This window comes from Gobio gobio (assembly GCF_949357685.1).
Source record: "Gobio gobio genome assembly, chromosome: 11".
Taxonomy (NCBI): Eukaryota; Metazoa; Chordata; class Actinopteri; order Cypriniformes; family Gobionidae; genus Gobio; species Gobio gobio.
Window position 1 is genome coordinate 8,835,908 of NC_137104.1, and position 63,436 is coordinate 8,899,343.

The following is a 63,436-nucleotide window of genomic DNA, read 5'->3' on the forward strand; positions in this document are numbered from 1 at the left end:
GCATAATAACCGGAGATGCGCGCAGAATCAGCGCTGCACGTTACAGAATATTGCGCAACATGCGCAGCTTACGCTCATTTAGTAGACTGAGAATATGCGTAGCGCTAGTCGCTGGATTGCTCGCACTTTAAGGACATTGTTTGAGTAATGTACAAGTAAGTCCAGTGTTATTTGAATATTAATGTTGTATTACAAGTGTATTCGTTGCAGATACTGTTTATAAGTTTTATTCATTTATATTCATGCAATCTATTTATCTCACGTGAGTTATGCGCTGAATCATTGACGTCAATCCTTTGAAGTTTAATATAGCGATCGCTATCACTTGAATGAGGATGAAGACACTTTATGTTGAGTTTATTTATATCACTTAAGTGATTTATATGTTAATTATTATTTCTCTTTAACTGTTCTAGATCAACCTTGCACATGTCCATCTGTGTTGATACAAAGCAATCATTAAAAGGCTATCATCTATCCATGACTCTGAGTTCTCTGACAAGAACACTGTGGCGGTCAGTGCACATTGATCCAGATATATCCTAATTTAGAACAGTTAAAGTAACGGGTTTTGGGTCAAAAATCACAGTTCATCATTCCAGATAATTTACCTCAAGCACGTAACAATGGAGAAGCATTTCCATTGGCTGCAGTCTGCCGGTATTGGCCAATCAGAAAAGTTGACATTGTGCAGCCTTTATCACAAAATATTCTGCTACTTCTTTATTATTATTCATTACATTACGTGTATATGTGGCTATTATATTGTAGAATATTGAGTTGCTAAAATATACAAATCCTTTTAATTAAAAATAAAATAAAATGGAACCTTTTTTTTTTTTTTTTTAGCTGGAACTCCGTCCTCCCTCGAAACCCCTTTTCCACCCCTGCGTGTACTACCACCGCTTTGGAAGAAGCCATGAAGCGGAGGGGCATTAGAATGTGACACCTTCATATTTTGTTTAGTAAACGCCATACAGAACATTTGTTTATGTTTAGGTACTAGAGACATGACTTAGTGAGCCATTGCAGATGTAAGTGTGGATGCTATCTCTTGGTAGTTCTTAGCATGTGTAAAGATTACAGCATATCTGCATACATCTGAACATCAACATTTTGACATGCCTCTGGCAGATCATTTATATACAGTGTAAACACGATTGGACCAAGTGTGGAGCCTTGGGGGACCCCTACTGGACATTCACAGAATGGGGACTTTGAATCATTAACACAAACACGTTGCTTTCTACTGGATAGGTATGATTTTATAGCCTGGATGCCAGCCGAATTTAGCCCCGCCCACAATTTTTTTTGCTCGGGCAATTCGGTCTGGACTCGCTCCATAGAGGAGTAATTATGCCCGAACAGAAACTGTTTGGACCAATGAAATTGTCAGGGCGGGCTTGAGACGATGATGGACAGATGATCAACAGTAACGTAATCATCCACATCATCGAAGGCTCTTGGGTTGAATTTGCTCTTATCCTAAACGGAGAACTTGTTCGTATATGCATTCACCTTCACTATTTCTCTCAGAAACGATGATCGTGTTGGTAAGTACTCTGTGTATCCTTAAATTATTTTATTACTGGCAAAGATCGTTTACACTCATATTTTTCTTGTAACGTTACTTAATCCAGCGTGCGTGCAGACAGGGTTTCCAAGTGTTTTTGCAATGTCGCGCACAATTGCTACTCAAAACTATAGCCCAAAACAATAACTTTCCCAGGTGTTCTCCGGAAAAAAATGGCGTTTGGTTGGCAAAATATGTTATTTTGGCAAGGTTGCCTGCTAAAATTCGCATTCCTGGGTTTATATAATCACATAATTGGGGTCGCTTCAACCCGCGGACATGGAGAAAAACACGGACTTGGCAACACAGTGCAGTTGAGTTCTGTTGACATTTGACAACTAACGTTACGCGTCGCTCCGTTGCTCTGATTGGTTGTGGGTCTATCCAATTGAGGTCTTTCCTGGCTCGGTTGAAACACGCCCCATAATCAAAGCTCAATGGAGCGGTACCAGACTACCACGCCAGGCTAATGATTTTATCCAGTTAAGAGCTTGTTCAGAGAAATTGAAATATGTTAATTTAGATAAAAGAACTTTGTAATTAACAGTATCGAAAGCTCGATTTAGATCTATAAAGACAGCACCAACATAAGAACTCTTATCTAGATAGCCTTTAACCTTTCCCAGAAACACACAGTTGAACCCTGAACCCAAATCCCATAGGGTGGAATAAATTATTGCTTGTATTGAGATGTTGAATCAGTTTAGCCACCCATTTTTCGACTATACCAGGGCCATCTTTCAAGCTGATGGCACAATGGATTGTCTTAAAGGGGTCATGAACTGGCTTTTTTATTTTTTTTATACTGTTATCTGAGGTCAACTTATGACGTTTGGGTGGTTTTTACATTAAAAAACATCATAATGAATAAGTAATAGGCTATTTTCTGCCTTGGTTTTGAGGCTCTCTGAAAAACACTCGGATTTGATGGGCGTGCCGCACTGAACACTTGGAAGTAAACGCCCACGGCTAGGATTGGATAAGATTTGCATATTTAATGAGCTTCAGTCAGTCCATATGGGTATCTTCTGGGGAAATGCTCAGAGGACTCGCAAAATATCAAACAAACACAATGATTAAATCACACACACTCTCGCGGACACGGACACACACACACTGGAAGTTTTCAGCTCTGAAACTTACAGGTTATTCTTATATTACCATGACCTTTTATATATCAAAAGCTCAAGGGAAAGTTGATTTCTCAGTTCAACACCCCTTTAAGGACTGATTAATGAAATATGTCATGGGCTGTATGAATGGGTCTCTTTGTGCCTTTTTAGAAAATTAGTATCAAGGCCATAGATATCCATGGCCTTAGAATTTTTTAAGCCACTGATGCTACTTCTGTTTCAGTTATTTGTTGTAAATAGAAATCGGCTGTGCATAATTAATGGAGCAAATAGAATAGCTAGGTGAATTAAAAAGTTGAGTTGTTTCATAAACAGAGTTCTGTAGATATGATGGTTGGATCTGTAACTAATTCAGTGTTAATTTTCAACTTTTTCTGCCAATCAGCTTGTTGATGGTTTGCCATATCTTCCTCCCATTTCCTCTTGCCTCTTCAATAGTATTGATGAAGAAGTTGGCTTTAGTTTATCTTTTTTTACTTTATTACTTAATGAGGTACATTTTTGTCGGTCTGTTGAAAGACCTGATTTTAAAGATTGTTTCAATAATTGATCTCTTTCCTTCATAAGTATCCTACACTCTTCATTTAGCCAGGGCAATGTGTTTTTCTTCGACTGCCTAGTGAATCGACGCACCCAGGGCACGGTTGCCACACATAGACTGTAAATAAATATGAACGTAGTGTCCGTGACATCACCCATAGGTTTCTGAAGCCTAAAGTGCGGCCGTTGCCATCTTGACAGCATGTCACTCCCGGATAACTGAAAAGGGGCTAAAGATGAGCTAACAGGTGGAGTGGGTGGAGCTAACGGACAGCAGACAAACAGCAGGGGCAATCCACCTGTCACTCGAAGTGGCCACGCCCTTAATTATGCAGAACTTTAATGCTTTATATAATGTAAACGAATGAGTTATAAAAAAATTCACCCCCCTCACAGTTGTCATGAAGGGCAAAATTAGCCGTATAGACCAAAACCACAATTTGTACCAGACTGTAAACATGTAAATCCTGCATACTTTGGCCTTGAGAATGATTTAGGTCAATCTTGAAGCTCATAGGAATAGTTTCCCAAAAACGAATAAAAAGTTCTGTCCTGAAACTCTAGATGGCGCAGGCTGATAGCTCCTTAAAGGTGCAGTAAGCGTATTTTCTGAGAAACGCTGTTGAAAGTGGATCGGACCGAGCACTAAAGCACACGTGTAGCCAATCGGCGTGTCCACTCATGAGGGGGGAGGTGCTTGTGCGCCATAGCGTGTTTGTGAAGTTGGGGGTGGCGCTATCAAGATTGGGGTGTGATCCTTTTGGGTAGGGGCGTGTTTGTTTTGGTGATTTCAAATATCAACAGTGTTTCTCAAAAATCGCTTACTGCACCTTTAACTCAATCTGCTTGCAATCACATCATTCTCTTTAGAGCACATCTGATTGGTTCCTGCTGTATCAGTAGCCAATGAGCTGTCATGCTCAACCTTCAAATGCTTTGTTAGCATTTGCTGTAGTTGCAGCGCGATTTTAGAAACCCTCCACCTTTGCCAGCTCCACCTGTATTAACTGAAATCATAAAGAATTAGATTAAATCTGACATTTTTGGTAACGTTACATGTCAAATTACACAGAAAACGTGTGATTTCGAGTAAAATGTTTCACTTTGTTAAACTTTGATAATCAAGTAGTCTAGCAGGAGAAATGGGTTCCCGTGTATCCGCTAGGCAGTTTTTTGTAACCTGTTTTTTTGAGACCCTAATGGTTTCTTGTTAAGAATTTTTGCCGTTGCCGAGGTCAACTAATGTCCCATGGGGTTCGTTTGGCGGCCATCTTAACTCCTAAACCACACAACATACAGAGACAAATGAACCCACTTGCTAATATAATTCGGACACCAGGAATCAAATGGAAAGGTCATTGACATGGTACAACCACTCTATTGGTGAAAAACAGGCAAATAACACATTTAGGCTCATTATGATGTAACTTTTGCTATTTGTGTTGAAAATTTAGCCGTATAAATCTAATTTATTCTGTTATAACAATTGCAAGGTTATTAAATTGATCACTATTAAATGGATCAATGATCATCATGTTTGTTTATCATCAATCTCCACCTCATCCTCTTCCCCCTCTCCATCATCATCAGCAAACAGGTCAATGAGAGATGGGGCCAGAATTGGTCCACAAGACCAGACAGGCTCCAAAATCCCTCCGTCCGTCTTCTCCCACCCCTGACCCTCGTCATAGGGTTTAGGCCTCCGGAAGATCGGCTCAGCTGCCCGCTTGCCCGCTGGATGTGAGGGATGAGTGAGTCTTGGCAGTGGGGCAGGCGAGCAAAATCGACTCTCGACTTAATGCTGAGGGTCTCGTCTTCTCCCACAATCTTCTTGAGCATCTTGCTCCTGACCGGCTTGACTGATGTCTCACATGCTTGACTGTACATCACACACGTGAAGACCTCCAGCTGCTCCTGCACTTCCAACTTCACCTTCCACTCATCGCACAGCTGACTGGAGGAAGATTGTTGGGATAATTGCTAAGTTTGCTCTCTCCAAATATTATATTCAATACATTCAAATTCAACTGTCTAAAATTCATCCACCAACCTGAAACCCTTTTGAAATTTGGGGTTCTTCTGGAGCTTTTTGAGCGGTGTCACCTTGCCCTTGCCTTTGAAGGTGCTGGTACAGTCCTCACCACTAAACACACAGTAGCCGAGCAGCTGCTGCAGTACGGCTGCCCAAGAGGAGTGGCCAGCTCTGGGACATTGACCAGCTGACGGTGACGGCCCATGCCAGTGTCGAGGTAGATGACGAGGTTGATGGTGTCAGCGTGATGCAGGATGAAGGATGAAGAAGATGTCGGTGTCCAGGGTCCTCACTACTGCCGACTTGAATCCCAGCTTGACGGCATGATGCAGGCGGAGCACAACCGGCTGTCTATCTCCTCCTGGTCTGACTGGAGGGCATGGATCTCAATAAACTCAACCTGAAATGGCAGAAAACACCCCAATGCACGGTAGCTTATATTCTTGGCAAACAATCTGCTAACACAAGACCTCACTGAAGTTTCCTAGGTATGGATCAATCAACTTCTCCATCCGACGACATTAGCTGATGAGCTGTTCCCTCCACAATGAGAGCAGCCGCCTCGCACTTCTCCAGTTGGGATGCTTCCTCCTTACTCCCCCAGACCTTGAGCATCAACTGATAAACGACAGAAAGCGAGTTTAATTGTATCGATAAGAGCAGGGGTTTGGCCCTGAGTGAGAGATATTAATACTATTAACCCTATAAAGCCTATTGTATAATATTTGATATGTAAATTTCTAAGGCCTCTTTGATCATGATAAACATAATCAAAACTTTGCTGAAAAAACATCTGCACACAATCTAATGTTGTCTGATTGATAGTTTGATTATCCATACATAATATTTTAGGAAACCCATGTTAAAATGTCAGTATCAAATATGATCCATCAGGCTTTTGAGTTTATTTGTTCATCTCTCAGTCATCAAAAACTACAGAGCTTAGATCGTGAAAGCATTTCAATATAATCTTACTAAGACATTATTGGGGAATATAGAGTGACAACTGATATTTATATGCATTTTAAGTCTATTATAAAGATCTCACTGACTGACATTACAAGCTATCAGAATTTCATCTTACGTTTTGACAATATAAATATCAGCAGGTGCACAAAATTACGCATTTTTGCTTAGTTTGAGCTTCTGAATAAAATTAAGGTGTTTTTTTCCCCTCTTTGAAAATGTTAATCATAGTATAATAATATCATAGTATATGCGCCATAAAAGCCTGAAGTATGAAACTCAACTAAACACACACACATAAACTTACATTTTAATACCATGAAAAAAAAGTTAAAATAATAAGAACTAAAAAAAATTCACCATTAAACTAATACAAAGAAACATTATTTAAATTTTTTTTTTATTCATATGCAATAATATAGAAAAATATAGTAAAAAATAAATAAAATAAATAAAAGTATTTAGCAACACATTTTGATGCATGCAGAGTAAGGTGACCAGATTTCTGAAATGGAAACTTGGACATTCTCATTTCAGAAATCTCATTTGTTATTAGGCCTGTCTATTAATTAAAAACAGGGACAATATATTTTTGAATGTTTTTTGTTGTCGTTGTGGGCTGGGCTCCCTATATTATTATTAACATTAATAATTATTATGATTTAGTTTTGTTATTATTACGATTTTTGGTCTGGTTTTAATACAATTCACTGCACCCGCAAAAACAAAACAAAAAAACAATCAAACAATGAAAACAGTTCATAGTAAAACCACCACTGTAAATCACAAGCCGTTCAAAACAATATTAGAACATGATTTAACAAAAACACATTACACAAATAAAACAACATAAATATGGAATAAAACTATTTAACAAATATAATTGTATTTAATACTTTCATTTTCACAAGTTTATACTGTATAAATTACTTTTTTTCTTTTACTTCAAATGTTTTGTTACGTTTGTGCTTGAAATAACTGTTACTATCTTTAATTGGTCTTGTTATTTTGCATTTTAGGCTTATTTTAAGCATGAATTTAAGTATGTGTGTATTCTGCACATGTATTTTTTGTGAGCTAGGGTAAGGTGTAATTATATATTTATATATATATATATATATATATATATATATATATATATATATATATATATATATATATATATATATATATATATATATATATATATATATATATATATAGATAGATAGGCTAGTTAAGATGTGTGGTAATCACTGCTTTGTGACTGGAACTTTTGGGGACAAAACAATCCCGCACCCCGTTGAGGATCTGTTATAGAGCACATGCAAACAGTATTACTTTAATTTAACATGAATAGTAAGTATGTTACTACCTTGAAAGTGATAACGATGTTTCTTAGATATTTGACGATAATGGCGCTCTGCTTTCGGTGACGTTCATCATGAAGCTGCGTGCGCGCGACCAAGTAGAGTCAGCGCAGCTCACAGCGCCATCTGCTGGTGAAAGAATCACAACATGATGCCCCAGCAGCTGCTGTATGTTGGGCTTTTTTGCAATGTATATATATATATATATATTATTATTTTTTTATTTTTTTTATTTTTTTATTGACAAAAAACAGCAAAATACAAAACTCTCGTAGGGGAAAGAGAATATACACATACATGTAATTACAAATGTTGTCAAAATACAAAAGTTAATAACTAAACAGAAAACAACCACAAAACAAAAACAAAACAAAAGGGGCTAATTAAAAACACAAATCAATGGCAAAAGGCTAAATATACTAACGTTAACATTTGAAGCGGCACACACAAAGGGAGATTATTCAAAACAATAGTTTCCTAGATATGTCACTACACATTTTTATGGCAATTTTAGTTGATTTCATCTTTTTCAGTGAGGTAAAATATAATTTAAAATCATTTATAAACCAAACAAAAGAAGGCTTAGAACATCTCCACTTACTACAATGAATATGATATTTACCCATAAGAATAATCATATTGACTAAATCTGATACTGACGAATCTAAATTATCCATGTAAAAGAGGATGTGTGTCAAGGTGAGAGTAGGGATATTATCAATCTTAAGTGATATCCAATTGTGTAGTTCGGACCAAAAGCTATTGGACATGGGGCAAAAAAAGAACATGTGTTCCAAAGTCTCATCAGTCATCTGGCAAAATGCACAGGGGTCTACATCAAATTTAAATCTTTTTCTGAGAAAGTCCGCAACCGGATATGTTTTATAAATTATTTTAAAGTGAGTCTCTTTGACTTTTGGGGAAATGGGCCATTTAATAAATTTAAAATGTGATTTTCCTATGGACAATGCACCCATATTCTGAACCTGTACACACAATCCTCTGTCATAATCGAAAAATAACCTAGATTTCAAAACATTATTAATATATTTATTATTACATTTACTGTCAACTAAGATACAATTGTTAATAACTAAATTTGGTAAAGTTGGTAAGGGTCTTCTTATTGCATACAACAATGTGTTTCGAATTAACTGTAATAATGGGACAGGTATTGCTTTACAGATCTTATTGTATTCTCTATAAGTACAGTTTATGTTGTATTTGTCTAAGAAGGCTTCATGTCCCAAAAAGTTACCATTTTCATCTATAACATCATTCACAAACACAATGCCCTTATCATACCAATCATACCTAAACAATGATTTCCTATTAATCATAATGACCCTATTATTCCATAAGGTGGATTCATGTGGAGAAAAATTATGGGTGAAGATCATCTTCCAGTATTGAAGAATTTGTTTGTGGAATTTTGATAATTTAACAGGAATTTTGGTCACCTCAAAATCACATTGCAAAAGAAAATCAAGCCCTCCTACCTTTTTAAATATATGTCTAGGAATGTGAAACCACATTGCATCCGGCTGTGATAGATATGTTTTCAACCATTTAATCTTAAAGGTCCCAAACATTGATTCAAAATCCAAGGCTTTGATACCCCCCATATCATACTCTTTAACAAGCTGTGATTTCCTAATATAATGGGTTTTGTTTTTCCACAGGAATTGAAAAATAATTGAGTTGGCTTTCTTAATATTACCGGAAGAAACATACAGGGAGTGACATGGATATATTACTTTGGAAATACCTTCTGTTTTAGATAGAGTAACCCTACCGAATATAGTGAGGTCTCTGGAGAGCCAGCGACTTAAGGATTTCTTCATATCAATTAATCGGTTAGAAAAATGAACATCTTCCCTTCTGATAGCATTTTTGGATAGAAGTATTCCAAGATATTTCACTTCAGATTTAACCTCAATTGAAGATATGATGGAATCTGTTGATGAGTGAATGGGAAGTAGCTCACATTCTTTAATATTGAGTGTTAATCCTGAAGCTTTAGAGAAGATTGAAACTGAATCAAGGGCAACATCAATCATTAATTTATTCCTTAAAAGCATTACGGTGTCGTCTGCAAATTGACTAATTCTGAATTCCTTATCAAACATTGAGATTCCATGCAAATCGGGGTTATGATTAATGAGGATGATAAGTGATTGAGTGGCTAGAATAAACAGTTTGGGAGAAATCGGGCACCCTTGTCTTATCCCACGGTGCACCTCAAACCTAGGAGTTATACCAGGATTCAGGGACACAGAACTATATATGTCAGTATAAAACATCTTAATTATTTTACAAAAATTATTCCCAAAACCTAAAAAATCTAATACTTCAAATAAAAAGCCATGTTCAACAGTGTCAAATGCCTTGTAAAAATCGAGAAATAGAATAAAGGCATCAGTATCAATAATATCTCGATAGTCAAGCATGTCTAGTAATAGTCTGATATGATTATGTATATTTCTACCCCTCATGAAAGCTGATTGACACTCATCAATAATATATGATAATCCCTCATTCAGACGATTAGCATAAACATGTGCCAGTAATTTATAACCGTTACAAAGCAAAGTAATTGGTCTCCAATTATCTAACAGAAATGTATCTTTATTAGGTTTGGGAATTAGAGTGATAATACCATGTTTCATAGTAGGAGAAAGATTACCTTTTGATATACAATCTAAATAGGCATTATAGAGCATTTCTCTGATATCACTCCAAAAGAAGGATAAAAACTCCACAGTTATCCCGTCTATTCCAGGTGATTTCCCCTTAGACATCTGTCGAACTGCCAAGTCTAGCTCCTCAATTCTTAGCTCATCTTCCATAGGTTGTTTAAAGTTATCATCCATTGTCTTTTTAAACCCTTGAATCTTATTTAAGAAGAAGCAACAATCTTCTTTAGAAAAAAGTGATTTATACAAATTACAGTAGAAATCTTTGATTTTTTCGTTTACTACTTCTTGACTTTCAACAATAATATCATTGATTTTTAATTTCTGATTTTTTTTCTTTGACTGTCTTTGTTTTTCCAGACTAAAAAAATAGGAAGAGTTTTTTTCCCCTTCTTCAATCCAGCGAGCCCTTGAACGAATAAATGCACCCTTGGCCTTTTCCAGATATATATTATCAAGATGGGACTGTAAATTGTTCAATTCAGTCTGCTCTTCCACTGTCAAATCACCTTTACTGCACAATGTATTGATATGACTAATGATGTCTCTTTGTCTTGTCTTTTTAAGTCTTAATGCTTGTTTACTTGTCTCAATAGCTATCTGTTTAGCTTTGAATTTGAACCATTCCCATTTACTCATAAAACACATTTCCAATTCATTTACTTCTTTAACCAATTGTTTAACTGCATTACAAAATTTAGTATCTTCCAAAAGGGTATTGTTAAATTTCCATATGGAGTTTATGTTATTCTCTCTTCCACCCGGTGAAAGAGTCAAATATATTACACAATGATCAGTCAGGGGTGATGCTGAGATTTCACATCTGTTTACCTCATTCACTATATTGTCTGAGATTAACCAATAATCCAATCTTGAGCACTGGCCATTTTTAGATGGGTTAAACCAAGTAAATTGTTTTCTGGTTGGGTTTTTCATTCTCCAATAATCTATTAGATTGGCCTTTGTGATCAATTCAACTATTGTTCCATCAAACGTGTGGCAGTGTCTCTTTGATGGTAGGCGGTCTAGCCAAAGATCAGGGGCCAGATTAAAATCTCCCCCAATTATTACTCTATTCGTTGAAAAAAGTATTTTCCATTCTTCTAAGCACTTATTTAAGAATGAGAAGAGATTATTGTTCTGTGCTTTGTTATTATACCCATACACGCATAATGCAATGTAGTTTATGCCATTCAATTCTATTGCAACCATTAACCAATAGCCGGTAGAGTCACTCTTATGGTCAATAATTTTCCCAGGAAATCTATTTAATAAGATCATAACTCCTGCTGAGTGTGACGTTCCATGACTGAAAAAGATAGAGTCTCCCCATTGCAATTTCCAAAATTTTGTGTCAGCCTCAGCTGAATGGGTTTCTTGCAAAAAAACACAATTAGCTCTTTGCTCCTTACAAAAAAGAAAAATAGCCTTACGTTTTACATTATCTCTCAACCCCCTAGTATTTAACGAAATAAATGACAACATTTAGATAGTATATAATCTATAAACAATGCACAAAAGAGTGTAACGATGCGCAGGAATGAGTAATTAGTCCTAAATCAACATATTTAGTGTCACTAACCCTCTAAAACATAAAAAATCGAGGAAGAAAAGGAAGATTATTTAACCGAACAGCAACTATCTCAAGAATCAACTTCGCCTTTGTTGTAGGCTACTTTTCTTAATTTTGGCAGCCAAAAGGCTAATAGACTACCATACCAGACAAAACATATATACATATATATATGTATATACACATACATACATATATACATGACCAGCTTTAATAATATTTAAACAGGTAAACAGCAACAACAACAAAAAACATTCAGTGTCCGCCCTTTGCTGTCGTGAAAAAAAAAATTGGAGTTATCAACGTATGCTCCTATCGTAACATATTTAAGCTCGGATGTTCGGTGACATTTAAAAAACAAAGGTGCTGGTATTGTTAATACTTACATATCGGAGCGTTTAAGTCAACCAAACAATAAAAATAAAATCTCTCAGTCAAACGTAAGTGCAGGCTGGATTTCCGACAGCCATTCAAGTGATAGCAGAACGAGTGTTCAATTTGGGTCCACTCTCCGATTATCGATCAGTGCGTATCCTTCCTTTAAGAATGCCCTTTTACCGGTCTTTCTGGCTTCTTGGACCAGTGGCCAAAGCTTTGCACGCGCCTCCCGGTCTTCTTTCGAGAAGTCTTCTTTGAAACGAATGTGCATGTCTCTACACACTCTCGCATCCTTCGACTTCTTCCAAACATCATCCCTCACCGTTCTCATCCCGAACTGAATGATGATTGCTCTCGGTGTGTTATTTGAGGTAGCAGCGTCGCCTTTCCTTCCCAGCCGGTGAACAGTGTCTACTGTGTCTCGCAGCCGCTCCACAGACATTGGAACAACTCTTGTCAGTATCCCGATGACAACTTCTCTCGTGTCTTCTCCATCCTTTTCAGGAAGACCAATCATCCTCAGATTCCACCTTCTTTTGTAGCGGGCTTGCTCTGCACAAGTTTCTTTTAGCAGGCTGTTTTCTCTCTGAAGCCCTCCTATTTTTTTCTGAAGCACGCAGATTTCTTCACGGTTTTCTTTTGTAGCGGCTGTGTTAGCTTCAATACGTCTGTCGAAGCTTTTCAAAAGTTCCGTCTGCTCATCCATTTTTCTGGTCAGAGCCTGTACTGCATGTAGAATTGCAGCGCCAGTATTCGCGTCCTCCATTTCTCTTCGGTGCCTCTGTTTCTTTGGATTCGGCTGTTTCACTGGCGTATGATCCTTGTTAATTTTGTCTTCTTTAAATGAATGATTCTCCGCTTCCATTTCTTCCTCAACGTCAACTTCGTCACATGCCTCGTGGAGCGCATTCAAATTGTAGTTGTGATCGGACATGATTCCAAAAAACAAGGAAAAAGCCCTCAGAATTATGTGATGACTTAGTTTTGTCACTAGATTTTAACAGAACGTTAAATAACTGTTTACTAGAGGGGTTGACACACTAGTTTATCACATTTCAAGGACTAAAAAGCAACTTTCTACCAGAGCCTGCAAAAGTGCTACCACTCACTCCGCCATTTTGAAACCCCCTTCGTCTTTGCAATGTATATGCCGGTTGTTTTGAACGAGCTGTAAAAAACGGGGACATTTCCGGAAAACGTCCGCCTGTTAATTGTAGAGATATCTAGCATTTCTGAGTGATGATGATGCAGAGGAATCACTGAATCAAAGTTTTGAACTGATTCAATGAAACAGATTCAGACTTTTTATTAAAGAAAACGTCCAAATTAAGTTCATAACTATTCAATAAATGTGTTAGATCGATGCGCGGTCACGTGCTCTGCTCATATGAATGATTTGAGTTTTAGTTGCTATGGCGACGCATGTTATGAACATTGTTATGAATTGATTCTGACTCATATGCAGCCGCACTGATCGCGATCTGTTGTTGAGAGAGACGAGGCGAATTCAAAAACTTTTGCAGAATATTTTCTGTGCTGACTGAGATTTTGAAGCTGTTCGGACGATTCCTGAGACAAGAGTTTTATTCTGGAAGAACAACGCAGGAGATATCCTTTACACAGTTATATTTTTGAGTTTTAGTTCTTACTATTTCTATAGTGCTATCTTATTGTTCTTTTCTTATTTTAGGAGTTTCAAATTTTATTTCTTTTTATTTTTCTGGGAGGAGTATTTTTGAGGAGAGTTTATTGTATTGTATTGTATTGTATTGTATTGTGTTGTGTTGTGTTGTGTTGTGTTTTGTGTTTTGTATTGTTTTTATTCCAGATTGGAGGAGGATGTCGATGCCGAATATGATGGGTGAAACAGGAGGTGAGTGCTTTAGGTGTTTCACTTGTTTATGGGATGTTATGTTACTGAAATATTCCAGCCTCTCCAAATCCAGGAGAGCCACTTTCTCTCAGACGGCTGGTCAGGTGGTTTGGAGACCCTGTTCTGTTCTGATGACCGACCCAGACACAGATGCAGGAGCTTCCTACACATTTAGCACTTCTGTCTTCTGAGTTTTGTGTTTCTGTGTCCACAGGTCAGACGGACAGGAAGAGGGAGTGGCAGAGCGGCAGCCGGGAGTGCCAGGACGATGGACGTCCATCCACTCCATCTAAACTCTTTCGCAGAGGTCAGAATAGGCTTTTATTGAAGAAGTTATTGCTCAGTTATCAAATAATGTGTCATTGAAAATAGAAAGTTGAAAAATAAATAAATAAAGTAACAATTTGATGTGACCACTGACATTGATTATTTATATGATAAGAAATATCTTCACCAAGCATCATGTCCATATCATCTTTGTCCCTCTCTGTCAATATAGTGAGGCGGTTCTCTAGAGAGTCGTTGAGCCTCAGCAGCCGAGGCACGTACATCGTCGAATGGAGATGGAGTGGCGATCGGTCGGATAGCCTAAGCGAACAGGGCAGTTCCAGCGACTGTTGTTTGTCCAGGTCCGACAGCCTCGAAGAGTGGATGTGCCCTCCGCTGCCAGGTCAAGTTCCCGTCGAGCCAACGGAGACTTCAAATGGCCTTATGGAGGCTTCACCAGTGAACAGGAGCTCAACAGGTGAGACTGAAATAAAGCTGGGCGGTGTAAAGTGTACAGATGGAGATTTTGCTATTTCATATTTCATTCTGACAGTCACAGTACAGTCACATTTAATTTCCTTTTGCTGAAATTTTCTTTCTGGAATCAAAGGGGTGGTTCCGTGGTTTTTTTCTAGGCTTGGTTGTGTTTATGGGGCGCAGTATAACATGTCTTAATACTTCTTTTTTTTTTAAAACGCCGTATTTTTCTTATATTTTACCTTTATTCCACACCGCTGTCTCCACTGTCCTTTGATCGGCTCGTTTGCTTCCTGCTTCTGTGAAGCCCATCCCTCCGAAAAACGCAATGGTCTTAGATTGGTTAGATGGTTAGAATAATTCAGTTTTGTTTTCTTCATTTCAGAAAAACCTGCCGATTGTAAGAAGAGGAAAGGAGATCGTTCTTTCTTCAGGAACGTGTGTCAGGCTATGAGGCGCTCGCTCCTCTGCTGTTGTCTCAGTGCTGAGGATGTTGTGGAGCCGTTTGTTCCTCCAGCGGATCTGGAGCCAGAGCCCGATCCTGGTCCATCATCACCTGATCCAGATCCCTCCGGCGTCCAGCCAAATAACGGTCAATCCGCAGACATTATTCCTCCAACATTGTTTTAAACAGTATTATTATTGTCTTGTTTGCACTGATATTTTTAATATAAAACAAAGGATCTAGCAAACTCATATTTTTCTCATATTTTGTTTTTCAGACTCCTTTGAGACTCTCTATAACGTGGGAGAGATGATTGGATCCGGAGGATTCGGAAGAGTGTTCAAGGGAACACGGAAATGTGATGGCAAAACGGTAAAGCAATCTTGCTGAATTGTACAAACATTTTTGCTCTTGCATGCATCAAAACATATTTAATACAGATGGGTTAATACTTAGATGCTCAAATGATAAATGTTATGTGCAAAGTCAGCGGCTTGAACACTGTTACTGTTATTGAACTGTTATTGAACACTGTTACTGTTATTGAACTGTTATTGAACATAGTTTTTTTTTGCAGGTTGCCATCAAGCAGATGCGCAAGATTAACAATGATCGTTATCTTGTTATTGTAAGTTGGTCAAAAGTTGAATGTGTATTTGTTGTTTAAGTGCTGATTACTGTAGTCAATACACCTGGAGGAAGCATTAGGTGTAAATGTAATAGCTCAATAAACCTGGAAAGGCTCTGATGATCGTATCTATAAAGATCAAAGAAAAGTACATTTAAAAATGAGACGTTTTCTTCAGATTTTGACCCAGCTAACCTTCTGTCTACTACTTTTCTCTAGCCTGGGCATCCCACACCTCTGGTTACGGAAGTGGCGCTGCTGCTCATGATGAGGCAAGAACCCATAAGCCCCTTCGTCATACAAATGTACGACTGGTTTGAGCATCCTCGGAGATTCAGTCTCATAATGGAGTTCCCTGACCCCTGCGAGAACTTGCTGGACTTCATCCTTCGTGATCCTCCACTGGATGAAACCACAGCTCGGGTCATCATGATACAGGCTGTGCTGGCGGTGGAAAACTGCATCGAGCATGGCGTTTTTCATAATGATGTTCATGCACAGAATTTCCTGGTCAAGGCAAACACGCTAGAGCTCAAACTGATCGACTTCGGCTGCGGTCAGCTACTTAGTGCTGATGGCTACGAGAGGAACGTATACCGTGGTGAGTATTTTTGGAGTGTGGAAACCTGGATGTAGTGACTTTTTGATTATTTGATGCTTTGAAAAGATTGCTCAACAATGTGCAAATGTCTTGCTTACAGGATTACGGGATTACTGGCCGCCTGAAGTCTTCACAGAATCTCGATTCCACGCCGTCCCAACAAATGTCTGGGCTCTAGGAGTGCTGTTCTACGAGATGATGAACGCATGCTCTCCCTTTGGCAATAGAACGGAAATCACACAAGCCAAAGTTACATTTCAGAACCCCAACTTATCCGAAGGTGAGCGAAAAATATTGATAACATTGATAAACACACAAATAAAGCAAAGGCTCTGTTTAGAAACAGGTAAAGGTGAAGTATTTTAGATTTTTCAATGTTTTCAACATTCGTGTCACATGGTCATGACTAACCAGCCTCTCCTTAATAAAAATGTGTACAGAATGCAGAGATCTGATTAGCCAGTGCCTAGCCCGGGATCCAACGAAACGGCCGACGTTAGAGCAGATGTTACATCATGAATGGATTAGCTCAGGAGAAGTTCAGGAGATTCACTCGATCAGTGATTTCAGGTGTGAGGAAGTGTAACAGACAGAGTAGGATTATTATCATTTATCTTCAGTTCTGGATTATTGGTAGTGAGGTTTTCAAATTTGTGTTCATTGTTATAGTCAAGTCAGCTTCATTTATACAGCGCTTTATACAATACAGATTGTTTCAGAGCGGCTTCACAGTAATAAACAGGAAAATAACACAATCAGTGATGCGATTGCAACAATTCAGTTCTGTTGTAAATCAGCTCTAAAAAAACACTCATGAGTTCACATGTTCATATAATCTTTGTATTGGATAGGATATAACACTTGGTGGAGGGCTTGAGCCGAAGCCTGAAGTTCAACCCCGACCTGCTGACAGGAACCCAAGCCGCCGCACCAGAGATCAGAGCCGGCCCACGTCTGAGCAAGAACACGAGAGACCGAAGACTGGAAAGAAGTCATCAAGTCATCACAGCCACATTTGCTTTGTTTAGTCAAGACAACTCATCTTTATTTATATAGTTGTCACAGACTGACTGTGACCTCTGACTTTTATTTTGAAGGGACTGAACACGGGCATGTGCACACAACAAACTGTTTCCACCATTACACATACACACAAACTAATGCCGCGTTCCAGGCGACCTGTGACCCGTGTTTTTCCAACCTTCTACCCGTGAAAGTGCACCGGAACGGCAGTCAAACCCGTGACTTCCCACCCGTGAACTCGTAGTAGATCGATGTACTCCCAGTTACGAGCTCTGGCGTCACATAGCCCGCGAAGCAAGAATGGCAGCCCCTACGGATGCGGTGTTTATGAAAGTCGTACATTAAAACCCAAATCGCTTTTTAAAATAATGGAACGCAGCATAAATGCCGGCAAAATGTACCATCCTGATGTAGTCGTGTGTTTGTAGCCCCGATGTCGGTGTTGTAACATCCCGTTCATCGTCCCAAGTTGTTCGTTTCATTGTTTTGTTTGTTTAATGCTGGAATTTGTTTGAACGTTTAATGTTCAGTGACGCATGCGGTTCTAATTCATCATTACACAGAGAAGAACCACAAAAATACTTTACACCATAAGAGTTTATTTAATTTCATTCAGTTATCAGTTTAACTTCAATGCATTTAAAAACAGCTAAACATCCCTTCTGGTTCACCTCTCGCATGCCACACCAGTACACATGGAAAGTAGCCATATTTAGGGGCCAAGCACCGAAGGTTGCACTCATGTTTATGCTAATAACTTAAGGGCTATAAACAAAATTATTTTTTCCTCTGATTCCTTGGCTCAAGCCGATTCGATTGCACATATGACGTTTTATAATTTGACGATGATTTTCCCGCCATTTTTAATTAACCTACTTTTGCGAACTCCTCCGAGGAATTTTCACAAACATTTTACCAGATCATCTTCAGACCATGCTGACAAAAAGTTATGGAATTCAAGTTGATTAGTTAAATCGTTTTTCGATAAACGCGCAAACAAATTTTACGTAGCTGTTGCCAAAATACAAAAGGCAATATCTCCGCAACGCTTTATCGTATTCAAACCAAACTTGGTACATGTCATCATAAGCATGACCTGAGGCAACATGCAGCGTTTCGGCGCAGGGCCACCTACTGGTCCGGAGATTCCAAAAAATGGCTATTTTTGCTTATAACTTCTGAACCGTCTGTCCAAAAATCAAAGTGGTCTCGTTAGATTCAGGACGGCATGCTGAGTCGTCTGATATAAAATTTTACCATATCGGCCATTTTGGCTGTCGGCCATTTTGAATTATGTGCTAAAATGCTGTATTTTATGAACACATGAACGGATTGTTACAAAACTCGGTATGGGTCATCAGCATGATGCCCTGAAGGAGCCTGAGAAGTTTCGAAACAGCGCCAGCTAGTGGAATTCTTTTTTTCAAACGCTTATAACTTTGGGTGTGGTTGACTTATTTTCATGGGATTAATGTTTTTTGTCTCCTGAATCCTTGCCGAGTCCAACGACACCAGACTTGCCAGGTTTCGGCCTTTGGTTTGTGCAGCGTGGTAATTTAGCGTTTATAAAACGTTAGCTGATATCTTCAAACCCACTCGTCCGATCGAGACGAAACCAGCATCAGAATAGCTATGCGTTGCCTGAACCACATTCGTGTGGCTATTATTATGTTTAATTAATTTTTTTTTTTTTTATGAAATGAGGCAGTGGTGTTTTTTATGACATATTTCGTACGCGAACTTCTGACTTGCTTCCGTGACTTACCAAGTTTGACTCCGGAGAATGAACTCCCGAGGACGGGAGGAAACTAGTCCGCCTAGTCTGCTAATGGACAAGCAGCGTTCTTGACAGTATCACTCAGTATATATTTGTATATGTAGTGCAGGCAATGCATATTATCTTCAATGCATGTTTATAACAAAACGAAATATAAAAAACCCAGCCTCTTTTCGTTTACATTTAAACACACACACACACACACACACACACACACACACACACACACACACACACACACACACACACACACACACACACACACACACACACACACACACACACACACACACACACACACACACACACACACACACATAATATAGGCTATGATTATCACTGTAATAAATTAAATATGACACAAAACACAACCCAGTCTCTTTTTGTTAAATGTCAGTTTATGTGTGATCATCCATAGCAATCATAAAAGTATAAGTAAAAGGTATAAGAAGCTATAAAATAAATAAAGCAATTCAGTCAAAGTCAGCGCTAGGAGACTACAACGGTAAAGTTTAATATCTTAAAAATATAAAGTTATGAAACTTCACTTTGCCCTCAGACAAAACGATCTGTCTAGGAACAAATTATAGATTAATGAGAGCAAAGATCAGCCGTTAGATCTACACAAGACGAGACGGTTAACCACTACAGAGACATCAGAGCTAGCGGCAGACGGCAGAAGGACTGGCCGAGGAAAGGCGCCTCTCGGCGGGCTCAATGATCAATTGAGCGCCGCTGAACCACTGGCGCTCACAACTCCGAAAACGGCAGATAAAATTTTAAAAAAGGCGCTCTCTTTATAAATAAACCACATATTTGAGCTTTAAACAACTACATTCACGCCTGAAAAGGACTTAAAACTATATTTTGTAAAACATTAACACTACCAGAGGGCTCTCGCTAAGACCCATTCGTTTAGCCACCAAAGGGCCAAGCTGGTATATCAGACTTTAGCCGAATCCAGTCGGTAAGACAGCGATAACATCTTTTTTTAGATATGAAGGCTTCAAGTGTTGTTCTTTGCTCGGGTTTTAACGAAAAGGAAAAGTTTAAATCGCTTAAAACAGACGCGATAGATGATTCGAACGAGTGATGCTCCACAGTAGCGGCAAATCTGCTTCAATGTCGCTGCGCTGTCGTCATCGTCATCGTCTAAAGCCCGCCCCAACGTTTCTAATTGGTGCCGCGATTTCTAGGGTTTAGAAATGGGTTTGAATGGGGTCTTTGCCAGACTACTTGCAGAGCAAATCTAAATTTGCCGGAAGTTGTCTGGGTTTTCCCAGGCTAGAAATAAGCCATCTTTTTTATATTTGTAAATCTTTTGTAGATTATACATTTATAATACATTACTACTAGTACTGTTACTACTAATAAACCAATCTCTGGGGGCCCCAAAAGTGTGTGGGCCCTTAGAGTCCTAACTCCCCCCCCCCCCCCCCCTTAGCGGCGCCCCTGCATGTACCCATCCTCTAATGGCTACTTCCAGCAGGATAATGCACCATGTCACAAAGCTCGAATAATTTCAAATTGGTTTCTTGAACATGACAATGAGTTCACTGTAATAAAATGGCCCCCACAGTCACCAGATCTCAACCCAATAGAGCATCTTTGGGATGTGGTGGAACGGGAGCTTCGTGCCCTGGATGTGCATCCCACAAATCTCCATCAACTGCAAGATGCTATCCTATCAATATGGGCCAACATTTCTAAAGAATGCTTTCAGCACCTTGTTGAATCAATGCCACGTAGAATTGAAGCAGTTCTGAAGGTGAAAGGGGGTCAAACACAGTATTAGTATGGTGTTCCTAATAATCCTTTAGGTGAGTGTATTTACTTTCAGTTTTAGTTTTAGTAATTATAGTTTAGCACAGTTACCAGAACGAAGTGTAGAGACCAAATCAAGATTTTTAATTTCAGCAAAGTTTAAAGGGTTAGTTCACCCAAAAATGAAAATTATGAAAAAATAATGACTCACCCTCATGTCGTTCCACACCCGTAAGATCGTATAAAGAGATATGGCCCCGTTCTCGTTCCATAGATCTCCATATTCGGAACACAGTTTAAGATATTTAAGATTTAGTCCGAGAGCTTTCTGTCCCTCCATTGAAAATCTATGTACGGTATACTGTCCATGTCCAGAAAGGTAATAAAAACATCATCAAAGTAGTCCATGTGACATCAGTGGGTTAGTTAGAATTTTTTGAAGAATCGAAAATACATTTTGGTCCAAAAATAACAAAAACTACGACTTTATTCAGCATTGTCTTCTCTTCCGGGTCTGTTGTCAATCCGCGTTCACGACTCCGCAGTGACGCTGCTGACGTGTTATCTGGTGCGCCCGAGCATCGTTTACAGTCTGAGGGAGCCCTGCTCATCTAACAACCATATGAAATCTGAACATGAAAATACAGTGTTTGTTTCAATCGTTATACACCACTAGATGGAGCTATAGTCCAAATGAGCACGGTACTTACCCTTTTGTCATTCAGCATCCCGTCTTAAACCAGCCTAAAGATGGTTTTGCTGGCTGCGCTTCAAGGTGGTCTGACAAGAAACGTGCCTAAAATGTAAATAATCATTGCAAAAAGCGATTTCACACATTTCATAATAGAAATAGATTAGGCTACTACAGGTATAATAAAAAAAGTAGTAGCATGTGGTTTTTGTAAAGTCTCTCTTTTTTATTTTATTCCCTGGTTTCACAGCCTAGTCCTAGACTATAATGCATGTTTGAGCTGTTTTAACTGAACGCAACTTGCACTGACATATGAAATAAAAAAATAAATGTAGGTTTAAGAGACATTTTTTGTCTCAATATGTATACCAATAATGTTTATTTTCAAAGGCACGTTTAAAAAAGCTACTTAAATGTAATAATTAAACTAAGGCCTAATCCTGGCATATTCTAAGCCCTGTCTGTGAAACCTGGCCATTATGTCATAGGCTCCCGTATTTTATATTATGCCATGAAAAATTTCCCTCTTAGGTTTCTTTTCGTCTTTTTTCCCCTTTATTAGCCTACTGATAACAAAACATCAGCTAACCCTGAAACAAAACAAAAAAACAAATTAGCAATTTACATTTGCACTTAAAGGGATAGTTCACCAAAAAAATGAAAATTATGTCATTAATTACTCACCCTCATGTCATTCCAAACCCGTAACTTTCTAAGATCTTTTTGATAAAATCTGAGAGCTATCTATCACTCCGTTGACAGCTACACAACTACCGCTTTGACGCTATGGATTGTAAAACGAATCCATATGAATTGAGCGGTTTAGTCCAAATTTTCTGAAAAGAATTGATTGCTTTATATGATGAACAGATTGTGAACAGTGAACATAAACGTGCAAGAACAAACCTCATTGGTTCTTGCAGAAGCTCAAACGTGCTGCGTAACACGAGAATGAACCTCATTGGTTCTTGCGGAAGCTCAAACGTAATGCGTAACACGAGAATGAACCTCATTGGTTCTTGCGGAAGCTCAAACTTAATGCATAACACGAGAATGAACCTCATTGGTTCTTGCTGAAGCTCAAACGTGATGCGTAACACGAGAATGAACCTCATTGGTTCTTGCGGAAGCTCAAACGTAATACATAACACGAGAATGAAATTCATTGGTTCTTGCGGAAGCTCAAATGTAATGCATAACACGAGAATGAACCTCATTGGTTCTTGCGGAAGCTCAAACGTAATGCATAACACGAGAATGAACCTCATTGGTTCTTGCTGAAGCTCAAACGTGATGCGTAACACGAGAATGAACCTCATTGGTTCTTGTGGAAGCTCAAACGTGATGCGTAACACGAGAATGAACCTCATTGGTTCTTGCTGAAGCTCAAACGTGATGCGTAACACGAGAATGAACCTCATTGGTTCTTGTGGAAGCTCAAACGTGATGCGTAACACGAGAATGAACCTCATTTGTTCTTGCTGAAGCTCAAACGTGATGCGTAACGCGAGAATGAACCTCATTGGTTCTTGCGGAAGCTCAAACGTGATGCATAACACGAGAATGAACCTCATTGGTTCTTTCGGAAGCTCAAATGTGATGCATAACACGAGAATGAACCTCATTGGTTCTTGCTGAAGCTCAAACGTGATGCGTAACACGAGAATGAACCTCATTGGTTCTTGCGGAAGCTCAAACGTGATGCGTAACATGAGAATGAACCTAATTGGTTCTTGCTGAAGCTCAAATGTGATGTGTAACATGAGAATGAACCTAATTGGTTCTTGCTGAAGCTCAAACGTGATGCGTAACACGAGAATGAACCTCATTGGTTCTTGTGGAAGCTCAAACGTGATGCGTAACACGAGAATGAACCTCATTGGTTCTTGCGGAAGCTCAAACGTGATGCGTAACATGAGAATGAACCTAATTGGTTCTTGCTGAAGCTCAAATGTGATGTGTAACATGAGAATGAACCTAATTGGTTCTTGCTGAAGCTCAAACGTGATGCGTAACATGAGAATGATATGGAACGCGCCCGGGGCCAAATATCTATATATCATATATTTATACGAAACGCGAGACTTTTGTCCACGTCAACGCGGCAATTTTTTACGTGTTTCTTTTGTATGTGTAGACACGCGTCTACGCGTCAGTTGTCGCCGCGTTACTTTAGTACGTGTAAAGACGCACAGTTTTAACATGTTAAGATGACAAATTTGAACGTGTTTCTTAACGTGCACATTCTGTACATGTAGAAGTGTAATATTTTTTTTTTTTAAAGCAGACTTACCTTTAGATGTAGCCTAGGCTACATACATATAAATATAAAATATTAATTAATTGCTTAACTGACTATTGTGCTAGAGTAAAGTAGCCTAATGTTACAATGTATATTAAGTAAATGCTCAATATTATACAATTATTATTATTTATCTATATGGGTTATTGTTTTTTTTTTTAAGTTAGGCTAAATATAATTTCTAAAAGTTTATATAGGCTAATTTACACAGCACATATTTATAACTGAAAACACACACAACTATATTCACTTTCACATAATAATGTTTTTGTAATTTGGTGTTTAGTTTGTTGTATAGTTTGTTTATACTGTTCTGTCTCTGTTTTGTTTCCAGGAACATCTGATGAGTGCTATAATAAAATGACTTCATTATATTTAAAATATGTTTTGATATTCATTTTATTTATATTATTAATATTTTAATTACCCATAAACGTGTCTTTAGGAAGCCATAAGTTATAGAGACAAGAATAACTTTTGCCATTTAATTGCCATTTAAATGCCACATTAATTTACTGAGGACTTATACAGCCAATGATCATGTGTGAAAACACTTATACATAAATTGATCACTTAGAAATCAAAACTCAGGTTTGAGAAAGAAAGAATATGCATACAACAAAATATATTGTTTCATAGCAGCTTCAGTAACAAATTCAAAACAAATTCTCCTGTAAAGCGGCTCTAACAAGCCAATAGTGTCAATATTCAGCTCAAGTGACTTCAGTGTTGATTCAGTTCAGTTGATTTCAATTCAACTGTAAAATTCCTCAGTTGTGCATATTTGTGTGTAGTTATATGCAAAAACAACATTTTTGGAAGAGTTCAAATAGTTTTGCAAAAAGTGTTGCTTTTGCAAGAGATGTCTGATGTTTTGCATGTTGTGTGTTTTGTGTGTAGAGTTACAAGGAATGGAGCCATATTTCCAGAAATTGTGAGCAATTAGATAAAACTGTAAATTAATCCTGTTTATTTTAGTTCAGGACTCATAGTCCAGGTGTTAGTAATCTGTGCTTAATCTTTGTTCCAGGCAACAATTTTTTAACTCACGATTAACTAGATTAAGGCCTACTCTTGGCCACCTCTTGAAAATCTGCATTGACAATTCATAAAATGTGGTGTGAGCTCAATTTAAATGACAATTACAGAAAAACACAATCTGACTTAACTATTAACACACAAACTTGTTCTTTTCACATTTATGATTAATAGCCATTTAGAAATCATTCACAGTGCAGGGTGGAAAAATTTATTTTGGTGTGTAAACTGTATGTTTTACTTGATTTATTTGTGTGCTTTGGTTCATTGTCTTGTTGCATTGTCTTGGTTCTTGCAGAAGCTCAAACGTGCTGCGTAACACGAGAATGAACCTCATTGGTTCTCGAGGAAGCTCAAATGCGCTGCGTAACAAGAATGAACCTCATTGGTTCTCGAGGAAGCTCAAATGCGCTGCGTAACAAGAATGAACCTCATTGGTTTTCGCACATCAAGCGAACATGCTTGAGCTTTTACCATAACTGATGTATGAGTTGATTATAAGCTATGTGAATAAAACCATACATTAAATCTGTTCATCATATAAAGTAATTGTGTCTCCAGAAAAATTGAATTAAACCGCTCAATTCCTATGGATTAGTTTTACAATCTCTTTCTGAACTTTTTGAAGCGTCAGTGGTAGTTGCGTAACTGTCAATGAAGGGACAGAAAGCTCTCAGATTTTATTAAAAATATCTTCATTTGTGTTTCGAAGATGAACAGAAGTCTTACAGGTTTGGGACGACATGAGGGTGAGGAATTAATGACAAATTTTCATTTTTGGGTGAACTGTCCCTTTAATCTTAAAAAATATTGTATTAAATTGTGCAATTAAGGAAACGATTTAAGGTTATAGTAAGTGATTTGTCCTCTCAGTCATTTCGAGGACGCGGAACACACTGTACAAGACCACTTTACGTGTCTCAGCCCCACTCCCAAAGACCTTTGCTCTATATTCGCTGTGCGCATGCGTCAACAAGCAGGGCGATATAGATGTGCAGCTTGTAGATGGCGATGCCCATTTCTGCAGCTTGCACTAGCTACAGCATATGATAAAAACATACAGCCCGTCTCTTTATATAATCTGTTTAATCCAATGACAATTTTCCACCTCCTGATAAGAATAGGAAGAAATAGCTTGATGTGTGGGTCAAATTCTATTATACTATATCTATGCAGAGTGGAGTAAGAGTCTCCCCTCCCTCTCTTGTTATGTTTGTACCCTGTTTTGTACCTTGTGCTGGCCAGTTATTTTGACTCAATGACAAATTAAACCGAATTACAGCCATTCAGGAGGACTCTTGCATCTGACAGTCCGATCACACCGGATTTCTGTAAGGATGAAGTAAGGCTGTGCTAGAATGTCAAACTTTGCGAACTGTATCTAATGCGAGCAGGACAACAATAACTCGGCGAGAACATTTCAATATCGGTGGATTTCACTTAAAGATCAACATGAAGTTCGCCCAGATCATGCTGAAGAACAGCTCAAAGCTGAACATACCTAAACAGGTGGACAGATTTTCCAAATACTCTCCGTCCCCACTGTCAATGAAGCAGTTCATTGACTTTGGTAAGTTGTTTAACGTTACCTGTTTGAAATGGATCTAACGGCTCCAGCTCATTGTGGTGGTGTCCGAAAATCTAGTGAGCGCACTAACAAAAAGTACCATGGCACCTTTTTGTAGTTGCCTACTATAATGTATACTGTAGGCTAGTAAATAAATATGGAAATCATAGTCTATATGAAAGTAACATTTAATGGCCCCATGGTATTTTCATAGTAAATACTAACAAAAAAGACCGTATGGTAATATGGCAACACTATGGAGGTTTGCTTGCTATATATATATATATATATATATAAAATATAATATATATATATATATATATATATATATATATATATATATATATATATATATATATATAGCTAGCAAGCAAACCTCCATAGTGTTGCCATATTACCAACTGCACCATGGTATAACCAGTTCATTTTGTAAGCACAGCCTACTTACATATACATTATTGTGTGCATCATAAATGCATATTTCACCTGAATGTGGCAGTCTAAATAGGCAGCTCACTAGGTTTTGAGACGCAACCTTTCTCTATTGTTGTTAGAGATTGTTGTCAGTTGTTTGTTGTGGGGAAATATATAAAAAATAATATCTCCTCCCTGATATAATTTGACCATTTTTGTTGTTTGGAAACATTACTATTTTTCATGTTTTTGAAAGAAGTGTCATATACTCATCAAGTCTGCATTTATTTGATCATAAATACAGAAAAAACAGTAATATTGTGAAAAATCTTTACAATTTAAAATAATGGTTTTCTATTTGAATATACTTTAAAATGTAATTTATTTCTGTGATGGCAAGCTGATTTTTCAGCATCATTACTCCAGTCTTCAGTGTCACATGATCCTTCAGAAATCATTCTTGCTGATTTAATTAATTTAAATTTTTTTTTAATGAACCTGTGATAATTGTTTTCAGGATTCGTTGACGAATAAAATGTTAAAAAGAAAAGCATTTATTCAAATTAAAAATCTTTTCTAACACTATACATCTTTACTATTACCTTTGTTCAGTTTAACACATCCTTGCTGAATAAAAGTATTAATAAAATGACTGACCCCATACTTTTGGACGCTGGTGTATATTGTTACAAAAGATAAATTTTTCTAAATTCTAAATTACAAATTCTGTTCTTTTTAACTTTTTATTCATCAAAGAATCCTGAAAAAATATCATAGGTTATAAAAATATATCGAGCAGCACAAATGTTTGCAACGTCAGCATAAATCGTCATATTAGAATTATTTTTTGAAGGATCATGTGACATTGAAGACTGGAGTAATGATGCTGAAAATTCAGCTTTGCATCACAGAAATAAATTACATTTTAAAATATAATAAAATAGATAACTATTATTTTAAATTGTAATAATATTTCACTATATTACTGTATCTTTGATCAAATAAATGCTGGCAAATGCAAAAACCTTCCAAACTTTTGACCTGTACTGTATATGAGTTTGGATTGTCTATGTTCAAACTAATGTCTAGTTAGGCATCAAACCAAAATACTGAACTTAACTGTATAGTGAATATCATGTACCGGTATACAGTACATATGTAATTATTAAAGAGTGAAATTTTTTCTAACATAGTCCCTGTCTTGCTCACAGGATCTGCCAATGCCTGTGAGAAGACCTCCTTTATGTTTTTGAGGCAAGAGCTTCCCGTCCGTTTAGCCAACATCATGAAGGAGATAGACTTCCTCCCGGACAAACTGCTCGGCACTCCTTCCCTGAAGCTGCTTCAAAGCTGGTGAGATCCATAACTGTTCATTATGCAGGGCCATGTGCTCCGAATGCGACCAGTGTGATGAATTCAGCCTGCTGTAGACTTTCTGCTAACTGTACAACTCATATGACATACAGAATATGACCTGTGATGCACTGCACATGACTTCAAAAGAGAAGTGACCGTGACATTAAATTATAGTTTGAGGGATGATGATGATGACAGTTTTCTCATCTTACTAAAACTCAAAGAAGTTGAGGTCATATAAACTTTTATATGGAATATCATAACAGGAGCTTTAGTTAAAAAAGGTTTTACTAAGGTTACTTTTGTATAATCAATTGGTTAAACGTTTTTTTTTGTGTGTTCATTGAAATGTGTGCTTCAGAAATTTGAACCCGAGGTCAAAGTTATTAGTGTTGTTTATATCATGACAACAGAGACGCTGGATAGACTTTTATCTTTTTGTTCACCATAATGAAGTCATTTTACATAGACAGACAAGTAACAATATTTCTTAGTTAGCTTGTTAAAGGGTTACTTCAACGATTAGCATTAAGCTTTATATGAGTAGAACTGATTGAAAAGAGTCACTCAAATCACTCACACTTTATTGAAAAGGCGCATTTAATTGTAGTGTCTGTTCTCTAACTGAACGAAATTATTTTATTATTATGAAAATCAAAACGATGGTGGGGCGGTGTCATGGTGGGTAAGTGATAACCAGTGGCTGTGGCTTTGGGAGTGGGCAGCGGAGCAAGTGCATTCTGGGAGTTGTTGTCTTTCATCCACATGAGGCAAAAATAAATTTTCTGTCTTTTCTCAGTCTAGAAGGCACCAAATTCAAAAATAATTTCACATTTCTACTACATAAATGACCCAGTTTAAATACACATTCATCTTCCCAGTGCTGAAGTGCCCCTTTAAGATTTACATAAATCAATTAGAATGTTATAAACAAGTTTTGTTTGACAAAAACAGACGTGCAGCGCAGCAGGTTGTGCATGTTCATGACATGTAAGAGTTGTTGTTCTCATGAGGATGTGGGTCAGGAGTCTGACATTTGTCACGTCCTGATCCCTTTCCCCTACACTTTCCTGTCACTCAGCTGTTCTCTATCGAAAGCAAATAGCCATAAGCAAAAATACACTAGCAGATCATGGGTAAAAGATGTATTTCATTTGTTGGCAGTACTGAAACATACAGGACTTTTATGTAAAATGGCTTGTTCTGCATGAAAAGTTTTTCAGTTTTTGAATAGACTGTTCTGAATGGACAGGATTTTGAAGGACAGAATGATTTATAAACGCTAAATGAGCTTTTGTAGTTATTACCCTTTGTCTTACAAGGTTTGGCAGAGGCTTTGTGTTCAACAAGTCAACTGGAATACATTGAAAATTATATAATTTTGGGCGTTATGTAAACTGGAATTTTTCCGCTGACTTTGCAGGATTTTTTCAGAGGCGACATTTTTTTAATACTATTTTTAATGACACCGGGGACAGGCGAATCACAAACAAGCAACAATTATTTTGTGACTTTTTTTTATGGCATTTTTTTTGTTTATTATTATTTTGTATTGCTATTAGTATTTATATAATAATACAATTATTATTAATTATAGAAATAATTTTTTTTATTTTTTCCATTTTTCAATATTTGTTATAGTAAGTTTTTATTTTAGTAATTTTTTAAATTTTCATTATTATTTTCAGTTTTTACTTTATGCCTCTTATTATAATAAATTGTGCTTGTAAATATTTTTTTTTTTTAAATAAATTGTATATTGTATAACATATGAAAACTATGAAAAATGATGAAAATAGGAAAAATACAAACAAGCTAAAATTATGGCATTTACTTTGCATTATGCTGAGTAAAGTAATTGAGTGTTCTCTCTTATTTTTATGTTTTTATATATGTTTACGTTATTATTTTTTATTATTTATATAAATTATTTAATTATTATTATATTTTTCAATTTATTCTTTTTTATTTTAGTATTTTTTCATTTTCGTTTAAATTATTTAATGCATTTATATTATATTATATTAATTATATTATATTATTATAGCTTGAGTTTTAAAGTCTTCCTATGTGCTTCAGAGTCCTTGTTCTCAAGACTATAGAATCTGTGACTCATGCTGAGATCAAAACCTGAGCTTTGAAATGTGTTCACTGAAAGGTTATGCAGTGTTGAATATCATGAGACACTGTACACAAACAAGTGTGCGCTGTAACCTTCCTAAAGGTCTCAAGTGTAAACAAGTTCTCTTTGACAATGCGGCACACTGACACAGAACACTGTCATTCAGGTGGATTGTAGCTAGTACAGTTGTCCATTGTGTCACATGACAATTGTTCCCAGTGCAGCACGTCTCCACTTTACTCTAACCATTAAATTATCCATGCAAAACGATTTAATCACCATTCAGCTTTGGAAAAGCAGCGATGAGAAGAATTGGGTCAGTTTTTAGAGTAAAAACCTATCAGTGCTTCAGCTTCCTTCAGCCATTCAGACAAACAACTATATTGGCTTTGCTGTACAAAGGAAATAATACACAGAATTACGTAGTGTGTGCAGTGCATTGTGGTTGTGTTTAAAATAGGGCTGGGTATTGGTACAGATCTCACAATTCAAGTTGATTCGGGTCACAATTTGATTCAATATCAATTTATTTGGAAAAATGGTAGATTTTACTTGATGCCTCTTATTATAACCCAATGAATTGTGTTCATATAGGCCAGTCTAAAAATAAACCCTGATTGTTTGTTTACTCTCAAAACCAGGTATGCGCAGAGTCTGATGGAGCTTGTTGACTTTTTGGAGAAAGACCCTGAGGATAAAAAAATCCTGACTAAGTAAGTCCAATATTAAAGAGGACCTATTATGAGTTTTTACATTTTCAACTCTCTTTAGTGTGTGATGTTGCTGTTTGAGCATGAAAAAGGTCTGCAAAGTTACAAAGCGGGAGTTATTCTCTATATCAGTGTCACTGTTCCTGAACTCCCTGAAACGCCTCCATTAGTCTTGAGATTTCTTCTGGGAATGAACACGTCACAATATTCATTTTAATAATTCCCTCCCAAGGCATACACAATATAAAGGCAGCGAGGCCTGACTGAGTTAGTAGTGCATTGCAGTTATAGTAAGGAGCGTGACATTTCCCAAACAGCTCAAAATTGTTGAGCAATCACAACACACTGGTCCAGCCGACCAATCAGAGCACATTGCACTTTTCAGAAGGAGGGGCTTCATAGAGACAGGAACTAAACAGAGCGTTACTGATAGACTTTGAAGAGAGGAGCTGCAACAATGTCAAATGTGTAAAAAATAAGATGTTTTTTAATATTTATGCATAAAAAGCCTATTTTAGTAAAAAATAGTTTTTTTGTTTTTGAACTTGAACTTGAACATAATAGGTTCTTTACGGAGCCCCGCACATTAGATGCAGGAAAAAATAGTAGGCTAAATCATGCACATGATTTACCTATTCGTTCCCTGGATTTATAGATTGTGCGCACGATTTACTAATTCACTCTTGCGATTTGCTAAATCATGCGCATGATTTATAAATCAAGGGAACAAATTAGTAAATCATGTGGACGGTTTAGCAAGTCGAGGGAACGAAGTAGTAAATTGTGAGCATGATTTATTAATCGAGGGAACTAATTAGTAAATCGTGTACACAATTTAATTTTTTTCTTGCACGTCATGTGCAGGGCTCTGTAGTTCTTCATGAATCTTACACAAGTTTATTTCATGTTTAACTTGGCTGCAGCCTGCTTTAAGTGACCTCTAATAGTGTGTTTAACTGGCAATGTCTCTTAGATTCACAGAAACGCTGATCAATGTCAGGAACAGGCATAATAATGTCGTGCCCACCATGGCACAGGGAGTGCTGGAGTACAAGGAGGCCTTTGGCGTGGATCCCGTGACCAACCAGAACGTCCAGTATTTTTTGGACCGCTTCTACATGAGCCGGATCTCCACACGCATGCTGATGAATCAGCACAGTAAGTGTCAGGATGTTTCCTAAAGCCCTGGCCAGATTTCTGTCTCAGCTGAAACAATAGACTAGCAATCTGCTGATAATGTAATGTACATGGTACCATAGCTGCATAACTGATAAATAGACAATATCTATTAAAATTCTGTACTGTTTATTTGGTCTAAATACATTAAAACTGAAACACTAAAATCATTTTAAATGCTTCAAGTGAATTTAGGCTTTGCAATATTATAATGTCCAGTATGAAAAATGGATATTCATTTTGAGATTCGCTAAAGATTCATTGAACACTTATTAAATTATTCGTTTTTTACAGGTAAACTTTTTTAGATGATGGCAAACTAAATGAGGGAAATAAGCATGCACAGATAAATATAATATTGATAGATAATATAATATCTACCGTTCAAAAGTTTGGGGTCAGTAAGTTTTTTTTAAATAAGTCTTAAGCAAGGAACGCACCAAGCCGACACCAAATTGAATTTTCATCACCATCATCAAGAAACATTTATTATTATTATTATTATTTTTATTATCAATGTTAAAAACCGTTGTACTGCTTAATTTTTCATCAGAATTCTTTGATGAGCAGAAAGTTTAAAGGAACAGCATTTATTTGAAATATAAATATTTTAAAAATCATTTTTATAAGTCTTTTCTGTCACTTTTTGATCAATTTAATGTGTCCTTGCTGAATAAAAGTATTAATTTCTTTAAAGGGATAGTTCACCCAAAAACAACATTTTTATGTTTATCTGCTTACCCCCAGGGCATCCAAGATGTAGGTGTCTTTGTTTCTTCAGTAGAACACAACTGAAGATTTTTAACTCCAACCGTTGCAGTGTGATAGTCGTATAATGCATGTCAATGGGGATATTTTAGAGTATGAGAGCAATGAGAGTAACAACACAGACATACAAATCCTTGTTAAACCATGCGGCTCGTGGCGACACATTGATGTCTTAAAGGGTTAGTTCACCCAAAAATGAAAATTCTGTCATTAATTACTTACCCTCATGTCGTTCGACACCCGTAAGACCTCCTTCAGAACATCTTCAGAACACAAATGAAGATATTTTAGTTGAAATCTGATGGCTCTGAAAGGCCTCCATTGGCACAATGCACGGTTCACTCTCAAGACCCTTAAAAGGTACTAAAGACGTCGTTACAAAGTCCATCTCATTACAGTGGTTCTACAATAACTTTATGGAGTGACGAGAATAGTTTTTGTGCGCAAAAAACCCTAAATAACGACTTATATAGTGATGATGATTTCAAAACACGGCATCATGAAGCTTCGAAGCGTTATGAATCAGTGTCTACTTCTCTCTGTTTATGTCTATGGCGAGTCACGCAGGGACTGTGCTCCTCCGCAGCGGTTCCTACCGGACCGGTCTGAAATAGTCCCAATATAAACACTTATTATAAGTCTACCATAATGATTCAGGGTAAGACAAAAACACGGTTTTGAAAATGGATTCATGTTGTACATTCTCATTATATAATTTTGGTAAATCTTGAACACAAAAAAAGTTACGGACAGCAGCTTTAAACAATACAATTAGTTAAGAGTCATTAATATTAGCAGGTAACCAATGTAATACCCATATATCATGCATCCCTACAAATAAAATGTGTGTTCATTTTAGCGCTAATCTTTGATGGCAGCACCAATCCAGCCCATCCCAAACACATTGGCAGCATCGACCCAAACTGTGATGTTGTGGAGGTTGTAAAAGGTAATTAACCATGTTTCTAGCCTGGGTAACATTTTATGTTACTAATAAACTGCAAGTGAAATTGAGATTGTAGGTCCTACATTGGCCAACTCAAGCTGTCTCACTCTTTCTCTCCCCAGATGCCTATGAAAGTGCCAAGATGCTGTGTGATCAGTACTACTTGACTTCTCCCGAAGTGGAAATCAAACAAGTACACTGTGAGTGAGAACTTTCTCTCTCAAACTTTCAGTTTTTGTGTGCCCTGTGCATGATGAGTCCTGAACTGGCAAAAAAAAAAACAGATTTGAGTTGCTTGATAGTGTGTGTGTGTGATGGTGCCAACAAAATGTGTTGGGTGGGGATTATGGGTATGCTGTAAAAATGCCACATTGTTGTCCTGCATGCTATAAAACACGCCTGGACTCTTTAGTGTGTGATTATGCTTTTAGTTTATATATCTTATCAATCAAGCATGACCTTAAATTCAACTTTGCCCCCAATTTGTTAAGTAAGGTTTTCTTTAACAAGGACGCAATAAATTAATCAAAAGTGGCAGTAAAGACATTTATAATGTTAAAAAAGATTGTATTTCAAATAAATGCTGTTCTTTTGAACGTTCTATAAAATAAAAAAACCTGAAAAAAGTTCTGAAAATCTTTTCTCACAAAAATATTAAGCCTCACAACTGTTTTCAACATTGATTGAATAATCAGAAATGCTTTTTGAGCAGCAAATCAGCATATGAGAAGGATTTCTGAAGGATCATGTGACATTGAAGACTGGAGTAATGATGCTGAAAATTCAGCTTTACTATCACATAAATAATATTATTGTTTTTACTGCATTTTTGATCAAATAAATGCAGCCTTGATGAGCTAAAAATCATCAAAAAATTGTACCGACCCTAAACTTTTGAACAGTGGTATAACTCACTTATTTGTACAGTGTATGATTCATTATGTGGATTGATAGTAATAAGTAATAGTGTACTGTATTTGAATTTGCTTAAGAATTCAATATAGTGTATCAATTATAGTGTAGTTTGAATGTGATAAGAAATCTAAGCTGTTATGCAAACACATTGAGTAAGTTCATGAATCACATATACGCGTAGACAGAAATAGCTCTTTATAATCTAATCACAGTGTGTCTGTGGAGAAATAAATGGGATGATAGGAACAGCCAGTGTACTTAGTTACACATTGGCAAAAGGTTTGCATGATCTGACTCCCGGTTTATCTTTTAGTCATGTAAATAGCAGAATATTATTGTGTCAAGCAAAGACAACCTACAAGGTTGAGTGACCACCGTTTTACCAACACATAGTAACAAATTATCCAGCATAACCTCTATCATGTGCTTCATAGCTGACTGTTTTGGGCAGCATGCCAGTGTTGATTTATTCAATGCATTCTTAAAATAATACGCTCATGTGGGTTAGCATGTTATAGCCTCGCTTTCTGGTTTACACAACTGTCACTGAATCAATATATCTGTTGTTATTGCAGTTAAAGGACCCAATGACCCTATACATATAGTTTATGTGCCTTCTCATCTGTACCACATGCTCTTTGAGCTCTTCAAGGTACTTCGATCACTTTATAATAGCTATAGCCCACACACAATGATAGTATTATATAAACACAAGAGTAGAAAATTTACTCATTTACTCAAACTCATGTCTTTCCAAACCTGTATGGCTTTCTTTCTTCTGCAGAACACAAAATGAGAGGTTTTACAAACACAATTGAGATTCAAGATGTAGATTTTAAATGAATAAAGACTTAAATTTTAGCCTGTTCCCCATCCAAATCTATCGTATGGGTTCAAAAGACTTGAAATATGACAAACACGTTGTATGGACCATGCTTTTTTGGGCTTGACAGAACATGATGCCTATATAACTTCACTAGTGTTGGGTAAGTTACTCTAAAGAAGCAATTAATAATAACTAGCTACTACTTACATCTTCAACAGTGTCATTAGATGACTCTCTCTCTCTCTCTCTCTCTCTCTCTCAAAAGTATTGCATTACTTATTACTAATTACCTTCTAAATCCCATATCATACTCGACCAGTTGAACAATACAAGGATAGGCATGAAAACTGCTCTTTTCATTATTTTAAATAAATAATATAAAATTGTTGTCTAGCTATCACCAGACCAAGCTCAATTTAAGATTGAACATTGGTCTGGGGAGTCTGCTCTGTATTTTCTACTGCACAAGAGGCGTAATAAACAAGCATAATTCAAATTACTCTGTATGCAATTGGATAGTCCTTCAACCAATCAGACCACAAGAGGCGTGATCAACGGGCAACGACCCATCGCTTCTCTATCTGTCATCGTGTTAAACCCGCCAATAGCGCGCCAGGTGGATAAGCCAGTCTGTGATTGGTTCCCGCAAAAGTGTAACCGAAGCAGTAGAAATTAATGTACAGGTTTCCAGACTGAGTTGCAGGGCGAAATCAAATCGCCGGCAGATCGGGCTGGGTTTACCCAGTCTAATAAAATTGCATACATTTTTATTGAACTGATCAAAGTATTTAAAGGGAGAAGGTTACATTATAAACATACATTTTAACATTAGACATTACATTTTGATGTTAAATCCACTATTTTATATAGGATTATTCTATTGTCTATATACATCAGAAGTAACTAATTAAATTACAGAAACATTTTTTGTGTGTGTCCCTTTAAATGCAAATGAGTCGAACAATGATGGAGAGACTCACGAAGTGACAACATGTAGAATGCAACAGGATGTTTCTGAATGCTTAGTTGATGAATTTATGTAGCTGATGTGGAGTTAACTATCTTCAAGTCATTTATTAGCATATTCTGTCATGATAATCTATAAATTGCTCGTGTGGGAACTGTTTTAAAATGCCTACAGAGCCAGAGAATATATGCTGTATAATTACGGTTATAACTTATGTTGTCATCTTGTTTTTATGACATGCTATTGTACTTGTGTTAGGTGCTGTATTGCAATAAATTGAGCAGCTTGAGCAGACACATAAATGTGCCCTATAACAACAACTCTTCCACTTCTCAACATGGCCTTTGTTGCATGTTCCTGGGGGCGGGGTTTATGTAAATTCTAGGGTTAGTGAATAGTGATGTCACTAACCCGTGAATAGGCTCGTTGTAGTCCTTAAAAAGCGATTTCTTTAAAAGAAAATATCTCCCTATGCTTTGAACTTTGAGCGTCGTAACTTTGCAGATGATGATTATGCTCAAACAGCAACATTACACACTAACTAAAGTTAAAAAAGTAAAATCACAATCAACCACCCCTTTAATTACTTAGAAACCCAATACTGAACTGAACGTCACTATATGGAAAAGAGCGGCATGAACATTCAACTAAACATCTCATTTTGTGTCTCCATGGAAGAAAGAAAGTCCAACGGGTTTGGAATGACATGGCCATCATGCATTTGAAGATAACAAAGTTGTTTCTCCTTAACAGAATGCAATGAGAGCAACTGTGGAAACCCATGAGACCAGCCTACATCTCCCTCCAATCAAAGTGAGAGTTTCTCTAGGAAAAGAAGATCTGACCATCAAGGTGAGCTTTCTTTGACAAACACTCAAGCCCTGTTCACACCGCCAGCGACAGGATCCCATTCATTTTCAATGGAGAGCTGGCGACTTCTGACATCATGAGCGACAGGAACCATTGGTGACAGAATGTAGGTGTGTCAAGCGATACAAGTCACGTGTCAAAATTCAGAAAAGTGTTACTTTATGCAAAAGAGCAGCGCAGTTTGCGAACGACAACCAATAGGAGTGAAGACTGTCAGTGGAGCTTACATGTCACCATTGCAGTAGCCAGTTGCATAATATGTTAAGACTGTGTCCTGTGTTCACACTTGGCATGTTTGGTTTGAATAAAACAAACTCTGACGCGATTGCTCTGTTAGTACGGTTCATTTGAATAAGTGTGAACACTGCCATCCGAACCCTGGTGCGCACCAAACAAGCGGACCAAGACCGCTGAAAAGATGGGTCTCAGTCAACTTCCAAATGAACTCTGGTGCGGTTCGAATGAAATATGAACGCAAAACGGACCAAAGACATGTAAACGAACCAAAAACGGGACATGTCATAAGATGCAACCCTTAAAAGGACAGAATGCTCAAGCACACCTGTTTTTTCTCATCATAGTCGTGATGAACCACGTCAGAACCACGTCTCCTCGCAGCAGATCTTCGTTTTGTGTGTGTGATGGAGGGAATCCTGACGCTGTTTTGACTCCTTTACACATTTTATAAGCTCTTCACGAGTTCTCAACTGGTCAAAATACCATCATATGTAGCTACACAAATACAACGAGCGCGTTTAGCCCAGCACACAGCATTGTTTTGAATGTTCAGTTAGTCCCGTCGTGAAATATACATCATAAAAGCCGACCAATCGGGTTGTGAACATATCCCTATGCCTTTAGGTTTGGTATCTTTAGATTCAGTGGTAAAAATGCCAATGTGAATGCTAAGCAGACCAGGACTAAATGGTTTTTTTTTTGGTCCAGGCTAAACGAACCAAGCGAACCGAACTACAAGTGTGAACACACTCTTAACTCTTTCCCCGCCAAATTCTGAGCATGCCATATATTTCCCCGCAAAATATATGGCATGCTCAGATATTCATACAACAAAATATTCTATGGGCCATTACATTTTCGTGAAAATTATCAAAAACCCCTAGCCTGGGAAAACCCAGACTACTTCCGGCAAATTTAGATTTGCTCTGCAAGTAGTCTGGCAAAGAGCCCATTCAAACCCATTTCTAATTCTAATTTCAGCGACGGTGAAGCAGATTTTGTACATTACAAATATGGATGAAGCTGTGGAACATCACTCGTTCGAATCAGCTATCGCATCTGTTTTGAGCGCTTTAAACTTTTTCTTTTCATTAAAACCCAAGCAAAGAACAACATTCGAGGCCTTCATATCTAAAAAAGATGTTATCGCTGTCTTACCGACTGGATTCGGCTAAAGTCTGATATACCAGCTTGCCCCTTTTGTGGCTGAACGAATGGGTCTTAGCGAGAGCCCTCTGGTAGTGTTAATGTTTCACAAAATATAGTTTTAAGTCATTTTCAGGCGAGAATGTAGTTGTTTAAAGCTCAAATCTGTGGTTTATTTATAAAGAGAGCGCCTTTTTGAAAATTTTGATCTGCCTTTTTTTGGAGTTGTGAGCTCCAGTGGATCAGCGGCACTTAGCGCTCATTAACCCCGCCGAGAGCAGCCTTAACTCGGCCAGTCCTTCTGACGTCTGCCGCTGGCTCTGATGTCTCTGTAGTGGTTAAACATAAGATATGATTCATCTTGTGTAGATCTAACGGTTGATCTTTGCTCTCATTAATCTTTAATTTGTTCCCAGACAGAACGTTTTGTCTGAGGGCAAAGTGATGTTTCATAACTTTATATTTTTAAGCTATTAAACTTTACCCTTGTAGTCTCCTAGCGCTGACTTTGTTTGACTGAATTGCTTTATTTATTGTACAGCTTCTTATACCTTTTACTTATACTTTTATGATGGCTATTGATCACACATAAACTGACATTTAACAAAAAGAGACTGGGTTGTGTTTTATGTCATATTTCATTTTATTACAGTGATAATCATAGCCTACATATGCACACATATTAATGTTTTTTTGTTTGTTTATGTAAACGAAAAGAGGCTGTTTTTTTTATATTTCGTTTTGTTATATACATGCATTGAAGATAATATGCATTGCCTGCAATATAATTTTTGTTTAATTTTTTTTTTTAATGAAAATGAAAAGAGGCAGAGTTGTGTTTTATCATATTTCGTTCTATTGTAGCCTAAAATGTACAAAGAGTGATACTGTCAAGAACGCTGCTTGTCCATTAGCAGAGTACCGGATAGTGTCCTCCCGTCCTCGGGAGTTCGTTCTCCGGAGTCAAACTTGGCAAGTCATGGACGCAAGTCAGAAGTTCGCGTACGAAATATGTCATAAAACACCACTGCCTCATATCATTTAAAAAAAAAAAAAATCTTAAACATAATAGCCACACAAATGTGGTTCAGGCAACGCGTAGCTAGGCGTACATTGATTATCTTATATATTTATAATAAAACGAAGTATAAAACACCCTGCCTCTTTTCGTTTACATTTAAAAAAGAATATATTAAACATTAATATGTGGTTTAGGTAAGGTGACCAGATTTCTGAAATGGAAACCGGGGACATTTCCTATTTTAGAACACAAGTACAGATAGACAGTTAGACAGTCTATAGGAAACAGAGGGAACAGATTTCGACACAACACAGGAAACACAGGACAGAGTTCCGGAGAGTTCATTTGTTCACACATTTACAGACAAGAGTTCTGGAGCGATTTCACTGTCCTATATGATTTGATTGGAACCACATACATGGATATAATAAAATGATGCGTGGAAAAGAAACTGCCGGCAGCCTTAGTGAGTTTGATTCATACATTGATAGTTCATGTTGTTAATTATAAGAAGCAGTTTAGCACCGCTGCAGCTCATAATACAGTTTCCCCTGCATAATGTTGATTCAGGGTCAAGAAAACTGATTATGAAGTTTTTATAACAACAGAATGCTTTTAATTCTTTTCCTTGTCAAATTAGAATGATATCTTAGTTTTTCCAGCAATATATACTGTATATCCTTTGTGACAGTCGCTGGTGGTGTGAACAGGACTCGCAGATGTAACGGTTCATCAAAAGTTAAATATTTGATCTGTTTTAACTCACAACATGCTGGCAAGAGCAGCGAGGGTCAAAACATGTTTTGTAATGACTGTTGTGTTATATTAGATGTCTGACAGAGGAGGTGGGGTTGCTTTGAGGAAAATCGAAAGGCTTTTTAGTTACATGTACTCAACTGCACCGAGTCCCGTGACTGACGACACCCGTAATGCTCCCCTGGTAAGAGCCGCAGTTGTCTATTTCAACATACTGTATGCAGATAGTCTTTGTTGTGTGATGTTACCTCATGGTAAAACTTTGATCCACAGTGATGTTTTCTGTGAGCTTACAGAGTTATAAATTAGCAGAATTACTAACAGCTCAGTCTGTTGTTTACACCAGATTAGTACTGTAATGCAGTTGTAATGCTTTCTCTTTCTCTCACATACTCACTATGGCTCGTATTCTTTGCAGGCTGGTTTTGGCTACGGTCTTCCTATTTCCCGCCTTTATGCCAAGTACTTCCAGGGAGATCTGCAGCTCTACTCTATGGAGGGGTACGGCACATCGGCAGTCATATACCTAAAGGTACACTCTAGCACTACCTAGTGAGCTGACTCAATGCACACTACCTACATAGGCAGGGACCTCATAAGTGAATGTTTTGAAGCACTCTTCAACTCTCCGTGCCACATAAATACCATCCTGAACTCACAATTGATTTTAATGGAGTCTGTTAGCATATTGCCAAGCTAACAACACAATACTCTTAACACTTTATTTAAGGGTTCAATACTCACTATTAACTAGTTGCTTATTAGCATGCATATTACTATGTATTAGTACTTATAAAGCACATATTAATGCCTTATTCTGCAAGATCGTATTCTATATCCCTTAATAACCTAAATTTAACATCTACATTACTAACTATTAATAAGCAGTAAATTATGAGTAAAATGAGTTTCGTAGTTAATAGTGAATATGTACCCCATACTAAAGTGTTATCCAATACGCTAATAAAAAATCGGAATTGAATGAAAATTATTTACAATCTTAATTTATAGTATTTTTTTTTTTCACTGAGCTTGTCACAATGCATTCTGGGATCGCTTTTTACATGATGGAAACCCAATGCTGCATTAAGGAGTAGATTCATCAATGGACCTTGTGTAATTTGTGACCGCAAAACTGCACGCAAAATTTGTGACATCCCATTGACTTCCATTGTATGGAAAAAAAATAGTGGAAGTCAATGGGAAACGAAACCGTTTGGTGACCAACATTCTGAAAAATGTATATTTTTGTGTTCCACAGAATTCATGACAGAATTGTCATTTTTGGGTGGACTATACCGTTTAAAGAGGACTTGTTATGCTTTCTTTAGTGTGTTATGTTGCCGTTTGAGCACTAAAAAGTTAATGACGTAAGTGGTGGAGTAATAACTTTTAACTAATCTGTTTGACATCAAATTAATGCCAGATTTATTCTATAAATTACAGACATGGCATCTGAGAACGAATTCTCTTTTTTTCTCCTCAGTTATTTTGCTTTATTTCTAGATTCAATCATTGGCTCGTTCTTATGTACTAGCGCATGTACGCACATGCGCACACTTCAAAAACTGTTCTAAATAAAAGATTTGCGAATGCTTGTTGAAAACTATGGTTTCGGGAAACACTGACTCGTTCAACTATGCTGATAATGACAGAAATTGAGACCAAAGTTGGCTAACAATGCTTTTGGGAAACGCACCCCAGAGCGTTACTGACAGACTGGGAAGAGAGGAGCTGCAACAATGTCAAATATGTGACAAATAATGTGTCAAGCATGAAAACCGATTCTAGTAGACCACAAAAATAAAAAAATCAAGACTTTGACAAAAGTTTATTGGTATTCACGCCATTATTTACCGCTCTGTGTTCTTTAATTTGCGTGTTGTCAGTAGATCTTGCACAGACTGATCTTTCCACTCCCATCGGCTCTTTTATGGGATTGCGGTTTTGTAAATCTAGCCCTATAAATCTTCAATTCACTGTCTCTTTTGTCTCTTTGACCATCTGTTTATACAGGCCTTATCCACGGAGTCAATAGAGAGGCTTCCTGTGTTCAACAAGTCAGCATTACGGCATTATCAAACAGCCATGGAGGCGGATGACTGGTGCATCCCGAGCAGTGAACCCAAGAAACTGGGAAAGTACGAGTACAGTGTTTGAGGGGGAGAAGAAGCTCATACGATAAACATAAGGACTGAACTATAGTGGAGGCCTTTTGTTATTTTGGGTAACTATGTATGTGACTCATAAGGTATTTCAGAAGCATGGTATGATCAAAGGGTCGATAATGGTCTTCATGAATGTTACAGTTTGAATAACAAGGGCATTTTTTTGTCTTCCACATCTCACATTGCTTCTAATACACCACGCACTTAATTTGCAGTGCTAACTTTTTCATTCAGCGTTTCACAGGGCACGGAAAAACATGTTAACTCTTCTGTGTCAGAGACTTCAGCGCACTGGTTGTTTAAACATGTTGATTCCTACACATTACCACGGATTTGAACTGATTCTGTAAGTGTTTTAGAGGATGTGAACTGGTGTTTTAGTCAGTGGGGCCAAGTTACCAGCTTTGTGTGAGTTTTATAGCATGTATCTCTAGCAAGAACACAAAAGCAAATGAAAGTAACCAAGGCTTTATTTATGTTTGCATTTGGTTGAAAATGCATTCACAGTGCAAACGTTTTAGAATGACCGTAGTTGTGTATTGCTCGATTGTGAGCTTGAAATGTTCCTGTAACAGTTGGACCTACCGTCTAACACTCCATTTAGTTTTACATGTGAAAATGTGATTCTACCATTGAGGCCAGATCATTTCATAAACGTATACGTTAACACAGAATTGATTTTCAAAGCAAGAACAAGAGTTGTCATTATGCCATCCGAGTTACTCCTCTGACATTAATATAATGAAAATAAATAAAATATTGAATTGTCACAAGGAACCGACAAAGTAGGTTTGGGCCCAGGTTAGTAACTATAATATTGATTTATTTAAAACTGGCTACATGGATTAGACAGTGTTGATCTTTATGTGTGAAGCTTTTTATGACCACAAGAATTTATGATCTTTGTGACAACAGCTTCTGGCTGAACATTTCAGGTATTCTGTATGAACAAAAATGACATGTAGCACTATAGTAGGAATTTTTTTTTGACTAGTTTTTTTTTTTTTTTTTTTTGGATGAAAACACTGAAGAGGCAATATTTTTATGTTCATTTGCGTATAAATGAAAGATATTGTTGAAAGAATTTCTTGTTTTTATCTCAGGATTGTGTAGATTTGCCTTTCTAGCTGTTGCTTTTTTTATCACTTTATCAGTTTTTATTGTTGTTTTGTTTTAATTTCACTGTGATGTTTGTAAAGTTGGCTTTTTAAAAGCAATGCCGAAGGACCTGTATGAATTTTAAGGGCACTCAAGTGGGAGCAGCTGCTCTCTGTCAAGTGACACTCATCAAACTCCGGGTGGGTTTTAGCTGCTAGCGGTTCGCTATCATGTATTTGCCTCGTACAGAGATGGGAGTATTTAGACAACCTCAGTAGATAATTTGCACATTTCCAGTTATAATCTAGAACTGACATCTACAATGTTGATGTTTTTTATTCATACCTCATAAGCTTCCTTTGTAGTCATATCCCTCGATATCTCGTGAAATCACACCTGCTTCTTGACGTGTTTTAGATACGTAATCCTGTATTCACAAAGGAGCAACTGTGTTAATGAACGCTCAGCAATATTCTTGAAATTGGATTTCAATTTCTCATTCAGTGAGAGAGTGCCATTTTCTGTACTATTAAAACAATGAAAGAAGAAAAAAGGTTTCCTTTTTGTTTTGTCTTTTTAGCAGAATTATTCTTTGCATAGCCCAATATATAATTTTTTGCATGCATTAAATATAAACTACTGTTCAAATAATGTCTTATGCTCTCCAAGGCTGCGTTTATTTGATCAATAATACATTAAAAACTAATGTTGTGAAATATTACCATTTAAAAAAAGAAAAAGGGCCATTCTTTGCAGGACCTCTCCATCAGGTTGGATGGGGAGTGTCCTTGCACAGCCATTTTCAGATATCTCCAGAGATGTTCAATCTGGTTCAAGTCTGGGCTCTGGCCGGGCCACTCGAGGACATTCACAGAGTTGTCCCGTAGCCTCTCCTTTGTTATCTTGGCTGTGTGCTTAGGGTCATTGTCCTGTTGGAAGATTAACTTTTGCCCCAGCCTGAGGTCATCAAGGATGTCTCTGTACATTGCTGCATTCATCTTTCCCTCGATCCTGACAAGTCTCCCGGTTCCTGCCGCTGAAAAACATCCCCACAGCATGATGCTGCCACCACCACCATGCTTCACTGTAGGGCTGGCATTAGCCAGGTGATGAGCGGTGCCTAGTTTCCTCCAGACATGACGCTTTCCGTTCAGGCCAAAGAGTTTAATCTTTGTTTCATCAGACCAGAGAATTTTGTTTCTCATGGTCTGACTCTGAGTACTTCAGGTGCCCTTGTCATGTGCCTTTTACTGAGGAGTGGCTTCCGTCTGGCCACTCTACCATACAGGTCTGATCTGGTGGAGAGCTGCAGAGATGGTTATTCTTCTGGAAGGTTCTCCTCTCTCCACAGAGAAATGCTGGAGCTCTGTCAGAGCAGCCATCAGGTTCTTAGTCACCTCCCTGAATACGGCCCTTCTCCCCTGATTGCTCAGTTTGGCCGGGCGGCCAGCTCTATGAGGAGTCTTGGTGATTCCAAACTTCTTCCAATTACGGATGATGGAGGCCACTGTGCTCATTGCTACATTCAATGCAATTTTCTGTACCCTTCCCCAGATCTGTGCCTCAATACAATCCTGGCTCTAAGGTCTACAGACAATTCCTTGGTTTGCCCTTTGACATGCACTGTTAACTGTGGGACCTTATCTAGACATGTGTGTGCATTTCCAAATCATGTCCAATCAACTGAATTTACCACAGGTGGACTCCAATCAAGTTGTAGAAACATCTCAAGGATGATCAGTGGAAACAGGATGCACCTGAGCTCAATTCTGAGTGTCATGGAAAGGCTGTGAATACTTATGTAAGTCATTTTTTTTTCTTTTTAAGATTTCAAACAAACTTCTTTCACATTGTCATTATGGAGTATTGTTTGTAGAATTGAGGAAAGAAATAATGAATTTAATCCATTTTGGAATAAGGCTGTAACATAACAAAATGTGGAAAAAGTGAAGCGCTGTGAATACTTTCCAGATGCACTGTACATGTACATATTTAAGAAATATTTGCATGTATATACTGTATATATATATATAATATATAAATATGTTATATATAAATATAAAAACAAATTTCTTAAATATATACATGCATGTGTGTGTATTTATATGTACATAATAATTATACGCATATATGATGTAAACACAAACTTTTATTTTGGATGCGATTAATCATCACTCGAGTCTACAGCCACATGATCCTTCAGAAATCATTATAATATGCTCAAGTTACAATGTTGCCTTGAGGCAACACAGTTTTTTGTAATTTCCTATGATACATTCGATGATATATAATGTAACGTTTTTGAAAATACTTCTTTACTTACTAGTGAAGGTGACTCATATTTTTTGTGGATGATTATCTGGATGAAAATTAGTAGGTAAATGCACTTTTCATTGGAGAAAATAAGCCATATGACGTGCACATGTGCTGAAAGAAGGAACAAAATGGACCCGTGGGGCATGTGACCACTGTATACCACGGTGTCATTGTATAAAAATAAATAATGCATGGTACCATGATGAATAAACTTTTTTTTTACTGGCCCCACATTTTTGAATGGTATAAACCATCTTGAAAGTGGTTAAACGTGTCACAATTCACTTAGATTATTCTGAGTGGATGTTTAACAATATGGTTTGATGTAACTTTAGTTGTGTTGCCTGGGGAGTCCCTGTAGATACCTACAGCTTCACTCTTACTTAAGGCCAGGATTTTGGCACAGACCCTCTGTTTATTTCTGGCTTGTAGCCATAGGCCGGGAACAAAATGATCTGCTTTTCTTTTACACGTATACCAGTCTCTCTTTACAGCTGGTGGCCGTGACACCGGAGTCCCGCCCCTCTTGGAAAATAGTGCTATTTTAAGAACCATTACTGCAAGCTTGACCTGTCAGTCATTGACAAATTGTCCCCTCTTTCTAAAACCACACAACTGCTGCTAGTCCCAAATTTCCATACGAACTACCATATCGTTGCTTGCTCTACATTGTGGACTTGGTTATGATGAGATGAACACTTTTAATGTGCTTAAAATATAAACTCTCGTTTTCACAGACAAGGATTAAGCCTAGTCCCAGACTAAAATGCATGTTTAAGCTGTTTTAACTGAAAGCATATCGAAAAAATATGTCAGTGCCATTGTTTTGTCTCAAGATGCACACCAGTAATGTTTATCTGAGGCACGTTATAAAAGCCACTCAAATGCCCTAATTAATCTAAGGCCTAATCCTGGTTTAATCTAACCCTGTCTGTGAAACCAGACCAAAATATATCTTAATCTAAATCTCATTCAAAGCAAGATCAAACTAAAAGTCGGTCTATACCATTTCTGGGTATGGGGTTAATTTGTTAGTGTGTTGTATCTCTTCTGGAGAGAATGAGTGGAAACAGGCTGTCTGCTGGGAAGAAGAATCATTGCTTCCAGGTGACAGGTTGTGTGGGGGTACAGAGAGATAGGAAGAGCAGATGCTACCCAAAACTCTCACACAAGCAAGTTCGGACAATTAGTGCTGACTAGAATGAAAAGACCATCAAAAATAGTTTACCAAGTTGCCAGTGACTTTCAAAGAGTGATATCGCAAAGGTTGAAAAGACATTAATTTAGTCACAGAACCTCTAATGTCACTGATTGAAAGCCTGCATGTATTTGTATTAGCAGATTTCCACAGAACGCCTCGAGCTTGTATAGAGACGGTCGACGATCGGGGGATTAGATTCATCTCAGTGACTAAAAAGATTATTTCGCGTTTCATTCATTTATGAATGACTTCTGGTTCCATCATTACGCCAGTAGGTGGCGAAACGAGTCTTTTGGATGTTACGATGAGTGAGTTATGGAATACGAGTCGAACATTAATGAAAAATGGGTAGGGCATACTTAAAGGGTTACTTTAAGGGTTCACCCAAAAATGAAAATTCTGTCATTAATTACTCACCCTCATGTCGTTCGACACCCGTAAGACCTCCGTTCATATTCGGAACACAAATGAAGATATTTTTGTTGAAAGCTGATGGCTGAGAAAGGCTTCAGAAAAATCTGAAGCGCCGGATCTGCGTAATATTCTCGCGCATGCGTCGTGGAGGCACACACAGAAGACAAGAACAAGCTGGATAAAGGTGTTATTTAGATTTTTTTTTGCGCAGAAAAACTATTGTCGTCGCATCGTAAAATTATTGTAGAGCCACTGTGGTGAGATGGACTTTGTAACGACGTTTTTAGTGCCTTTTATGGGTCTTGTGAGTGTAAATGTACTGAATGCCAATGGAGGCCTATCTGAAGCCTTTCTCAGCTCTTTCTCAGTTCAGTCTTTACAGCCTCGCTATACTTATAATTGTGCTCTTATAAACTATTCTAGCTCAAACTTTCTGGGAATTTTTTTTAAAGATAAAAACTAAAAGTTGTCTGAAGCTTAGTGATTGGGACGTTAAAGTCGTGGGACTGTGGCGTAGTTCGTTTATAGCCGCTTTTTACTTCTGGCGACCACATTTAGGCTTCAAAATTCATAAAAGTTGTCCATCTGTGAAAATGATCTAGATGGACAAAACGTGTAAGTGTCAGATCTTTTTTTGTTGTTGTTGCGATAATCCAAAAGCCTATGGGAAAATCCTATTGGGAACCAGTGTTTTTTTTTTGGCTAATTGATTACCATTTATAGGCCATAACCACAGTTTTACCACAAATACCATGGTTAAACTATGGTTAAAGTAGCAAAGCCATGGTTCATTTGTGGGGTTTTACTATAATAACCATGGTTCATTTTCATAAGGGTGGGGAACGAAGAGTTTAAAACTGCAGTCCACAGAATTCCGAACATTCATCCAGATTATTAACCATATTACTTTTGGATTCTATAATTTTAACTTGTCAAAAAAAAAGACCTTTAAATCCCCTTTATAGCTTAAAATTAAATGAGGCACCGCTAAAGAGGATCCATGACTATTGTGCCTGCTCTCGTTATTCAGGGTTAAAGCCTGATAAGCATTCCAGTTTTTCCTCTGACCAAAAGACTAATGGCTTAGACATCTCATCCTATTCAGCTGTTATCTGTGCTATGCTGCATGATATTATCCTCTTACGCTAAATATGGCTTTCCATGTTCATTTCCCCCTCAACAATGATCCACAGTCTTAGCAGACAAGCTTAAAGCCTGACTTTGATTATAGTGCAGATAGTCCTTTATTAAAACACGAGGCTTATGGATGGGAGGAAAGAACAATAAATGATCACAATTAACAGTGTAAATATATCCGGTTTATTTACGATTTATGTTCCATATTGAATATTGATTTGTAATATTTTAGAAACATAAGAAAACAAAAACCAAGCAAACCCTGGAAACCAATGAATAAAAAGATGTAAATGAAACGTCTAATGTCACCAACACTGGAATAATGTGGAATGTCTGACAAGCAAACATAATGTATGGAGGATTTATGTAAAAGATGATGACTATGCTGCAGTCATATGTCTATAATGCAGAATATGCTGTCAGTATATGATTCCAACAGGCTCCAGAAGAAGGTATTTCTTCACTGATGGAGGAAGAATGAGTCGCTGGACACCCAATTCACAGCGATTCGCCAATGCAGCACGTATTGCGCATCTGGCCAGATGCTGCAGAGTGCGTGGATTGTTGGTGCAGGCGGCAAACAGAGAGTCATAGAAATTCCTGTGCCGCTAAATGAAGAAGAAAACAAACAAGGCTGAAAAAGTAACGCTTCATTAATCTTCAGACTTCTTGAATAGAAAGCATTCCCATTCACTAATACTTCATTGTGTGCTGCATTCAAGGCTTGCAGGGCAATAAAATATAAGTTATTATTTGCTTTTTTGTCAAGTCTGAATATTTAGTTTGAAAACAACATGCCCTAAAACTTAAATATTTGTCTAATTTTCAAGTAAAAACATCACAAAATATTGTTTTCTTCTCAAAAATATATACTTGGGGTCAATAAGATATTTAATGTTTTCGAAACAAGTCTCTTCTGCTCACCAAGGCTGCATTTATTTGATCAAAAATACAGTAACATCTGTAATATTGTGAAATATTATTACAATGTTTTCTATTATAATATAATAAAAAAAAAAAAAAAAATTCCTGATGGCAAAGCTGAATGTTCAGCATCACATGATCCTTCAGAAATCAATCATCGGTGTTCAAGAAACATTTCTAATCATTTTGATCAACATTATTTTCCTCACTTATTTTATGTATAAATATGACAAAAATGTTGAAATATTAATAAAACTAATATATTTTATCATGTATTTTATGAGATATTTTATTAAATAATAATAATAATAATAAAAAAACATTATTTGCAGTGTATAAAAAAGTTTGTTTCTGACCTCGTATACAGTTTCAGGAATAGCAGCTCTCCATTTTTTAGTGTACTTGATATGTTCATAAGAATTGACCATCACCTCCACTGCCCTGGGGTATTCATGACACGCCTGCAACACCTACTTAATCGAAAGACAACCAAGAACAACAACATTGATATTTTAAGACCCACTTTAAAGGTGGGGTAAGTGCTTTCTGGTAACCGATGTTGATTTCAAATCACCAAAACAAACACGCCCCTATTTTGATAGCTCCGCCCCGCACATACGTAACCCAGTCATTGACTTATACTTCTGCGCCGTAGCCTCTACACCGTGGCCTTCGTGTCAATTTTCATTTATACTTCTGCGTCCTTGTCCGCGTTGACGTGCATTTACACATCCAGAGGGAGCATGATACCCCTGAGGGAGGGGTTCTGGCAGACCAATCACAGCGCTTGCGGTCCACATAGAATTGACAAGTTGTTACGTTTTTGGAGAGGTGCACGTCAGGGTACTTCGTAGGCTATGCGTGCAACACACAGCCTATGATTTAGCTACGACATACACTCGACACTGAAGTATAAATTTGGCTTATGGTAGGGGTGGCTCGATACCACAATTTTGGCTTCGGTCTGGTACCACAATCTAATACCGAAGTACCGATATTAAATCCATACCATACATACAGGGTCTGAATTTTGCCGCATAATTTTACTCACAGATTCAACACTTTCACTGTCGTCTCGGGAGAAATCACTGCCCACGTCTATTTAAACTAGGGATGTCCAGATCCGATCACGTGATCGGAAATCGGGCCCGATCACGTGGTTTCAGACTCGATCGGAATTGGACGTTACCTCCCGATCAGGACTCAGATATATATATGTATATATATTCTCATTATTTTTTAACACATCTATAGTTATGCAGTGGCACAGAGTTAGACCCTTTTGACTCCACTTTGTTGCAGAGACGCTATTGGTTAAATAAGGTGAATTAAATAAAAAATAAGGAACATCCTGGATCTGTTTTTTCGCTCTCCTTTATACTTTTTTTATGTATTATAGAAGTATCGGATCGGGACTCGGTATCGGTAGATACTCAAAATCAAATGACTCGGACTCGGACTCGAGGGCAAAAAAACCTGATCGGGACATCCCTAATTTAAACCTTTCCAATTTGAACATGCACGCGTTTTTATAGCATTTCGTACTAACTTACATGGTATGCGAGCTCTTTGAGAGAGAGTTTTCTTTGCGCTCATACCAACAACACGCACACAAGCCTAAAGAGAGCTCACGCACTCCAAATTAAGTTGTTTTTCTTCAGTCAAATACACACAAAAATATGTCAGTCCGTCTTTAGTGAGTAGTCACATAAACGCAGTCGGTTATGTCTTACGCGAATGTAATAGTGCAATAGTGTGCGTGCAAATATTATGAAATCTAAACGTCACTGGTTGAAATCGAACGCTTGAGATTTCGTTATATTTAAACGATACGATCTTATGTATGTGCGTTGATCAGTGTTAAAAGAAAATAAATGTCTAAATTAAAAAATCGTTATGCACTCACTTGTTGATCTCTTAACCCTCTGGTGCTCTTCGTTTAGGGGTTGCATTTGTTGTCTTCCCGGTCATAAGTGACCGGACACCTAAAAATTAAACTTCCTCCACCCCAGTAAAACCAATGCAATTTATTTTTCTTCAATAATATTTTTTCTTTTTAATTTTGTATTTTGAGATGATTTGATGGTATTTTTTTTATATTTATGCAATAATTATGGTGTATTTTTGCCATTAAAAATGTTTGCCATTAAATGTTATTTAATTTTTTTTTATTACTGCAGTATTTCAGGTTAAAATAGAGACTAGGCCTTCAAAATAATTTTTTTGAAGGCAGATTAGCGCCCTCTTTTGGAATTATTTAAGAAATCATGCAACCATTTTTTTTCTGTGAATTTTGTTTTTGCAGATTTCCCATTCATTTCCTATGGCGGTCATTTTTGACCGAACAGCACAAGTGGGAGTATGTGTTTGTATGTGTTTACATACCTAATGCTAGAAAAGTCACCAAGTTTCATATCATTCTGATGAAGTTGTGATTTAAAAAAAATTCAAAATGTGGTTCATAGGTTCAGTTTTTCATAGGGGTGTGTGTGTGTGTGTGTGTATAAGTGTGCATGTGTGTGTGAGTGGATGTGTCAATATCACACTCTTGATGTTTTAGAGTGTCACCCCTTTACTGCTGTGTACTTTTTTTCAGGATCGTGGCCGATTTGTAGATTGTACACACAAATATTCAGAGAATTTCTGTGTTTTTGCCGATTTCCCATTCATTTCCTATGGTCGGTCATTTAAGACCGAAGACAATGAACGCTACTTTTTTTTTTTTTTACGACCAATTAACATGCTCGATCATGACCCCAATTTTTTTGTGTTTAAATACCTAGTGCTAGAAAAGTCACCAAGTTTCATATCATTCCGATGAAGCAGTGATTTTTAAAATGTCAAAACCGAAGAGCACCAGAGGGTTAATGTTGTGTACAAGTCAGGATGGGCAAGGTACAGACCCTTGGCAAGGTTTGATGGTTCTTCAGCAGTTTTATAAGCAAAGTAATTCCAAATTTCACATCTACTCCTGTCTTTATTCATTAGTTTTGGGCGTGTTGAGTAAGATTCAACTGCTGTATTCACTTTGTTCTGTGTTGCCACATTTGCCGGTTTCACATCAGTTTGGGTAGCGCTGTGAACTTCGGAACAGCGGCATATACCGAAATGAGCAAAATCCTGATATTTTCCCAGTACCGGTATACCGCGCATCCCTAGCTTATGGCGGAATCTGCTGTGCCAGACGGCCGAGGGTATGTTGTCATCAATAAGTGAAAGCAATGTGTGTTACTCTGGTAATCCAGGTCTAATGTTCAGTGAAAAAGTCATCCCTTACATCCCAAAAACACAAACACAGTTCGCATGAACAACTCGATAGCACGTGCACGACAGTCCAACTAACGAACATATTACAATTATGACAAGATTAGAGGGTTATATCCATCACTAAAAGAGGAAACAAAGGAAACAAACGTAAATTAGGAGTTTATTGTCTGACTTTTCGGACACATTTTGGGAGCTGACCCTTGAAACAGACAGTGGTTTAATGTTATAGGATATGGGAATGAATGGGTCTTTATCATCGCTGAAGTGAATGACGATACGATTGACAATGGACAAACAAGCGAACATGACACACTAGCATATTCAAGCAAAAGCCAGCGTATATTAGTTCTGTGAAACAAAACAAAACCAATGTTACTCGCCTATCGAGAAGAAATAAAGCATCCTCGGCGTCCGATTGCAGGCCTTAGCGCTCTTGGAGTTCTCTCCAGCGCTGGAAAGCTGATACTTCTTGACTGATCGGAAGCCTTTTTTTGTTCCACAGACATTTTCCACGTGGTTTTTTTATCTGCCATCTCTCTCTTTCTGTCGTCGCTCGGCTAATGCCCGTCCTGTGTCGTGTATTTTGAATAATGACGTGCACTGAGCGCTCTCTTCTCCCCGTCATTAGTAGACACGCCCCTTACTGCTGATTGGCTACAAGTTTGTTTTGGTCCACGGCCCGAGACACTTTTCTAAAGCAGTTTTGAAATAACACTTACCCCACCTTTCAGCGCAGCTTCTAATTGACCATAAAAACATACCAAAATAATAAAGCAGTTGTGCTGGGTGAGTGATGTACCTTGTGAAACTGTGGTGGATACACTCGGGCCGCTCCGTAGTTCAGAAGCAGCTGATAGCAGCGTTCAGGAATGGCCCACGGCCTGATCTGCGTCACCTTCATCGCATACTGTATGGCTGCGCATCCATTGACATCCATAGCGTTAGTCTCTGCACCGGCCTCCAGAAACATCTGGATAAGCACATGGTCGCAATTCCAGCACGCCTTGTGCAACACCGTCTTCTTGTCTTCCTCATATAAATGTAATTTAGCATTGTGGTCCAACAGAATCCGGCAGACAAGATGGTGGTCTGAGCTGTAGGTTCGCTCGCGAATGTCCATGGCCCAGAATGCAGCAGTGATCAGAGGCGTCTCCATGTAGCCGTTGACTACATTAATATCAGCTCCATGAGCTATATACAAAGCCACCAGCTCTGGGATACCAAAGCGGGCCGCTGTGTGCAGAGGGGTGTCCTGGTTCTCCTCAGTGGGCATGTTGACATTTGCTCCTGAAGTCAGAGTAGAAGACTTTTGTGGGGGGTTTTGTCCACACAATAAAACATTGTAGCTGTATTTGTCCATATAATGAAGTCAATGGGGTGCAATATTGTTTTGGACCCCATTGACTTATATGACTTGGTGTATGTGACTTTCTTTCAGCCAAACACAGAGTTATATTAAAGGGTAAGTTCACCCAAAAATGAAAATTAGATCATGATTTACTCACCCTCAAGTTATCCTAGGTGTATGACATTCTTCTTTCAGACGAATACAATCGGAGTTATATTAAAAATGTCCTGGCTTTTCCAAGCTTTATAATGGCAGTGAATTATTGGGTCATTTTTGAAGTCCATAAAAGTGTGGCTTCGGGGGTTAATAAAGGCCTTCTGAAGCAAAGTTTGTGTAAGAAAAATATTCATATTTAAAACTTTATAGACTAAAATAGCTGGCTTCCGGCGGTCAGCAAGTCGACTTGCTGATACTATGTATAGGAGCATCACAAGCAATGACGCCTCTCGTGGATAAGGCTGGGCAACAAACTCAAGCCCCTCTTCTCTTATATAGAAATCCTCCGCCATTTCTCTTTAAAAATTCTCATTTTAGACTCTAATTCATGACCGGTGTTTTGTTTTGCTCTATCCTCTGCGCTTCTGCTTTCGTCAATACGCATGCGTCAAGGGTTCAAGGGTCAAGGGTTACTCTTTCACCGCAACTTTTTACCTGTTGCGTACCGCTGACTGCCGGAAGTTAGTTATTTTAGTCTATGCACCACTTCGCTTCAGAAGGCCTTTATTAACCCCCCGGAGCCGTGTGGAGCAGTTATATGATGGATAGATGCACTTTTATGGACTATTCACTGCCATTATAAAGCTTTGAAGAGCCAGGACTTTTTTAATATAATATATCTATGATTTATTCGTCTGAAAGAAGAATGTCATATTTACCTAGGAGGACTTGAGGGTGAGTAAATCATGGGCTAATTAAAATTTTTGGGTGAACTAACCCTTTAAAAAATATCCTGGCTCTTCCAAGCTTTATAATGGGAGTTAATGGTACCTGCGATTTTGAAACCCCAAAAAAACGCATCCATCCGTACATCATAAAAGTAATCCATAAGGCTCCAGGGGGTTAATAAAGGCTTTCTGAAGCAAAGCGATGTGTTTTTGTAAGAAAAATATCCATATTTATAACTTTATAATCTATAATCACTTGCTTCTTGTAATGACAGTACACAAGTCTAGTTCCGGTGGAAGAGTGACCTCTGACCCGACGCATGCGTATTGACGAACGCAGAAGCGCAGAGGATAGAGCAAAACAACACACCAGTCACGAATTAGAAGTCTACAACAATATGCAGGAGGAGCTTCAGTTTGTTGCCCAGCCCTATTTGTTTGAATTGCGAGAGGGGTCTACTCTCACCTAAGCTTACGCTACTCCTACATCCTACGTCATGTGTCGGGTCAGAGGTCACTCTTCCACCAGAACAAGACTTGCGTACAGCCGTTACCGGAAGCCAGTAATTATAGTTTATAAAGTTATAAATACGGATATTTTTCTTACAAAAACGCACCGCTTTGCTTCAGAAGGCCTTTATTAACCCCTAGGAGCCGTATGGATTACTTTTATGATGGATGGATGAGCTTTTTTGGGCTTCAAAATCTCAGGTACCATTCACTACCATTATAACGCTTGGAAGAGCCAGGATCTTTTTTAATATAACTCCCATTGTATTTGGCTGAAAGAAAAAAGTCATATACACTTAGGATGCTTGAGGGTGAGTCATTTTCATTTTTGGGTGAAATAACCCTTTCAGCCTAGTCCCAGACTAAATTGCATGTTTGCGCTGTTTTAACTGAAAGCATATCTAAAATATGTCAGCAGGGCTCGACATTAACGCTTGTCCAGGACAAGTGGATTTTTCGAAGGGGCAAGTGAAAAATAATTTTACTTGACCGACGGACAAGTATCCAGGTTAAAACGTCAAAACAAAAAATAACTAGAGAATCACCAAAGTGCAATAATGGTTCTGCATTCATTCGTGTAAATGGAGAACGATAGTGGAAAATAATATAAAACGAACTGACAAGATTGTGCTGTTGAGGCTCGCACAGCCTCTCGAGGAGAAAATAGAAAACAAATGAGCGCCGCTCATACAAAAAAAACTTCGGTAACATAGTTTTTATATTTATTACATATGATACAGTTAAGCAACATCACACAAACAAGAGTGTTGTTTGTTTTCCTGAATACCATCATGACTGAAAATGACTGATTTCATGTGCCAGTTCCATAAACAATTAATTAACATTAAGTCACTTACATTTTAGATGCAATATGGACTGTTTTTGTTCTATTTCAGCAGCGAAAATAGTTCCAAACAAAGATAACAACAGAAACGTAACGCATCTCACAGCAACAGCGTGTTAGAAAATGATACAGAGTTTTGAATGAATCGGCTGAATCAAAGATTCAATGACCTATTCGTAAACGACTGCCTTATTCTTGATTGAATTAGCCGTTTGAATGAATCGACTCAATAAATAAGATGGTCACCTGCTGCCACCTACTGGTGGTTTAGTTTAATCTTTCCAACATTTCTTATTTGTATATTCAAAAATATTAAAAAATAATCTCATAACATTATTTAATGCAGTTGTAATTTTTTAGTGTAAATAATTTAATTTGATTGGTAACAGCCTATAGTGTCTTATTCTAATTTAATTTATAGATCAAATTTAAAAATATAAAATGAAAGCTGAAGCATAGCCTATATTTAATACGATTATGGAAAAATGCCCTTTATAAAAAGGTAAAAATATCACAAATATGCATATTTAAATATGTCAAAGCTGATTGAACACCGGTGAGAATATTGCTTCAGAATAGAGTATATTTACAAAAAACAAAACAAATAAAAAAATCTGGACAAGCAAATTTTTTACTCGGACAAGTGAATGACAGATTGGACAAGCATGTGAACAGGATTAATGTCGAGTGCCATTGTTTTGTCTCAAGATGCACACCAGTAATGTTTTTTTCTAAGACACTTTTATAAAAGCTACTTAAATGCCCTAAATGAACTAAGGCCTCATCCTGGCTTAATCTAAGACATGTCTGTGAAACCAGGCCCAAGTTCAACTAAATTAAATTGAGAAATTTAGTTTAAGATGTTCAATCATAACATCACAAATGTACGGACCTTTGAGAATAAGCTGTTGGGCGCAGTCCAGAGACTCTGGAGAAATGCAGTAGTGTAAAGGGGCGTGTCCACTCAGGGACAGGCTGTTGATCCGTGCTCCCCACTCCAGCAGAAGTTCCACACAGTCCGCATTAGACACCGTACAGGCCACATGTAGAGGGGTCTTCCCATTAGGTTTCCTGTTGACCGCTGCCCCATTCTGCAGAAGGACTATGGCACTCTCCAAAGCGTTGTACATCATACACACGTGAAGACCCATCGCCCAAGATGTCTCCAACTTATAACTTGGTAGCCAGTAACCTAACGTGTTAACATATTTCATATTAAAATAGTATACATATGGGGCAGGGAATATCCTTTTAGAAAGCAGCTTGCTAATTGGTTGCAGGTGGTATTAGAGGCGGGGTATTTTCATTCCAGAGAGCATCTGATTAGACAAAAATCTGTGTAGTGTATGATGAGTCATCAATATTTTTGTTTGTTTTCCCAGAAGACAAAATCATACTAAGGCTGCGTCCCAAATTGCATACTATATAGTAGGCGAAAACAGTATGTGTCCGAATTCACAGTACTTCACCTACTTCTTCAAACGGACGCTGATAAGGGCATGGCGGATGTAGTATGTCCAGTGTAGTGACACATTGGGTCTCCTTTAGGACCCCAATTGATCCCTTTGGTTCAAATTGCTTTTAATAGGAAGGCCTACTCTCTTTAGCGTCTGATTATAATTCCTACAAAATCATGTTATGTAAATGCTGTTTCAACTAGCTATGTTATAATGTCCATTTATGTCTGTATTAGTTAGCTTATATGTGACCCTGGACCACAAAACCAGTCAGAAGTCTCATGGGTATATTTGTGGCAATCGCCAATACATTGTATGGGTCAAAATTATCGATTTTTCTTTTATGCCAAAAATCATTAGGGTATTAAGTAAAGATGCATGATCCATGAGGATATTTTGTAAATTTCCTACCGTAAATATATATATAAAAATGGAAAACCAATTGAAAGCTTATTTATTCAGCTTTAACAGCTTTCAGATTATGTATGAATCTCAATTTCCAAAAATGTACCCTTATGACTGGTTTTGTTGTCCAGGGTCACATATACTAGCAAAGCAAACAGATAAGCAATTAGCCTGACAGCTTAGTTTATACACACATTTGCACTTACCAAATACTTCAGTTATAGATAAAACAAATTAACGAAGTTCAATTAATCACTAGGCTATTGTTATTTATTTATTAACAGTTAATCAAGTGTAAGAAATGAAGTTCAATTGGTTTTATTATGCACTAATGTGTTTTGGTACGCAATAGTAAGCTATGTGTATTTTAAATTCATTCGTATATAATTAGGATAATCATTATCTGACAGTTTGGGGAGACCCGATTTGTCATGACACCGGATTACATTCATACTACACACACTCATACTATAGAACAGGGGTTTTCAAACTGGGGCCCGGGGACCCCCAGGGGTCCTCCAGAAGGTTCTATGGGGTCCCCAGAAAATTTCAGAGAATAAAAAGACAATACAAAACTGGATAAAGTCTACTAAACATTCTACCTGCTTCATTTCTAAATGTTTCTCACCATATGCATACTTTCCAGAATTGTGTATGCTTGCTTTGTATCTTTCTAGTGAGTTTTTCTCACCATATTCCCCTTTGTCTTGCTCTCATGGGTTGTAAGGCAGTATTCTTAACGCAGTGCGTAAGCTGCTTACATACAATTATTGTGAAAGTTGCTTAAACAAATCATTTTTACTTGAAAATGTTCTTCTTCAGGTTTATACATCCAGCATCAAGTATAACCAATTTAAGTTTGGAAACCATTTGTTGAATTTATAATGTCACACTTACTATTTATCTAGAAGTTTAAATGTTTTTTTCCATACATAAAATATATAGATGGATTTTAGGCAGGGGGTCCCTCATCATATTTGGGAGTCCTTGACATCATAAAGTTTGAAAACCTATGTAAAAGAACATACTTTTTAGCGGTCATTAAGTAATTACTTGTTCAAAATAAGTAGGCCTACCTTACTCAAGAGAGTATGCGACTTTTATCAACTTTAAAAATGGTTTCAAAGCTAACACACAGGGCCTAAAAGCCACAAAACTCCCGTTTTGTTTTTATCTGAGAGGATAAACTAATTTACAGTATAAATGGTCTTGATTCATTTGAGGTATAATTATACAACTGGACAAATGCTATTTTAAAAAGTTTAGGATGAAATAGTGCATATAATATACTGCAGGACATGTTCAAGTACCCTTATTTAGCTTGCTTCACAGAGGGTGATTTCATAGACAGTCTTTAGTTCTGTGGTAGTCTGGCTCCACCCTGTGGTTGGATAACTAATTGCAGTCATGCATTGCATTGGTTTCTCTGGTAAAAGTGCGACTGTTGTGTAGTCATCATGAATTACCTTGCTTATACGAGGCAAGGGTCATATCACGGTCCTCCACGTCTAACACAGCGTCTATGTCAATGCTGGTGGTGCGAAGGATTTTTGCAACCTCAGCTGCGTCGTTACGCGTGAGCGCTTCTAGAAAGCGTGTCTTTAAAAGATTCGCTGCTTCCCGACGCGACAGATTCCGCTCATCTTCCTCATCTAAACCGAGAAGTGCTCGAGACCCACTCATATCGCACACATACACCGATTAATCCGCAATAAACACTCTTTTAGTAAATGTACGTGATTCCCAAAAGCTTGTGAATTCCGGTGGCCAGGAGCGTGGTTGTGAAACAGTCGGCGGAGTCGGTCACATATAGTCTGGCTATTAATAGACTGAGGGGAAGAGGTCAAAGCATAGCAAATGTTTACCTTTACAAAAATAACATAACAATAAAATACCATGGCTACCATAGTAGTACCATGACACCCGCCAAAATATAATTGTTACTACACTCGCATATCGACTGCATGATAGAAATATTATAAAAAGCTGTCCATAACTGCATCTTGCTGTAAACAACATTCTTCTATGCTTTCACAATTTGTTAACCCCTCCATGTTGTAGCTTGTACTAGCCAGTGTTTGAAACGTTGTTTAGCTAGTTTAGTTTATTTAACAGGGAGATTAGCCTACAACACAACACAAGTGTTGTGCCAGAGTTGGCTAGCGAATTTGCATCTCCATGTGCAGTATGTTGTTAGGCCTTCATAAAATTAAAGCACTCCATTACATTCCAGAGAAGAAAATAATAATGATAATAGTATTGCATCACAATATCACAAATTACAATATAACATCAAATCATACGAGCTAGCTAGCTAGCACTTCTCTGTTATGCCTCCTTAAAACAAATCAATCATTTGTGTAAGTCTGCTAAAAGAATAAATGTAGTCCTAATGTTTGCAGAAGAAGAGGCCATATTAATTTATTATGATCTTGTTACAATTACTGTAGGCTACTATAGTATTTTGGGCAAAACCATGACCAAATTCACACCTTGGTCTTGCAAAAACCTGAGGCACCAGTTTTTTTTAAGGCCCCATCTTGTCAAAGCTGTGATGGGATAACTAGTGAGTAGATGAAATATGTAAAATAAAGTCTTAAAGTTGCATTTATGAAAATAAACACCAATAAAGCTGACATAAGATGTTCATTATTGTTTCCACAAGTCATTAAACAGCAACCATTTTCATATGTGCTAACAATAACAGTTTCTCAAGCACTAAATCAACACATTTTTGACATTTCTTAAAAATTGTGTAACAAGGCGTTTTCTGTGTTATAATATTTCATATTAAAATAGGAAATTTGGGGCAGGAAATATCCTTTTTATATTTATATTGCAGGTGGTATTAGGGGCGGGGCATTTTCATTCTAGAGAGCATCTGATTTGACAAAAATCTGTGTAGTGCACGATGAGTCATCAATATATTTAGTTTGTTTTCCCAGAAGACAACATCTTACAAGTGAACTTTTAGCAGTAACACACCAGGCCTTAAGGCCACAAAACTCCTAATTTTGATTTCAGGGGATGCAGCAACAAATTAATTTACAGTATAAATAGTCTTGATTCATTTGAAGTCATAAAAATCACATATATATTAATTATACAACTGGACACATCTGAATCCACAAACTGCTTGCACATGAACAACTTGAGACATGATCTTATTTCTCATACGTGTTCACAACCAATTTGTCAAAATTTCTCATGTGTTCGGCTTGTAACGTTCAAAACATCCACACCTGAATCAAACTTCTTGCACATGAACAACTCGAGACACTTTGGAATGATCTTTCATTGTAGTTCTCCAACCAAATATGCAATTTGAGTGTATTTACAGTCCAACATGACAAACTTTCACAAGGCTTTTAATTTTTCATGAACAAAAATAAAAGATAAAATTGAGTAGTTTGGAAAGAATGGGTAGGCTATGGCACATTGAGGTCCCTCATGCGGGTATGACGAAAGGAAAAACACAGGTTAATGCTCTTTGCTCAGGCGTTGCGTGCAGCTCCTCTTTATATCCTGACTGAATCTGCTGTATAGTGAAAACAACAAAATAACCCACAAAAGAGAACCACATGTCCTCAAATCAGTACGTGATTATCCTTGCACACACACACATATTCAAACAGACTGACCCGGTCTTCGGTCTCCTCATGGGAAAAACAAAAACAAAACACCGGGCTTAAAAGCTATTGCTTTAACTTTCACATACAAAAGTCAGTATATCGTAAATGGAGATAGGCAGGTTAGATTTGGATCTACAGCAGGTTAGAGGGCTAGAGAGGATTTCATAACGTTAAGACGAGCAGATAAAGATATGTTCACAAGAGCATTGTGAGATAAGGAAGAAACATACTAATTCTCTGACTTTTTGATTACAATGTAAAACTTTTTTTTTTGGTATTCGTAAATAAATAACGTGAACTGATTCACAAACCTTTCTTTGATTGGGAACAAATATAAATAAGACTATGACAGACTTCAAATTAGAAGACATAAATAATTCAGTAATGACTATAATCTTACATGGAGTCACATTTGAGTGCTTGTAATAAATCCACAGGGTCATCAGGCACTGCCTAATGTTCTCTGTACAGTACCCAAGTACCACTGAAGCTGCCTTCGTGTTGCTATGGAAATAACCAATAATTCAAATGTAAACATGAACATCAGATGGGGGAACAGCATGTTTACAAGAATGCAGGATTTGTGATAGGAACAGATAAAACCGGGCAGTGAAAAGAATGCGGGGTTATTACTGTATGTCTCGTCAAAGCGGACTCCGAAATGCAAAAGCGACGTCTGTAGGCTACTGTGTTTTGTATACTTGCAATAGATACATAAGGGAAATGTGTTGCATAAATTTTAAGGTACCACTTTATTTTAAGGTGATGTAGTTACATGTTACCACATGTACTTACACTGTAAAAAAAAAAAAAGTTGCTGCCTTTAATTTTTTAAGTACAACCAACTTCAACTTAAAATACATTAAACTGACTTAAAAAATGTGTTGAATCTTCTATAACATAAAAAT

At 37.5% G+C, this 63,436-nt stretch overlaps 2 protein-coding genes and 1 long non-coding RNA gene across 4 annotated transcripts; 1 reads left to right on the forward strand and 2 right to left on the reverse strand.

The window, feature by feature from the left end:
* Positions 1-4,553: 4,553 nt before the first annotated feature.
* Positions 4,554-7,689, reverse strand: LOC307134029. Its single transcript, XR_013817510.1, has 3 exons — positions 7,599-7,689; positions 5,297-5,896; positions 4,554-5,200 (listed from the first exon to the last, which is right to left on the reverse strand). It is a non-coding gene; the product is annotated as an uncharacterized lncRNA (long non-coding RNA).
* Positions 7,690-26,335: 18,646 nt separating this feature from the next.
* Positions 26,336-44,834, forward strand: pdk4 (pyruvate dehydrogenase kinase, isozyme 4). Its single transcript, XM_079829458.1, has 11 exons — positions 26,336-26,696; positions 28,319-28,460; positions 31,227-31,298; positions 32,269-32,453; positions 34,099-34,188; positions 34,308-34,385; positions 35,676-35,752; positions 37,647-37,745; positions 40,997-41,107; positions 41,342-41,455; positions 42,940-44,834. The coding sequence occupies exons 1-11, from the start codon at positions 26,579-26,581 to the stop codon at positions 43,081-43,083; spliced, it is 1,230 nt and encodes a 409-aa protein (XP_079685584.1). The 5' UTR covers positions 26,336-26,578; the 3' UTR covers positions 43,084-44,834.
* Positions 44,835-49,349: 4,515 nt separating this feature from the next.
* asb4 (ankyrin repeat and SOCS box containing 4) lies at positions 49,350-60,712 on the reverse strand. 2 transcript variants are annotated; one of them, XM_079829459.1, is made up of 5 exons: positions 60,363-60,712; positions 57,927-58,226; positions 54,248-54,735; positions 50,538-50,651; positions 49,420-49,865 (listed from the first exon to the last, which is right to left on the reverse strand). In XM_079829459.1, the coding sequence occupies exons 1-5, from the start codon at positions 60,577-60,579 to the stop codon at positions 49,677-49,679; spliced, it is 1,308 nt and encodes a 435-aa protein (XP_079685585.1). In that variant the 5' UTR covers positions 60,580-60,712; the 3' UTR covers positions 49,420-49,676. The 2 variants fall into 2 exon arrangements, with proteins under 2 accessions (XP_079685586.1, XP_079685585.1); XM_079829460.1 differs by lacking the exon at positions 50,538-50,651 and having other exon boundaries at positions 49,350-49,865.
* Between the last annotated feature and the right edge of the window lie 2,724 nt (positions 60,713-63,436).

What these genes read in the sequence shown, in the direction of transcription:
- pdk4 (XM_079829458.1), top strand. Translation starts at nt 26,579, where the DNA reads ATGAAGTTCGCCCAGATCATGCTGAAGAACAGCTCAAAGCTGAACATA. An exon ending in GATAAAAAAATCCTGACTAA is followed by an intron (nt 31,299 to 32,268) that starts GTAAGTCCAATA and finishes AATGTCTCTTAG; the next exon opens with ATTCACAGAAACGCTGATCA. An exon ending in AAGAAGATCTGACCATCAAG is followed by an intron (nt 37,746 to 40,996) that starts GTGAGCTTTCTT and finishes GTGTTATATTAG; the next exon opens with ATGTCTGACAGAGGAGGTGG.
- asb4 (XM_079829459.1), bottom strand. Translation starts at nt 60,579, where the DNA reads ATGAGTGGGTCTCGAGCACTTCTCGGTTTAGATGAGGAAGATGAGCGG. An exon ending in CCAACAGCTTATTCTCAAAG is followed by an intron (nt 54,736 to 57,926) that starts GTCCGTACATTT and finishes CTCTGACTTCAG; the next exon opens with GAGCAAATGTCAACATGCCC. An exon ending in TTCCTGAAACTGTATACGAG is followed by an intron (nt 49,866 to 50,537) that starts GTCAGAAACAAA and finishes TTCTTCATTTAG; the next exon opens with CGGCACAGGAATTTCTATGA.